The 72,089-nt window shown below is 36.5% G+C and overlaps 9 non-coding genes across 9 annotated transcripts; all 9 read right to left on the reverse strand.

Annotated features, from left to right (window-relative positions):
• Positions 1-727: 727 nt before the first annotated feature.
• TRNAA-UGC (transfer RNA alanine (anticodon UGC)) lies at positions 728-799 on the reverse strand. Its single transcript has one exon. It is a non-coding gene; the product is annotated as a tRNA-Ala (tRNA).
• Positions 800-2,562: 1,763 nt separating this feature from the next.
• On the reverse strand, positions 2,563-2,634 carry TRNAA-UGC (transfer RNA alanine (anticodon UGC)). Its single transcript has one exon. It is a non-coding gene; the product is annotated as a tRNA-Ala (tRNA).
• Positions 2,635-8,651: 6,017 nt separating this feature from the next.
• TRNAA-UGC (transfer RNA alanine (anticodon UGC)) lies at positions 8,652-8,723 on the reverse strand. The gene has a single exon. It is a non-coding gene; the product is annotated as a tRNA-Ala (tRNA).
• Positions 8,724-35,343: 26,620 nt separating this feature from the next.
• Positions 35,344-35,415, reverse strand: TRNAA-UGC (transfer RNA alanine (anticodon UGC)). Its single transcript has one exon. It is a non-coding gene; the product is annotated as a tRNA-Ala (tRNA).
• Positions 35,416-38,456: 3,041 nt separating this feature from the next.
• TRNAA-UGC (transfer RNA alanine (anticodon UGC)) lies at positions 38,457-38,528 on the reverse strand. Its single transcript has one exon. It is a non-coding gene; the product is annotated as a tRNA-Ala (tRNA).
• A 6,724-nt stretch (positions 38,529-45,252) lies between these two features.
• TRNAA-UGC (transfer RNA alanine (anticodon UGC)) lies at positions 45,253-45,324 on the reverse strand. Its single transcript has one exon. It is a non-coding gene; the product is annotated as a tRNA-Ala (tRNA).
• An 851-nt stretch (positions 45,325-46,175) lies between these two features.
• TRNAV-UAC (transfer RNA valine (anticodon UAC)) lies at positions 46,176-46,247 on the reverse strand. The gene has a single exon. It is a non-coding gene; the product is annotated as a tRNA-Val (tRNA).
• A 4,940-nt stretch (positions 46,248-51,187) lies between these two features.
• Positions 51,188-51,259, reverse strand: TRNAA-UGC (transfer RNA alanine (anticodon UGC)). Its single transcript has one exon. It is a non-coding gene; the product is annotated as a tRNA-Ala (tRNA).
• Positions 51,260-59,484: 8,225 nt separating this feature from the next.
• TRNAA-UGC (transfer RNA alanine (anticodon UGC)) lies at positions 59,485-59,556 on the reverse strand. Its single transcript has one exon. It is a non-coding gene; the product is annotated as a tRNA-Ala (tRNA).
• Between the last annotated feature and the right edge of the window lie 12,533 nt (positions 59,557-72,089).

Consider the following 72,089-nt stretch of genomic DNA (forward strand, 5'->3'; position numbering starts at 1 on the left):
CTTCAAGGACTTTATGGTTTTCATGGCTGATGAGAATGCAAGGAGATGCCCATTCCGAACATTGGAATGCTCTTAAAGTTCTCCATCAGAGACTGGTTTATCATCCGAATCCCCTACTTTTACTAATGAATGGTGTAGATATTGATCAAGTTTTGCTAACTAGAGGGCTTTCTTACATTCTGTTTGGTCATCAGTGTCAGAATTTAGTAGAAGGGCACAAGGGATGCATGCTATGACTGCCTCTTGGGCATTGCTAACTAATGCTTCACCAGACAATCTATGTAGAGTTGATATGTTGTCATCATTCCATGCTTTGAAATTTCATTAAGTGCTTGCCCTCCAAGCCCTTGTCCATCCTCTTTTTGTTCACAAAGTGTTTGAACTTGTCTCTCAATCTTAATCAATTAGTTTTACTATATTATTTGTCTCGCTCTTTTATTAAACTTTGCTCAGGTAGTCGCCTTCAGTTCCCACTGAAAATAAAAAATCTATTTCCTACTTACCATATGTTTTCCCTCAGTGTAGGAGAATGGCTATAGGCATTCAATGGGAACTTTACTTTGAAAAATGGTATGAAGACGATGTTGAATATAATCATATTTGATTGATTTTTTATGATTTGTATTCAACTTTGACTGTTGCTGTAGATTACTTTTATTGGTTTGCTTGTTATCTGTGTCTCTTCTAGAGAGTTTACATATGGTAAAAAGCTGCATTTTGCAAAATATGGAGATGCCAGGGATTGAACCCGGGGCATCATACATGCAAAGCATGCACTCTACCACTGAGCTACATCCCCTATGAGCTGCTAGATTTTTATACAAAAGTGATTGCAGCTTTACATTTCACTAGAGATTTACTACTTTTCAGTGTTATTAGGGACATCTTAGAGGATGGAAGTATAACCATTATACCATGCTTGACTTCAAGGACTTTATGGTTTTCATGACTGATGAGAATGCAAGGAGATGCCCATTCCAAACATTGGAATGCTCTTAAAGTTCTCCATCAGAGACTGGTTTATCATCAGAATCCCCTACTTTTACTAATTAATGGTGTAGATATTGATCAAGTTTTGCTAACTAGAGGGCATTCTTACATTCTGTTTTGTCATCAGTGTCAGAATTTAGTAGAAGGGCACAAAGGTTGCATGCTATGACTGCCTATTGGGCATTGCTAACTAATGCTTCACCAGACAATCTATCTAGAGTTGATATGTTGTCATCATTCCATGCTTTGAAATTTCATTAAGTGCTTGCCCTCCAAGCCCTTGTCCATCCTCTTTCTGTTCACAAACTGTTTGAACTTGTCTCTCAATCTTAATCAATTAGTTTTACTATATTATTTGTCTCGCTCTTTTATTAAACTTTGCTCAGGTAGTCGCCTTCAGTTCCCACTGAATATAAAAAAAAATATTTCCTACTTTCCATATGTTTTCCCTCAGTGTAGGAGAATGGCAATAGGCATTCAATGGGAACATTACTTTGAATATTGGTATGAAGAAGATGTTGAAAATAATCATATTTGATTGATTTTTTATGATTTGTATTCAACTTTGACTTTTGCTGTAGATTACTTTTATTGGTTTGCTTGTTATCTGTGTCTCTTCTAGAGAGTTTACATATGGTAAAAAGCTGTATTTTGCAAAACATGGAGATGCCTGGGATTGAACCCGGGGCCTCCTACATGCAATGCACTGAGCTACATCCCCTATGAGCTGCTATTTTCTTATGCAAAAGTGATTGCAGCTTTACATTTCACTAGAGATTTACTACTTTTCAGTGTTATTAGGGACATCTTAGAGGATGGAAGTATAACCATTATACCATGCTTGACTTCAAGGACTTTATGGTTTTCATGGCTGATGAGAATGCAAGGAGATGCCCATTCCGAACATTGGAATGCTCTTAAAGTTCTCCATCAGAGACTGGTTTATCATCAGAATCCCCTACTTTTACTAATGAATGGTGTAGATATTGATCAAGTTTTGCTAACTAGAGGGCTTTCTTACATTCTGTTTGGTCATCAGTGTCAGAATTTAGTAGAAGGGCACAAGGGATGCATGCTATGACTGCCTCTTGGGCATTGCTAACTAATGCTTCCCCAGACAATCTATGTAGAGTTGATATGTTGTCATCATTCCATGCTTTGAAATTTCATTAAGTGCTTGCCCTCCAAGCCCTTGTCCATCCTCTTTTTGTTCACAAAGTGTTTGAACTTGTCTCTCAATCTTAATCAATTAGTTTTACTATATTATTTGTCTCGCTCTTTTATTAAACTTTGCTCAGGTAGTCGCCTTCAGTTCCCACTGAAAATAAAAAATCTATTTCCTACTTACCATATGTTTTCCCTCAGTGTAGGAGAATGGCTATAGGCATTCAATGGGAACTTTACTTTGAAAAATGGTATGAAGACGATGTTGAATATAATCATATTTGATTGATTTTTTATGATTTGTATTCAACTTTGACTGTTGCTGTAGAGTACTTTTATTGGATTGCTTGTTATCTGTGGCTCTTCTAGAGAGTTTACATATGGTAAAAAGCTGCATTTTGCAAAATATGGAGATGCCAGGGATTGAACCCGGGGCATCATACATGCAAAGCATGCACTCTACCACTGAGCTACATCCCCTATGAGCTGCTATATTTTTATACAAAAGTGATTGCAGCTTTACATTTCACTAGAGATTTACTACTTTTCAGTGTTATTAGGGACATCTTAGAGGATGGAAGTATAACCATTATACCATGCTTGACTTCAAGGACTTTATGGTTTTCATGACTGATGAGAATGCAAGGAGATGCCCATTCCAAACATTGGAATGCTCTTAAAGTTCTCCATCAGAGACTGGTTTATCATCAGAATCCCCTACTTTTACTAATTAATGGTGTAGATATTGATCAAGTTTTGCTAACTAGAGGGCATTCTTACATTCTGTTTGGTCATCAGTGTCAGAATTTAGTAGAAGGGCACAAAGGATGCATGCTATGACTGCCTATTGGGCATTGCTAACTAATGCTTCACCAGACAATCTATCTAGAGTTGATATGTTGTCATCATTCCATGCTTTGAAATTTCATTAAGTGCTTGCCCTCCAAGCCCTTGTCCATCCTCTTTCTGTTCACAAACTGTTTGAACTTGTCTCTCAATCTTAATCAATTAGTTTTACTATATTATTTGTCTCGCTCTTTTATTAAACTTTGCTCAGGTAGTCGCCTTCAGTTCCCACTGAAAATAAAAAAAACTATTTCCTACTTTCCATATGTTTTCCCTCAGTGTAGGAGAATGGCAATAGGCATTCAATGGGAACTTTACTTTGAAAAATGGTATGAAGAAGATGTTGAAAATAATCATATTTGATTGATTTTTTATGATTTGTATTCAACTTTGACTATTGCTGTAGATTACTTTTATTGGTTTGCTTGTTATCTGTGGCTCTTGTAGAGAGTTTACATATGGTAAAAAGCTGTATTTTTCAAAACATGGAGATGCCTGGGATTGAACCCGGGGCCTCCTACATGCAAAGCACTGAGCTACATCCCCTTAGAGCTGCTATTTTCTTATGCAAAAGTGATTGCAGCTTTACATTTCACTAGAGATTTACTACTTTTCAGTGTTAATAGGGACATCTTAGAGGATGGAAGTATAACCTTTATACCATACTTGACTTCAAGGACTTTATGGTTTTCATGGCTGATGAGAATGCAAGGAGATGCCCATTCCGAACATTGGAATGCTCTTAAAGTTCTCCATCAGAGACTGGTTTATCATCAGAATCCCCTACTTTTACTAATGAATGGTGGAGATATTGATCAAGTTTTGCTAACTAGAGGGCTTTCTTACATTCTGTTTGGTCATCAGTGTCAGAATTTAGTAGAAGGGCACAAAGGATGCATGCTATGACTGCCTCTTGGGCATTGCTAGCTAATGCTTCACCAGACAATCTATCTAGAGTTGATATGTTGTCATCATTCCATGCTTTGAAATTTCATTAAGTGCTTGCCCTCCAAGCCCTTGTCCATCCTCTTTTTGTTCACAAAGTGTTTGAACTTGTCTCTCAATCTTAATCAATTAGTTTTACTATATTATTAGTCTCGCTCTTTTATTAAACTTTGCTCAGGTAGTCGCCTTCAGTTCCCACTGAAAATAAAAAATCTATTTCCTACTTACCATATGTTTTCCCTCAGTGTAAGAGAATTGCTATAAGCATTCAATGGGAACTTTACTTTGAAAAATGGTATGAAGACGATGTTGAATATAATCATATTTGATTGATTTTTTATGATTTGTATTCATCTTTGACTGTTGCTGTAGAGTACTTTTATTGGATTGCTTGTTATCTGTGGCTCTTCTAGAGAGTTTACATATGGTAAAAAACTGCATTTTGCAAAACATGGAGAGGCCGGGGATTGTACCCGGGGCCTCATACATGCAAAGCATGCTCTCTACCACTGAGCTACATCCCCTATGTAAGCTGCTATATTTTTAATACAAAAGTGATTGCAGCTTTACATTTCACTAGAGATTTACTACTTTTCAGTGTTATTAGCGACATCTTAGAGGATGGAAGTATAACCATTATACCATGCTTGACTTCAAGGACTTTATGGTTTTCATGGCTGATGAGAATGCAAGGAGATGCCCATTCCGAACATTGGAATGCTCTTAAAGTTCTCCATCAGAGACTGGTTTATCATCAGAATCCCCTACTTTTACTAATGAATGGTGGAGATATTGATCAAGTTTTGCTAATTAGAGGGCTTTCTTACATTCTGTTTGGTCATCAGTGTCAGAATTTAGTAGAAGGGCACAAGGGATGCATGCTATGACGGCCTCTTGGGCATTGCTAACTAATGCTTCACCAGATAATCTATGTAGAGTTGATATGTTGTCATCATTCCATGCTTTGAAATTTCATTAAGTGCTTGCCCTCCAAGCCCTTGTCCATCCTCTTTTTGTTCACAAAGTGTTTGAACTTGTCTCTCAATCTTAATCAATTAGTTTTACTATATTGTTTGTCTCGCTCTTTTATTAAACTTTGCTCAGAAAGTCGCCTTCAGTTCCCACTGAAAATAAAAAATCTATTTCCTACTTACCATATGATTTCCCTCAGTGTAGGACAATGGCAATAGGCATTCAATGGGAACTTTACTTTGAAAAATGGTATGAAAACGATGTTGAATATAATCATATTTGATTGATTTTTTATGATTTGTATTCAACTTTGACAATTGCTGTAGAGTACTTTTATTGGATTGCTTGTTATCTGTGGCTCTTCTAGAGAGTTTACATATGGTAAAAAGCTGTATTTTGCAAAATATGGAGATGCCTGGGATTGAACCCGGGCCCTCCTACATGCAAAGCACTGAGCTACATCCCCTTAGAGCTGCTATTTTCTTATGCAAAAGTGAATGCAGCTTTACATTTCACTAGAGATTTACTACTTTTCAGTGTTATTAGGGACATCTTAGAGGATGGAAGTATAACCATTATACCATGCTTGACTTCAAGGAATTTATGGTTTTCATGGCTGATGAGAATGCAAGGAGATGCCCATTCCGAACATTGGAATGCTCTTAAAGTTCTCCATCAGAGACTGGTTTATCATCAGAATCCCCTACTTTTACTAATGAATGGTGTAGATATTGATCAAGTTTTGCTAACTTGAGGGCATTCTTACATTCTGTTTGGTCATCAGTGTCAGAATTTAGTAGAAGGGCACAAAGGATGCATACTATGATTGCCTCTTGGGCATTGCTAACTAATGCTTCACCAGACAATCTATCTAGAGTTGATATGTTGTCATCATTCCATGCTTTGAAATTTCATTAAGTGCTTGCCCTCCAAGCCGTTGTCCATCCTCTTTCTGTTCACAAAGTGTTTGAACTTGTCTCTCAATCTTAATCAATTAGTTTTACTATATTATTTGTCTCACTCTTTTATTAAACTTTGCTCAGGTAGTCGCCTTCAGTTCCCACTGAAAATAAAAAAAACTATTCCCTACTTTCCATATGTTTTCCCTCAGTGTAGGAGAATGGCAATAGGCATTCAATGGGAACTTTACTTTGAAAAATGCTATGAAGAAGATGTTGAAAATAATCATATTTGATTGATTTTTTATGATTTGTATTCAACTTTGACTATTGCTGTAGATTACTTTTATTGGTTTGCTTGTTATCTGTGTCTCTTCTAGAGAGTTTACATATGGTAAAAAGCTGCATTTTGCAAAACATGGAGATGCCTGGGATTGAACCCGGGGCCTCCTACATGCAAAGCACTGAGCTGCTGTTTTCTTATGCAAAAGTGATTGCAGCTTTACATTTCACTAGAGAGTTACTACTTTTCAGTGTTATTAGGGACATCTTAGAGGATGGAAGTATAACCAATATACCATGCTTGACTTCAAGGACTTTATGGTTTTCATGGCTGATGAGAATGCATGGAGATGCCCATTCCGAACATTGGAATGCTCTTAAAGTTCTCCATCAGAGACTGGTTTATCATCAGAATCCCCTTCCATATGATTTCCCTCAGTGTAGGAGAATGGCAATAGGCATTCAATGGGAACTTTACTTTGAAAAATGGTATGAAGACGATGTTGAATATAATCATATTTGATTGATTTTTTATGATTTGTATTCAACTTTGACAATTGCTGTAGAGTACTTTTATTGGATTGCTTGTTATCTGTGGCTCTTCTAGAGAGTTTACATATGGTAAAAAGCTGTATTTTGCAAAACATGGAGATGCCTGGGATTGAACCCGGGGCCTCCTACATGCAAAGCACTGAGCTACATCCCCTTAGAGCTGCTATTTTCTTATGCAAAAGTGAACTCGGGGAATCATACATGCAAAGCATGCGCTCTATCACTGAGCTACATCCCCTATGAGCTGCTATATTTTTATACAAAAGTGATTGCAGCTTTACATTTCACTAGAGCTTTACTACTTTTCAGTGTTATTAGGGACATCTTAGAGGATGGAAGTATAACCATTATACCATGCTTGACTTCAAGGACTTTATGGTTTTCATGGCTGATGAGAATGCAAGGAGATGCCCATTCCGAACATTGGAATGCTCTTAAAGTTCTCCATCAGAGACTGGTTTATCATCAGAATCCCCTACTTTTACTAATGAATGGTGGAGATATTGATCAAGTTTTGCTAACTAGAGGGCATTCTTACATTCTGTTTGGTCATCAGTGTCAGAATTTAGTAGAAGGGCACAAAGGATGCATGCTATGACTGCCTCTTGGGCATTGCTAACTAATGCTTCACCAGACAATCTATCTAGAGTTGATATGTTGTCATCATTCCATGCTTTGAAATTTCATTAAGTGCTTGCCCTTCTAGCCGTTGTCCATCCTCTTTCTGTTCACAAAGTGTTTGAACTTGTCTCTCAATCTTAATCAATTAGTTTTACTATATTATTTGTCTCACTCTTTTATTAAACTTTACTCAGGTAGTCGCCTTCAGTTCCCACTGAAAATAAAAAAAACTATTCCCTACTTTCCTTATGTTTTCACTCAGTGTAGGAGAATGGCAATAGGCATTCAATGGGAACATTACTTTGAATATTGGTATGAAGAAGATGTTGAAAATAATCATATTTGATTGATTTTTTATGATTTGTATTCAACTTTGACTTTTGCTGTAGATTACTTTTATTGGTTTGCTTGTTATCTGTGTCTCTTCTAGAGAGTTTACATATGGTAAAAAGCTGTTTTTTGCAAAACATGGAGATGCCTGGGATTGAACCCGGGGCCTCCTACATGCAAAGCACTGAGCTACATCCCCTTAGAGCTGCTATTTTCTTATGCAAAAGTGATTGCAGCTTTACATTTCACTAGAGATTTACTACTTTTCAGTGTTATTAGGGACATCTTAGAGGATGGAAGTATAACCATTATACCATGCTTGACTTCAAGGACTTTATGGTTTTCATGGCTGATGAGAATGCAAGGAGATGCCCATTCCGAACATTGGAATGCTCTTAAAGTTCTCCATCAGAGACTGGTTTATCATCAGAATCCCCTACTTTTACTAATGAATGGTGTAGATATTGATCAAGTTTTGCTAACTAGAGGGCTTTTTTACATTCTGTTTGGTCATCAGTGTCAGAATTTAGTAGAAGGGCACAAGGGATGCATGCTATGACTGCCTCTTGGGCATTGCTAACTAATGCTTCACCAGACAATCTATGTAGAGTTGATATGTTGTAATCATTCCATGCTTTGAAATTTCATTAAGTGCTTGCCCTCCAAGCCCTTGTCCATCCTCTTTTTGTTCACAAAGTGTTTGAACTTGTCTCTCAATCTTAATCAATTAGTTTTACTATATTATTTGTCTCACTCTTTTATTAAACTTTGCTCAGGTAGTCGCCTTCAGTTCCCACTGAAAATAAAAAATCTATTTCCTACTTACCATATGATTTCCCTCAGTGTAGGAGAATGGCAATAGGCATTCAATGGGAACTTTACTTTGAAAAATGGTATGAAGACGATGTTGAATATAATCATATTTGATTGATTTTTTATGATTTGTATTCAACTTTGACTGTTGCTGTAAAGTACTTTTATTGGATTGCTTGTTATCTGTGGCTCTTCTAGAGAGTTTACATATGGTAAAAAGCTGCATTTTGCAAAACATGGAGATGCCAGGGATTGAACCCTGGGCATCATACATGCAATGCATGCGCTCTACCACTGAGCTACATCCCCTATGAGCTGCTATATTTTTATACAAAAGTGATTGCAGCTTTACATTTCACTAGAGATTTACTACTTTTCAGTGTAATTAGGGACATCCTAGAGGATGGAAGTATAACCATTATACCATGCTTGACTTCAAGGACTTTATGGTTTTCATGGCTGATGAGAATGCAAGGAGATGCCCATTCCAAACATTGGAATGCTCTTTAAGTTCTCCATCAGAGACTGGTTTATCATCAGAATCCCCTACTTTTACTAATTAATGGTGTAGATATTGATCAAGTTTTGCTAACTAGAGGGCATTCTTACATTCTGTTTGGTCATCAGTGTCAGAATTTAGTAGATGGGCACAAAGGATGCATGCTATGACTGCCTCTTGGGCATTGCTAACTAATGCTTCACAAGACAATCTATCTAGAGTTGATATGTTGTCATCATTCCATGCTTTGAAATTTCATTAAGTGCTTGCCCTCCAAGCCCTTGTCCATCCTCTTTTTGTTCACAAAGTGTTTGAACTTGTCTCTCAATCTTAATCAATTAGTTTTACTATATTATTTGTCTCGCTCTTTTATTAAACTTTGCTCAGGTAGTCGCCTTCAGTTCCCACTGAAAATAAAAAATCTATTTCCTACTTACCATATGTTTTCCCTCAGTGTAAGAGAATTGCTATAAGCATTCAATGGGAACTTTACTTTGAAAAATGGTATGAAGACGATGTTGAATATAATCATATTTGATTGATTTTTTATGATTTGTATTCAACTTTGACTGTTGCTGTAGAGTACTTTTATTGGATTGCTTGTTATCTGTGGCTCTTCTAGAGAGTTTACATATGGTAAAAAGCTGCATTTTGCAAAACATGGAGATGTCGGGGATTAAACCTGGGGCCTCAAATATGCAAAGCATGCGCTCTACCACTGAGCTACATCCCCTATGAGCTGCTATATTTTTAATACAAAAGTGATTGCAGCTTTACATTTCACTAGAGATTTACTACTTTTCAGTGTTTTTAGGGACATCTTAGAGGATGGAAGTATAACCATTATACCATGCTTGACTTCAAGGACTTTATGGTTTTCAAGGCTGATGAGAATGCAAGGAGATGCCCATTCCAAACATTGGAATGTTCTTAAAGTTCTCCATCAGAGACTGGTTTATCATCAGAATCCCCTACTTTTACTAAAGAATGGTGTAGATATTGATCAAGTTTTGCTAACTAGAGGGCATTCTTACATTCTGTTTGGTCATCAGTGTCAGAATTTAGTAGTAGGGCACAAAGGATGCATGCTACGACTGCCTCTTAGGCATTGCTAACTAATGCTTCACCAGACAATCTATCTAGAGTTGATATGTTGTCATCATTCCATGCTTTGAAATTTCATTAAGTGCGTGCCCTCCAAGCCCTTGTCCATCTTCTTTCTGTTCACAAAGTGTTTGAACTTGTCTCTCAATCTTAATCAATTAGTTTTACTATATTATTTGTCTCGCTCTTTTATTAAACTTTGCTCAGGTAGTCGCCTTCAGTTCCCACTGAAAATAAAAAATCTATTTCCTACTTACCATATGTTTTCCCTCAGTGTAGGAGAATGGCAATAGGCATTCAATGGGAACTTTACTTTGAAAAATGGTATGAAGACGATGTTGAATATAATCATATTTGATTGATTTTTTATGATTTGTATTCAACTTTGACTGTTGCAGTAGAGTACTTTTATTGGATTGCTTGTTATCTGTGGCTCTTCTAGAGAGTTTACATATGGTAAAAAGCTGCATTTTGCAAAACATGGAGATGTCGGGGATTAAACCTGGGGCCTCAAACATGCAAAGCATGCGCTCTACCACTGAGCTACATCCCCTATGAGCTGCTATATTTTTATACAAAAGTGATTGCAGCTTTACATTTCACTAGAGATTTACTACTTTTCAGTGTTATTAGGGACATCTTAGAGGATGGAAGTATAACCATTATACCATGCTTGACTTCAAGGACTTTATGGTTTTCATGGCTGATGAGAATGCAAGGAGATGCCCATTCCGAACATTGGAATGCTCTTAAAGTTCTCCATCAGAGACTGGTTTGTCATCAGAATACCCTACTTTTTCTAATGAATGGTGTGGATATTGATCAAGTTTTGCTAACTAGAGGGCTTTCTTACATTCTGTTTGGTCATCAGTGTCAGAACTTAGTAGAAGGGCACAAAGTATGCATGCTATGACTGCCCCTTGGGCTAGCTAGCTAATGCTTCACCAGACAAACTATCTAGAGTTGATATGTTGTCATTATTCCATGCTTTGAAATTTCATTAAGTGCTTGCCCTCCAAGCCAATGTCTATACTCTTTTTGTTCACAAAGTGTTTGAACTTGTCTCTCAATCTTAATCAATTAGTTTTACTATATTATTTGTCTCACTCTTTTATTAAACTTTGCTCAGGTAGTCTCCTTCAGTTCCCACTGAAAATAAAAAAAACTATTCCCTACTCTCCATATGTTTTCCCTCAGTGAAGAAAAATGGCAATAGGCATTCAATGGGAACTTTACTTTGAAAAATGCTATGAAGAAGATGTTGAAAATAATCATATTTGATTGATTTTTTATGATTTGTATTCAACTTTGACAATTGCTGTTGATTACTTTTATTGGTTTGCTTGTTATCTGTGTCTCTTCTAGAGAGTTTACATATGGTAAAAAGCTGTATTTTGCAAAACATGGAGATGCCTGGGATTGAACCCGGGGCCTCCTACATGCAAAGCACTGAGCTACATCCCCTTAGAGCTGCTATTTTCTTATGCAAAAGTGATTGCAGCTTTACATTTCACTAGAGATTTACTACTTTTCAGGGTTATTAGGGACATCTTAGAGGATGGAAGTATAACCATTATACCATGCTTGACTTCAAGGACTTTATGGTTTTCATGGCTGATGAGAATGCAAGGAGATGCCCATTCCAAACATTGGAATGCTCTTAAAGTTCTCCATCAGAGACTGGTTTATCATCAGAATCCCCTACTTTTACTAATGAATGGTGTAGATATTGATCAAGTTTTGCTAACTAGAGGGCATTCTTACATTCTGTTTGGTCATCAGTGTCAGAATTTTGTAGAAGGGCACAAAGGATGCATGCTATGACTGCCTCTTGGGCATTGCTAACTAATGCTTCACCAGACAATCTATCTAGAGTTGATATGTTGTCATCATTTCATGCTTTGAAATTTCATTAAGTGCTTGCCCTCCAAGCCCTTGTCCATCCTCTTTCTGTTCACAAAGTGTTTGAACTTGTCTCTCAATCTTAATCAATTAGTTTTACTATATTATTTGTCTCACACTTTTATTAAACTTTGCTCAGGTAGTCGCTTTCAGTTCCCACTGAAAATAAAAAAAACTATTCCCTACTTTCCATATGTTTTCCCTCAGTGTAGGAGAATGGCAATAGGCATTCAATGGGAACTTTACTTTGAAAAATGCTATGAAGAAGATGTTGAAAATAATCATATTTGATTGATTTTTTATGATTTGTATTCAACTTTGACTATTGCTGTAGATTACTTTTATTGGTTTGCTTGTTATCTGTGTCTCTTCTAGAGAGTTTACATATGGTAAAAAGCTGTATCTTGCAAAACATGGAGATGCCTGGGATTGAACCCGGGGCCTCCTACATGCAAAGCACTGAGCTACATCCCCTTAGAGCTGCTATTTTCTTATGCAAAAGTGATTGCAGCTTTACATTTCACTAGAGATTTACTACTTTTCAGGGTTATTAGGGACATCTTAGAGGATGGAAGTATAACCATTATACCATGCTTGACTTCAAAGACTTTATGGTTTTCATGGCTGATGAGAATGCAAGGAGATGCCCATTCCAAACATTGGAATGCTCTTAAAGTTCTCCATCAGAGACTGGTTTATCATCAGAATCCCCTACTTTTACTAATGAATGGTGTAGATATTGATCAAGTTTTGCTAACTAGAGGGCATTCTTACATTCTGTTTGGTCATCAGTGTCAGAATTTTGTAGAAGGGCACAAAGGATGCATGCTATGACTGCCTCTTGGGCATTGCTAACTAATGCTTCACCAGACAATCTATCTAGAGTTGATATGTTGTCATCATTTCATGCTTTGAAATTTCATTAAGTGCTTGCCCTCCAAGCCCTTGTCCATCCTCTTTCTGTTCACAAAGTGTTTGAACTTGTCTCTCAATCTTAATCAATTAGTTTTACTATATTATTTGTCTCACACTTTTATTAAACTTTGCTCAGGTAGTCGCTTTCAGTTCCCACTGAAAATAAAAAAAACTATTCCCTACTTTCCATATGTTTTCCCTCAGTGTAGGAGAATGGCAATAGGCATTCAATGGGAACTTTACTTTGAAAAATGCTATGAAGAAGATGTTGAAAATAATCATATTTGATTGATTTTTTATGATTTGTATTCAACTTTGACTATTGCTGTAGATTACTTTTATTGGTTTGCTTGTTATCTGTGTCTCTTCTAGAGAGTTTACATATGGTAAAAAGCTGTATCTTGCAAAACATGGAGATGCCTGGGATTGAACCCGGGGCCTCCTACATGCAAAGCACTGAGCTACATCCCCTTAGAGCTGCTATTTTCTTATGCAAAAGTGATTGCAGCTTTACATTTCACTAGAGATTTACTACTTTTCAGGGTTATTAGGGACATCTTAGAGGATGGAAGTATAACCATTATACCATGCTTGACTTCAAAGACTTTATGGTTTTCATGGCTGATGAGAATGCAAGGAGATGCCCATTCCGAACATTGGAATGCTCTTAAAGTTCTCCATCAGAGACTGGTTTATCATCAGAATCGCCTACTTTTACTAATGAATGGTGGAGATATTGATCAAGTTTTGCTAACTAGAGGGCTTTCTTACATTCTGTTTGGTCATCAGTGTCAGAATTTAGTAGAAGGGCACAAGGGATGCATGCTATGACTGCCTCTTGGGCATTGCTAACTAATGCTTCACCAGACAATCTATCTAGAGTTGATATGTTGTCATCATTCCATGCTTTGAAATTTCATTAAGTGCTTGCCCTCCAAGCCCTTGTCCATCCTCTTTCTGTTCAAAAAGTGTTTGAACTTGTCTCTCAATCTTAATCAATTAGTTTTAATATATTATTTGTCTCACTCTTTTATTAAACATTGCTCAGGTAGTCGCCTTCAGTTCCCACTGAAAATAAAAAAAACTATTCCCTACTTTCCATATGTTTTCCCTCAGTGTAGAAGAATGGCAATAGGCATTCAATGGGAACTTTACTTTGAAAAATGCTATGAAGAAGATGTTGAAAATAATCATATTTGATTGATTTTTTATGATTTGTATTCAACTTTGACTATTGCTGTTGATTACTTTTATTGGTTTGCTTGTTATCTGTGTCTCTTCTAGAGAGTTTACATATGGTAAAAAGCTGTATTTTGCAAAACATGGAGATGCCTGGTATTGAACCCGGGGCCTCCTACATGCAAAGCACTGAGCTACATCCCCTTAAAGCTGCTATTTTCTTATGCAAAAGTGATTGCAGCTTTACATTTCACTAGAGATTTACTACTTTTCAGTGTTATTAGGAACATCTTAGAGGATGGAAGTATAACCAATATACCATGCTTGACTTCAAGGACATTATGGTTTTCATGGCTGATGAGAATGCAAGGAGATGCCCATTCCGAACATTGGAATGCTCTTAAAGTTCTCCATCAGAGACTGGTTTGTCATCAGAATACCCTACTTTTTCTACTGAATGGTGGGGATATTGATCAAGTTTTGCTAACTAGAGGGCTTTCTTATATTCTGTGTGGTCATCAGTTTCAGAACTTAGTAGAAGGGCACAAAGGATGCATGCTATGACTGCCTCTTGGGCATTGCTAACTAATGTTTCACCAGACAATCTATCTAGAGTTGATATGTTGTCATCATTCCATGCTTTGAAATTTCATTAAGTGCTTGCCCTCCAAGCCCTTGTCCATCCTCTTTCTGTTCACAAAGTGTTTGAACTTGTCTCTCAATCTTAATCAATTAGTTTTACTATATTATTTGACTCACTCTTTGATTAAACTTTGCTCAGGTAGTCGCCTTCAGTTCCCACTGAAAATAAAAAGAACTAATCCCTACTTTCCATATGTTTTCCCTCAGTGTAGGAGAATGGCAATAGGCATTCAATGGGAACTTTACTTTGAAAAATGCTATGAAGAAGATGTTGAAAATAATCATATTTGATTGATTTTTTATGATTTGTATTCAACTTTGACTATTGCTGTAGATTACTTTTATTGGTTTGCTTGTTATCTGTTTCTCTTCTAGAGAGTTTACATATGGTAAAAGCTGTATTTTGCAAAACATGGAGATGCCTGGGATTGAACCCGGGGCCTCCTACATGCAAAGCACTGAGCTACATCCTCTTAGAGCTGCTATTTTCTTATGCAAAAGTGATTGCAGCTTTACATTTCACTAGAGATTTACTACTTTTCAGTGTTATTAGGGACATCTTAGAGGATGGAAGTATAACCATTATACCATGCTTGACTTCAAGGACTTTATGGTTTTCATGGCTGATGAGAATGCAAGGAGATGCCCATTCCGAACATTGGAATGCTCTTAAAGTTCTCCATCAGAGACTGGTTTATCATCAGAATCCCCTACTTTTACTAATGAATGGTGTAGATATTGATCAAGTTTTGCTAACTAGAGGGCTTTCTTACATTCTGTTTGGTCATCAGTGTCAGAATTTAGTAGAAGGGCACAACGGATGCATGCTATGACTGCCTCTTGGGCATTGCTAACTAATGCTTCACCAGACAATCTATCCAGAGTTGATATGTTGTCATCATTCCATGCTTTGAAATTTCATTAAGTGCTTGCCCTCCAAGCCCTTGTCCATCCTCTTTTTGTTCACAAAGTGTTTGAACTTGTCTCTCAATCTTAATCAATTAGTTTTACTATATTATTTGTCTCGCTCTTTTATGAAACTTTGCTCAGGTAGTCGCCTTCATTTCCCACTGAAAATAAAAATCTTTTTCCTACTTACCATATGTTTTCCCTCAGTGTAGGAGAATGGCAATAGGCATTCAATGGGAACTTTACTTTGAAAAATTGTATGAAGATGATGTTGAATATAATCATATTTGATTGATTTTTTATGATTTGTATTCAACTTTGACTGTTGCAGCAGAGTACTTTTATTGGATTGCTTGTTATCTGTGGCTCTTCTAGAGAGTTTACATATGGTAAAAAGCTGCATTTTGCAAAACATGGAGATGTCGGGGATTAAACCTGGGGCCTCAAACATGCAAAGCATGCGCTCTACCACTGAGCTACATCCCCTATGAGCTGCTATATTTTTAATACAAAAGTGATTGCAGCTTTACATTTCACTAGAGATTTACTACTTTTCAGTGTTTTTAGGGACATCTTAGAGGATGGAAGTATAACCATTATACCATGCTTGACTTCAAGGACTTTATGGTTTTCAAGGCTGATGAGAATGCAAGGAGATGCCCATTCCAAACATTGGAATGTTCTTAAAGTTCTCCATCAGAGACTGGTTTATCATCAGAATCCCCTACTTTTACTAAAGAATGGTGTAGATATTGATCAAGTTTTGCTAACTAGAGGGCATTCTTACATTCTGTTTGGTCATCAGTGTCAGAATTTAGTAGTAGGGCACAAAGGATGCATGCTACGACTGCCTCTTGGGCATTGCTAACTAATGCTTCACCAGACAATCTATCTAGAGTTGATATGTTGTCATCATTCCATGCTTTGAAATTTCATTAAGTGCGTGCCCTCCAAGCCCTTGTCCATCTTCTTTCTGTTCACAAAGTGTTTGAACTTGTCTCTCAATCTTAATCAATTAGTTTTACTATATTATTTGTCTCGCTCTTTTATTAAACTTTGCTCAGGTAGTCGCCTTCAGTTCCCACTGAAAATAAAAAATCTATTTCCTACTTACCATATGTTTTCCCTCAGTGTAGGAGAATGGCAATAGGCATTCAATGGGAACTTTACTTTGAAAAATGGTATGAAGACGATGTTGAATATAATCATATTTGATTGATTTTTTATGATTTGTATTCAACTTTGACTGTTGCAGTAGAGTACTTTTATTGGATTGCTTGTTATCTGTGGCTCTTCTAGAGAGTTTACATATGGTAAAAAGCTGCATTTTGCAAAACATGGAGATGTCGGGGATTAAACCTGGGGCCTCAAACATGCAAAGCATGCGCTCTACCACTGAGCTACATCCCCTATGAGCTGCTATATTTTTATACAAAAGTGATTGCAGCTTTACATTTCACTAGAGATTTACTACTTTTCAGTGTTATTAGGGACATCTTAGAGGATGGAAGTATAACCAGTATACCATGCTTGACTTCAAAGACTTTATGGTTTTCATGGCTGATGAGGATGCAAGGAGATGCCAATTCTGAACATTGGAATGCTCTTAAAGTTCTCCATCAGAGACTGGTTTATCATCAGAATCCCCTACTTTTTCTAATGAATGGTGTTGATATTGATCAAGTTTTGCTAACTAGAGGGCTTTCTTATATTCTGTTTGGTCATCAGTGTCAGAACTTAGTAGAAGGGCACAAAGGATGCATGCTATGACTGCCTCTTGGGCTAGCTAGCTAATGCTTCACCAGACAATCTATCTAGAGTTGATATGTTGTCATCATTCCATGCTTTGAAATTTCATTAAGTGCTTGCCCTCCAAGCCCATGTCCATCCTCTTTTTGTTCACAAAGTGTTTGAACTTGTCTCTCAATCTTAATCATTTAGTTGTGCTATATTATTTATCTCGCTCTTTTATTAAACTTTGCTCGGGTAGTTGCCTTTAGTTCCCACTGAAAATAAACAATCTATTTCCTACTTATCATATGTTTTCCTTCAGTGTAGGAGAATGGCAATACGCATACAATGGGAACTTTACTTTGAAGAAAGGAATGAAGACGATGTTGAATATAATCATATTTGATTGATTTTTTATGATTTGTGTTCAACTTTGGCTATTGCTGTAGAGTACTTTTATTGGTTTGCTTGTTATCTATGGCTCTTCTAGAGAGTTTACATATTGTAAAAAGCTGTATTTTGCAAAACATGGAGATGCCAGGGATTGAACCCAGGGCCTCATTCATGCAAAGCATGCAATCTACCACTGGGGTACATCCCTTATGAGATGCTATTTTCTTATGTACAAGTGATTGCAGCTTTACATTTCACAAGAGATTTACTACTTTTCAGTGTTATTAGGGATATCTTAGAAGATGAAAGTATAACCATTATACCATGCTTGACTTCAAGGACTTTATGGTTTTCATTTCTGATGAGAATGCAAGTAGATGCCCATTCCGAACATTGGAATGCTCTTAAAGTTCTCCATCAGAGACTGGTTTACCATCATAATCCCCTACTTTTACTAATGAATGGTGTGGATATTAACCAAGTTTTCCTAACTAGAGGGCTTTCTTACATACTGTTTGGTCATCAGTGTCAGAACTTAGTAGAAGGGCACAAAGGATGCATGCTATATTTGCCTCTTGGGTATTGCAAGCTAATGCTTCACCAGATATTCTATCTAGAGTTGATATGTTGTCATCATTCCATGCTTTGAAATTTCATTAAGTGCTTCCCCTCCAAGCCCATGTCCATCCTCTTTTTGTTCACAAAGTGTTTGAACTTGTCTCTCAATCTTAATCAATTAGTTTTGCTATATTATTTGTCTCGCTCTTTTATTAAACTTTGCTCGGGTAGTCACGTTCAATTCCCACTGAAAAAAAAAAATCTGTTTCCTACTTACCATATGTTTTCCCTCAGTGTAGGAGAATGGCAATAGGCATTCAATGGGAACTTTACTTTGAAAAATGGAATGAAGACGATGATGAATATAATCATATTTGATTGATTTTTTATGATTTGTGTTCAACTTTGACTATTGCTGTAGAGTACTTTTATTGGATTGCTTGTTATCATTGGCTCTTCTAGAGAGTTTATGTATGGTAAAAACCTGTATTTTGCAAAAGATGGAGATGCCAGGGATTGAACCAAGGGCCTCATATATTCAAAGCATGTGCTGTATGACTGAGCTACATCCCCTTTAAGATGCTTTGTTTTATACACAAGTGATTGCAGCTTTACATTTCACTCGAGATTTACTACTTTTCAGTGTTATTAGGGATATCTTAGAAGATGGAAGTATAACCATTATACCATGCTTGACTTCAATGACTTTATGGTTTTCATGGCTGATGAGAATGCAAGGAGATGCCCATTCCGAACATTGGAATGCTCTTAAAGTTCTCCATCAGAGACTGGTTTATCATCATAATCCCCTACCTTTACTAATGAATGGTGTGGATATTAATCAAGTTTTCCTAACTAGAGGGCTTTCTTACATTCTGTTTGGTCATCAGTGTCAGAACTTAGTAGAAGGGCACAAAGGATGCATGCTATGACTGCCTCTTGGGCTAGCTAGCTAATGCTTCACCAGACAATCTATCTAGAGTTGGTATGTTGTCATCATTCCATGCTTTGAAATTTCATTAAGTGCTTGCCCTCCAAGCCCATGTCCATCCTCTTTTTGTTCACAAAGTGTTTGAACTTGTCTCTCAATCTTAATCATTTAGTTGTGCTATATTATTTATCTCGCTCTTTTATTAAACTTTGCTCGGGTAGTCGCCTTCAGTTCCCACTGAAAATAAAATATCTATTTCCTACTTACAATATGTTTTCCCACAGTGTAGGAGAATGGCAATAGGCATTCAATGGGAACTTTACTTTGAAAAATGGAATGAAGATGATGTTGAATATAATCATATTTGATTGATTTTTTATGATTTGTGTTCAACTTTGGCTTTTGCTGTAGAGCACTTTTATTGGTTTGCTTGTTATCTGTGGCTCTTCTAGAGAGTTTACATATTGTAAAAAGCTGTATTTTGCAAAACATGGAGATGCCAGGGATTGAACCCAGGGCCTCATTCATGCAAAGCATGCACTCTACCACTAAGGTACATACCTTGTGAGATGCTATTTTCTTATGTACAAGTGATTGCAGCTTTACATTTCAATAGAGATTTACTACTTTTCAGTGTTATTAGGGATATCTTATAAGATGGAAGTATATCCATTATACCATGCTTGACTTCAAGGACTTTATGGTTTTCATTTCTGATGAGAATGCAAGTAGATGCCCAATCCGAACATTGGAATGCTCTTAAAGTTCTCCATCAGAGACTGGTTTATCATCAGAATCCCCTACTTTTACTAATGAATGGTGTGGATATTGATCAAGTTTTGCTAACTAGAGGGCTTTTTTACATTCTGTTTGGTCATCAGTGTCAGAACTTAGTAGAAGGGCACAAAGGATGCATGCTATGACTGCCTCTTGGGCATTGCTAGCTAATGCTTCACCAGACAATCTATCTAGAGTTGATATGTTGTCATCATTCCATGCTTTGAAATTTCATTAAGTGCTTGCCCTCCAAGCCCATGTCCATCCTCCTTTTGTTCACAAAGTGTTTGAACTTGTCTCTCAATCTTAATCAATTAGTTTTACTATATTATTTGTCTCACTCTTTTATTAAACTTTGCTCGGGTAGTCGCTTTCAGTTCCCACTGAAAATAAGCAATCTATTTCCTACTTACCATATGTTTTCCCACAGTGTAGGAGAATGGCAATAGGCATTCAATGGGAACTTTACTTTGAAAAATGGAATAAAGACGATGTTGAATATAGTCATATTTGATTGATTTTTTATGATTTGTTTTCAACTTTGACTATTGCTGTAGAGTACTTTTATTGGTTTGCTTGTTATCTTTGGCTCTTCTAGAGAGTTTACATATGGTAAAAAGCTATATTTTGCAAAACATGGAGAAGCCAATGATTGATTCGGGGCCTCATACATGCAAAGCATGCGCTCTACCTCTGAGCTACATCCCTTATGAGATGCTATTTTCTTATGCAGAAGTGATTGCAGCTTTACATTTCACTAGAGATTTACTACTTTTCAGTGTTGTTAGGGACATCTTAGACGATGGAAGGATAACCATTATACAGTGCTGGACTTCAAGGACTTCATGGTTTCCATGGCTGATGAGAATGCAAGTAGATGCCCAGTCCAATCATGGAATGCTCTTAAAGTTCTCCATCAGAGACTGGTTTATCATCAGAATCCCCTACTTTTACTAATGAATGGTGTTGATATTGATCAAGTTTTGCTAACTAGAGGGCTTTCTTACATTCTGTTTGGTCATCAGTGTCAGAACTTAGTAGAAGGGCACAAAGGATGCATGCTATGACTGCCTCTTGGGCTAGCTCGCTAATGCTTCACCAGACAATCTATCTAGAGTTGATATGTTGTCATCATTCCATGCTTCGAAGTTTCATTAAGTGCTTGCCCTCCAAGCCCATGTCCATCCTCTTTTTGTTCACAAAGTGTTTGAACTTGTCTCTCAATCTTAATCAATTAGTTTTGCTATATTATTTGTCACGCTCTTTTATTAAACTTTGCTCGGGTAGTCGCCTTCAGTTCCCACTGAAAATAAAAAATCTATTTCCTACTTACCATATGTTTTCCCACAGTGTAGGAGAATGGCAATAGGCATTCAATGGGAACTTTACTTTGAAAAATGGAATGAAGATGATGTTGAATATAATCATATTTGATTGATTTTTTATGATTTGTGTTCATCTTTGGCTATTACCGTAGAGTACTTTTATTGGTTTGCTTGTTATCTGTGGCTCTTCTAGAGAGTTTACATATTGTAAAAAGCTGTGTTTTGCAAAACATGGAGATGGCAGGGATTGAACCCAGGACCTCGTGCATGCAAAGCATGCACTCTACCACTGAGATACATCCCTTATGAGATGCTGTTTTTTTATGCACAAGTGATTGCAGCTTTACATTTCACTCGAGATTTACTACTTTTCAGTGTTATTAGCGATATCTTAGAAGATGGAAGTATAACCATTATACCATGCTTGACTTCAAGGACTTTATGGTTTTCATGGCTGATGAGAATGCAAGTAGATGCCCATTCCGAACATTGGAATGCTCTTAAAGTTCTCCATCAGAGACTGGTTTATCATCATAATCCCCTACTTTTACTAATGAATGGTGTGGATATTGATCAAGTTTTGCTAACTAGAGGGCTTTTTTACATTCTGTTTGGTCATCAGTGTCAGAACTTAGTAGAAGGGCACAAAGGATGCATGCTATATTTGCCTCGTGGGTATTGCAAGCTAATGCTTCACCAGATAATCTATCTAAAGTTGATATGTTGTCATCATTCCATGCTTTGAAATTTCATTTAGTGCTTCCCCTCCAAGCCCATGTCCATCCTCTTTTTGTTCACAAAGTGTTTGAACTTGTCTCTCAATCTTAATCAATTAGTTTTGCTATATTATTTGTCTCGCTCTTTTATTAAACTTTGCTCGGGTAGTGGCGTTCAATTCTCACTGAAAATAAACAATCAATTTCCTACTTACCATATTTTTTCCCACAGTGTAGGAGAATGGCAATAGGCATTCAATGGGAACTTTACTTTGAAAAATGGAATGAAGACGATGATGAATATAATCATATTTGATTGAATTTTTATGATTTGTGTTCAACTTTGACTATTGCTGTAGAGTACTTATATTGGTTTCCTTGTTATCTTTGTCTCTTCTAGAGAGTTTATGTATGGTAAAAACCTGTATTTTGCAAAAGATGGAGATGCCAGGGATTGAACCCAGGGCCTCAAATATTCAAAGCATGTGCTGTATGACTGAGCTACATCCCTTTTAAGATGCTTTGTTTTTATACACAAGTGATTGCAGCTTTACATTTCACTCGAGATTTACTACTTTTCAGTGTTATTAGGGATATCTTAGAAGATGGAAGTATAACCATTATACCATGCTTGACTTCAATGACTGTATGGTTTTCATGGCTGATGAGAATGCAAGGAGATGCCCATTCCGAACATTGGAATGCTCTTACAGTGCTCCATCAGAGACTGGTTTATCATCATAATCCCCTACCTTTACTAATGAATGGTGTGGATATTAATCAAGTTTTCCTAACTAGAGGGCTTTCTTACATTCTGTTTGGTCATCAGTGTCAGAACTTAGTAGAAGGGCACAAAGGAAGCATGCTATGACTGCCTCTTGGGCTAGCTAGCTAATGCTTCAACAGACAATCTATCTAGAGTTGATATGTTGTCATCATTCCATGCTTTGAAATTTCATTAAGTGCTTGCCCTCCAAGCCCATGTCCATCCTCTTTTTGTTCACAAAGTGTTTGAACTTGTCTCTCAATCTTAATCAATTAGTTTTGCTATATTATTTGTCTCGCTCTTTTATTAAACTTTGCTCGGGTAGTCGCCTTCAGTTCCCACTGAAAATAAAATATCTATTTCCTACTTACAATATGTTTTCCCACAGTGTAGGAGAATGGCAATAGGCATTAAATGGGAACTTTACTTTGAAAAATGGAATGAAGATGATGTTGAATATAATCATATTTGATTGATTTTTTATGATTTGTGTTCAACTTTGGCTTTTGCTGTAGAGTACTTTTATTGGTTTGCTTGTTATCTGTGGCTCTTCTAGAGAGTTTACTTATTGTAAAAAGCTGTATTTTGCAAAACATGGAGATGCCAGGGATTGAACCTGGGGCATCATTCATGCAAAGCATGCACTCTACCACTGAGGTACATCCCTTGTGAGATGCTATTTTCTTATGTACAAGTGATTGCAGCTTTACATTTCACTAGAGATTTACTACTTTTCAGTGTTATTAGGGATATCTTAGAAGATGGAAGTATAACCATTATACCATGCTTGACTTCAAGGACTTTATGGTTTTCATTTCTGATGAGAATGCAAGTAGATGCCCATTCCGAACATTGGAATGCTCTTAAAGTTCTCCATCAGAGACTGGTTTATCATCATAATCCCCTACTTTTACTAATGAATGGTGTGGATATTAACCAAGTTTTCCTAACTAGAGGGCTTTCTTACATACTGTTTGGTCATCAGTGTCAGAACTTAGTAGAAGGGCACAAAGGATGCATGCTATATTTGCCTCTTGGGTATTGCAAGCTAATGCTTCACCAGATATTCTATTTAGAGTTGATATGTTGTCATCATTCCATGCTTTGAAATTTCATTAAGTGCTTCCCCTCCAAGCCCATGTCCATCCTCTTTTTGTTCACAAAGTGTTTGAACTTGTCTCTCTATCTTAATCAATTAGTTTTGCTATATTATTTGTCTCGCTCTTTTATTAAACTTTGCTCGGGTAGTCGCGTTCAATTCCCACTGAAAAAAAAAAATCTGTTTCCTACTTACCATATGTTTTCCCTCAGTGTAGGAGAACGGCAATAGGCATTCAATGGGAACTTTACTTTGAAAAATGGAATGAAGACGATGATGAATATAATCATATTTTTTTTATTTTTTATGATTTGTATTCAACTTTGACTATTGCTGTAGAGTACTTTTATTGGTTTGCTTGTTATTTTTGGCTCTTCTAGAGAGTTTACATATGGTAAAAACCTGTATTTTGCAAAAGACAGAGATGCCAGGGATTGAACCCGGGGCCTAATACATGCAAAGCATGCACTCTACGACTGAGCTACATCCCTTATGAGATGCTATTTTCTTATACACAAGTGATTGCAGCTTTACATTTCACTAGAGATTTACTACTTTTCAGTGTTATTAGGGACATCTTAGAGGATGGAAGTATAACCAGTATACCATGCTTGACTTCAAAGACTTTATGGTTTTCATGGCTGATGAGGATGCAAGGAGATGCCAATTCTGAACATTGGAATGCTCTTAAAGTTCTCCATCAGAGACTGGTTTATCATCAGAATACCCTACTTTTTCTAATGAATGGTGTTGATATTGATCAAGTTTTGCTAACTAGAGGGCTTTCTTATATTCTGTTTGGTCATCAGTGTCAGAACTTAGTAGAAGGGCACAAAGGATGCATGCTATGACTGCCTCTTGGGCTAGCTAGCTAATGCTTCACCAGACAATCTATCTAGAGTTGATATGTTGTCATCATTCCATGCTTTGAAATTTCATTAAGTGCTTGCCCTCCAAGCCCATGTCCATCCTCTTTTTGTTCACAAAGTGTTTGAACTTGTCTCTCAATCTTAATCATTTAGTTGTGCTATATTATTTATCTCGCTCTTTTATTAAACTTTGCTCAGGTAGTTGCCTTTAGTTCCCACTGAAAATAAACAATCTATTTCCTACTTATCATATGTTTTCCTTCAGTGTAGGAGAATGGCAATACACATTCAATGGGAACTTTACTTTGAAGAAAGGAATGAAGACGATGTTGAATATAATCATATTTGATTGATTTTTTATGATTTGTGTTCAACTTTGGCTATTGCTGTAGAGTACTTTTATTGGTTTGCTTGTTATCTATGGCTCTTCTAGAGAGTTTACATATTGTAAAAACCTTATTTTGCAAAACATGGAGATGCCAGGGATTGAACCCAGGGCCTCATTCATGCAAAGCATGCAATCTACCACTAGGGTACATCCCTTATGAGATGCTATTTTCTTATGTACAAGTGATTGCAGCTTTACATTTCACTAGAGATTTACTACTTTTCAGTGTTATTAGGGATATCTTAGAAGATGAAAGTATAACCATTATACCATGCTTGACTTCAAGGACTTTATGGTTTTCATTTCTGATGAGAATGCAAGTAGATGCCCATTCCGAACATTGGAATGCTCTTAAAGTTCTCCATCAGAGACTGGTTTACCATCATAATCCCCTACTTTTACTAATGAATGGTGTGGATATTAACCAAGTTTTCCTAACTAGAGGGCTTTCTTACATACTGTTTGGTCATCAGTGTCAGAACTTAGTAGAAGGGCACAAAGGATGCATGCTATATTTGCCTCTTGGGTATTGCAAGCTAATGCTTCACCAGATATTCTATCTAGAGTTGATATGTTGTCATCATTCCATGCTTTGAAATTTCATTAAGTGCTTCCCCTCCAAGCCCATGTCCATCCTCTTTTTGTTCACAAAGTGTTTGAACTTGTCTCTCAATCTTAATCAATTAGTTTTGCTATATTATTTGTCTCGCTCTTTTATTAAACTTTGCTCGGGTAGTCGCGTTCAATTCCCACTGAAAAAAAAAAATCTGTTTCCTACTTACCATATGTTTTCCCTCAGTGTAGGAGAATGGCAATAGGCATTCAATGGGAACTTTACTTTGAAAAATGGAATGAAGACGATGATGAATATAATCATATTTGATTGATTTTTTATGATTTGTGTTCAACTTTGACTATTGCTGTAGAGTACTTTTATTGGATTGCTTGTTATCATTGGCTCTTCTAGAGAGTTTATGTATGGTAAAAACCTGTATTTTGCAAAAGATGGAGATGCCAGGGATTGAACCAAGGGCCTCATATATTCAAAGCATGTGCTGTATGACTGAGCTACATCCCCTTTAAGATGCTTTGTTTTATACACAAGTGATTGCAGCTTTACATTTCACTCGAGATTTACTACTTATCAGTGTTATTAGGGATATCTTAGAAGATGAAAGTATAACCATTATACCATGCTTGACTTCAATGACTTTATGGTTTTCATGGCTGATGAGAATGCAAGTAGATGCCCATTCCGAACATTGGAATGCTCTTAAAGTTCTCCATCAGAGACTGGTTTACCATCATAATCCCCTACTTTTACTAATGAATGGTGTGGATATTAATCAAGTTTTCCTAACTAGAGGGCTTTCTTACATTCTGTTTGGTCATCAGTGTCAGAACTTAGTAGAAGGGCACAAAGGATGCATGCTATGACTGCCTCTTGGGCTAGCTAGCTAATGCTTTACCAGACAATCTATCTAGAGTTGATATGTTGTCCTCATTCCATGCTTTGAAATTTCATTAAGTGCTTGCCCTCCAAGCCCATGTCCATCCTCTTTTTGTTCACAAAGTGTTTGAACTTGTCTCTCAATCTTAATCAATTAGTTTTGCTATATTATTTGTCTTGCTCTTTTATTAAACTTTGCTCGGGTAGTCGCCTTCAGTTCCCACTGAAAATAAAATATCTATTTCCTACTTACAATATGTTTTCCCACAGTGTAGGAGAATGGCAATAGGCATTCAATGGGAACTTTACTTTGAAAAATGGAATGAAGATGATGTTGAATATAATCATATTTGATTGATTTTTTATGATTTGTGTTCAACTTTGGCTTTTGCTGTAGAGTACTTTTATTGGTTTGCTTGTTATCTGTGGCTCTTCTAGAGAGTTTACATATTGTAAAAAGCTGTATTTTGCAAAACATGGAGATGCCAGGGATTGAACCCAGGGCCTCATTCATGGAAAGCATGCACTCTACCACTGAGGTACATACATTGTGAGATGCTATTTTCTTATGTACAAGTGATTGCAGCTTTACATTTCAATAGAGATTTACTACTTTTCAGTGTTATTAGAGATATCTTAGAAGATGGAAGTATATCCATTATACCATGCTTGACTTCAAGGACTTTATGGTTTTCATTTCTGATGAGAATGCAAGTAGATGCCCAATCCGAACATTGGAATGCTCTTAAAGTTCTCCATCAGAGACTGGTTTATCATCAGAATCCCCTACTTTTACTAATGAATGGTGTGGATATTGATCAAGTTTTGCTAACTAGAGGGCTTTTTTACATTCTGTTTGGTCATCAGTGTCAGAACTTAGTAGAAGGGCACAAAGGATGCATGCTATGACTGCCTCTTGGGCATTGCTAGCTAATGCTTCACCAGACAATCTATCTAGAGTTGATATGTTGTCATCATTCCATGCTTTGAAATTTCATTAAGTGCTTGCCCTCCAAGCCCATGTCCATCCTCCTTTTGTTCACAAAGTGTTTGAACTTGTCTCTCAATCTTAATCAATTAGTTTTACTATATTATTTGTCTCACTCTTTTATTAAACTTTGCTCGGGTAGTCGCTTTCAGTTCCCACTGAAAATAAGCAATCTATTTCCTACTTACCATATGTTTTCCCACAGTGTAGGAGAATGGCTATAGGCATTCAATGGGAACTTTACTTTGAAAAATGGAATAAAGACGATGTTGAATATAGTCATATTTGATTGATTTTTTATGATTTGTTTTCAACTTTGACTATTGCTGGAGAGTACTTTTATTGGTTTGCTTGTTATCTTTGGCTCTTCTAGAGAGTTTACATATGGTAAAAAGCTATATTTTGCAAAACATGGAGAAGCCAATGATTGATTCGGGGCCTCATACATGCAAAGCATGCGCTCTACCTCTGAGCTACATCCCTTATGAGATGCTATTTTCTTATGCAGAAGTGATTGCAGCTTTACATTTCACTAGAGATTTACTACTTTTCAGTGTTTTTAGGGACATCTTAGACGATGGAAGGATAACCATTATACAGTGCTGGACTTCAAGGACTTCATGGTTTCCATGGCTGATGAGAATGCAAGTAGATGCCCAGTCCAATCATTGGAATGCTCTTAAAGTTCTCCATCAGAGACTGGTTTATCATCATAATCCCCTACTTTTACTAATGAATGGTGTGGATATTGATCAAGTTTTGCTAACTAGAGGGCTTTTTTACATTCTGTTTGGTCATCAGTGTCAGAACTTAGTAGAAGGGCACAAAGGATGCATGCTATATTTGCCTCGTGGGTATTGCAAGCTAATGCTTCACCAGATAATCTATCTAAAGTTGATATGTTGTCATCATTCCATGCTTTGAAATTTCATTTAGTGCTTCCCCTCCAAGCCCATGTCCATCCTCTTTTTGTTCACAAAGTGTTTGAACTTGTCTCTCAATCTTAATCAATTAGTTTTGCTATATTATTTGTCTCGCTCTTTTATTAAACTTTGCTCGGGTAGTCGCCTTCATTTCCCATTGAAAATAAAATATCTATTTCCTACTTACAATATGTTTTCCCACAGTGTAGGAGAATGGCAATAGGCATTAAATGGGAACTTTACTTTGAAAAATGGAATGAAGATGATGTTGAATATAATCATATTTGATTGATTTTTTATGATTTGTGTTCAACTTTGGCTTTTGCTGTAGAGTACTTTTATTGGTTTGCTTGTTATCTGTGGCTCTTCTAGAGAGTTTACTTATTGTAAAAAGCTGTATTTTGCAAAACATGGAGATGCCAGGGATTGAACCTGGGGCATCATTAATGCAAAGCATGCACTCTACCACTGAGGTACATCCCTTGTGAGATGCTATTTTCTTATGTACAAGTGATTGCAGCTTTACATTTCACTAGAGATTTACTACTTTTCAGTGTTATTAGGGATATCTTAGAAGATGGAAGTATTACCATTATACCATGCTTGACTTCAAGGACTTTATGGTTTTCATTTCTGATGAGAATGCAAGTAGATGCCCATTCCGAACATTGGAATGCTCTTAAAGTTCTCCATCAGAGACTGGTTTATCATCATAATCCCCTACTTTTACTAATGAATGGTGTGGATATTAACCAAGTTTTCCTAACTAGAGGGCTTTCTTACATACTGTTTGGTCATCAGTGTCAGAACTTAGTAGAAGGGCACAAAGGATGCATGCTATATTTGCCTCTTGGGTATTGCAAGCTAATGCTTCACGAGATATTCTATCTAGAGTTGATATGTTGTCATCATTCCATGCTTTGAAATTTCATTAAGTGCTTCCCCTCCAAGCCCATGTCCATCCTCTTTTTGTTCACAAAGTGTTTGAACTTGTCTCTCTATCTTAATCAATTAGTTTTGCTATATTATTTGTCTCGCTCTTTTATTAAACTTTGCTTGGGTAGTCGCGTTCAATTCCCACTGAAAAAAAAAAATCTGTTTCCTACTTACCATATGTTTTCCCTCAGTGTAGGAGAACGGCAATAGGCATTCAATGGGAACTTTACTTTGAAAAATGGAATGAAGACGATGATGAATATAATCATATTTTATTTATTTTTTATGATTTGTATTCAACTTTGACTATTGCTGTAGAGTACTTTTATTGGTTTGCTTGTTATCTTTGGCTCTTCTAGAGAGTTTACATATGGTAAAAACCTGTATTTTGCAAAAGACAGAGATGCCAGGGATTGAACCCGGGGCCTAATACATGCAAAGCATGCACTCTACGACTGAGCTACATCCCTTATGAGATGCTATTTTCTTATACACAAGTGATTGCAGCTTTACATTTCACTAGAGATTTACTACTTTTCAGTGTTATTAGGGATATCTTAGAAGATGGAAGTATAACCATTATACCATGCTTGACTTCAAGGACTTTATGGTTTTCATTTCTGATGAGAATGCAAGTAGATGCCCATTCCGAACATTGGAATGCTCTTAAAGTTCTCCATCAGAGACTGGTTTATCATCATAATCCCCTACTTTTACTAATGAATGGTGTGGATATTGATCAAGTTTTGCTAACTAGAGGGTTTTTTTACTTTCTGTTTGGTCATCAGTGTCAGAACTTAGTAGAAGGGCACAAAGGATGCATGCTATGACTGCCTCTTGGGCATTGCTAGCTAATGCTTCACCAGACAATCTATCTAGAGTTGATATGTTGTCATCATTCCATGCTTTGAAATTTCATTAAGTGCTTGCCCTCCAAGCCCATGTCCATCCTCTTTTTGTTCACAAAGTGTTTGAGCTTGTCTCTGATTCTTAATCAATTAGTTTTGCTATATTATTTGTCTCACTCTGTTATTAAACTTTCCTCGGGTAGTCGCCTTCAGTTCCCACTGAAAATAAGCAATGTATTTCCTACTTACCATATGTTTTCCCACAGTGTAGGAGAATGGCAATAGGCATTCAATGGGAACTTTACTTTGAAAAATGGAATAAAGACGATGATGAATATAGTCATATTTGATTGATTTTTTATGATTTGTTTTCAACTTTGACTATTGCTGTAGAGTACTTTTATTGGTTTGCTTGTTATCTTTGGCTCTTCTAGAGAGTTTACATATGGTAAAAAGCTGTATTTTGCAAAACATGGAGAAGCCAATGATTGATTCGGGGCCTCATACATGCAAAGCATGCGCTCTACCTCTGAGCTACATCCCTTATGAGATGCTATTTTCTTATGCAGAAGTGATTGCAGCTTTACATTTCACTAGAGATTTACTACTTTTCAGTGTTATTAGGGACATCTTAGATGATGGAAGGATAACCATTATACAATGCTGGACTTCAAGGACTTCATGGTTTCCATAGCTGATGAGAATGCAAGTAGATGCCCAGTCCAATCATTGGAATGCTCTTAAAGTTCTCCATCAGAGACTGGTTTATCATCAGAATCCCCTACTTTTACTAATGAATGGTGTTGATATTGATCAAGTTTTGCTAACTAGAGGGCTTTCTTACATTCTGTTTGGTCATCAGTGTCAGAACTTAGTAGAAGGGCACAAAGGATGCATGCTATGACTGCCTCTTGGGCTAGCTAGCTAATGCTTCACCAGACAATCTATCTAGAGTTGATATGTTGTCATCATTCCATGCTTTGAAATTTCATTAAGTGCTTGCCCTCCAAGCCCATGTCCATCCTCTTTTTGTTCACAAAGTGTTTGAACTTGTCTCTCAATCTTAATCAATTAGTTTTGCTATATTATTTGTCTCGCTCTTTTATTAAACTTTGCTCGGGTAGTCGCCTTCAGTTCCCACTGAAAATAAAATATCTATTACCTACTTACAATATGTTTTCCCACAGTGTAGGAGAATGGCAATAGGCATTCAATGGGAACTTTACTTTCAAAATGGAATGAAGATGATGTTGAATATAATCATATTTGATTGATTTTTTATGATTTGTGTTCAACTTTGGCTTTTGCTGTAGAGTACTTTTATTGGTTTGCTTGTTATCTGTGGCTCTTCTAGAGAGTTTACATATTGTAAAAAGCTATATTTTGCAAAACATGGAGATGCCAGGGATTGAACCCGGGGCCTCATTCATGCAAAGCATGCACTTTACCACTGAGGTACATCCCTTGTGAGATGCTGTTTTCTTATGTACAAGTGATTGCAGCTTTACATTTCACTAGAGATTTACTACTTTTCAGTGTTATTAGGGATATCTTAGAAGATGGAAGTATAACCATTATACCATGCTTGACTTCAAGGACTTTATGGTTTTCATTTCTGATGAGAATGCAAGTAGATGCCCATTCCGAACATTGGAATGCTCTTAAAGTTCTCCATCAGAGACTGGTTTATCATCATAATCCCCTACTTTTACTAATGAATGGTGTGGATATTGATCAAGTTTTGCTAACTAGAGGGTTTTTTTACTTTCTGTTTGGTCATCAGTGTCAGAACTTAGTAGAAGGGCACAAAGGATGCATGCTATGACTGCCTCTTGGGCATTGCTAGCTAATGCTTCACCAGACAATCTATCTAGAGTTGATATGTTGTCATCATTCCATGCTTTGAAATTTCATTAAGTGCTTGCCCTCCAAGCCCATGTCCATCCTCTTTTTGTTCACAAAGTGTTTGAGCTTGTCTCTCATTCTTAATCAATTAGTTTTGCTATATTATTTGTCTCACTCTGTTATTAAACTTTCCTCGGGTAGTCGCCTTCAGTTCCCACTGAAAATAAGCAATCTATTTCCTACTTACCATATGTTTTCCCACAGTGTAGGAGAATGGCAATAGGCATTCAATGGGAACTTTACTTTGAAAAATGGAATAAAGACGATGATGAATATAGTCATATTTGATTGATTTTTTATGATTTGTTTTCAACTTTGACTATTGCTGTAGAGTACTTTTATTGGTTTGCTTGTTATCTTTGGCTCTTCTAGAGAGTTTACATATGGTAAAAAGCTGTATTTTGCAAAACATGGAGAAGCCAATGATTGATTCGGGGCCTCATACATGCAAAGCATGCGCTCTACCTCTGAGCTACATCCCTTATGAGATGCTATTTTCTTATGCAGAAGTGATTGCAGCTTTACATTTCACTAGAGATTTACTACTTTTCAGTGTTATTAGGGACATCTTAGATGATGGAAGGATAACCATTATACAATGCTGGACTTCAAGGACTTCATGGTTTCCATAGCTGATGAGAATGCAAGTAGATGCCCAGTCCAATCATTGGAATGCTCTTAAAGTTCTCCATCAGAGACTGGTTTATCATCAGAATCCCCTACTTTTACTAATGAATGGTGTTGATATTGATCAAGTTTTGCTAACTAGAGGGCTTTCTTACATTCTGTTTGGTCATCAGTGTCAGAACTTAGTAGAAGGGCACAAAGGATGCATGCTATGACTGCCTCTTGGGCTAGCTAGCTAATGCTTCACCAGACAATCTATCTAGAGTTGATATGTTGTCATCATTCCATGCTTTGAAATTTCATTAAGTGCTTGCCCTCCAAGCCCATGTCCATCCTCTTTTTGTTCACAAAGTGTTTGAACTTGTCTCTCAATCTTAATCAATTAGTTTTGCTATATTATTTGTCTCGCTCTTTTATTAAACTTTGCTCGGGTAGTCGCCTTCAGTTCCCACTGAAAATAAAATATCTATTTCCTACTTACAATATGTTTTCCCACAGTGTAGGAGAATGGCAATAGGCATTCAATGGGAACTTTACTTTGAAAAATGGAATGAAGATGATGTTGAATATAATCATATTTGATTGATTTTTTATGATTTGTGTTCAACTTTGGCTTTTCCTGTAGAGTACTTTTATTGGTTTGCTTGTTATCTGTGGCTCTTCTAGAGAGTTTACATATTGTAAAAAGCTGTATTTTGCAAAACATTGAGATGCCAGGGATTGAACCCGGGGCATCATTCATGCAAAGCATGCACTCTACCACTGAGGTACATCCCTTGTGAGATGCTGTTTTCTTATGTACAAGTGATTGCAGCTTTACATTTCACTAGAGATTTACTACTTTTCAGTGTTATTAGGGATATCTTAGAAGATGGAAGTATAACCATTATACCATGCTTGACTTCAAGGACTTTATGGTTTTCATTTCTGATGAGAATGCAAGTAGATGCCCATTCCGAACATTGGAATGCTCTTAAAGTTCTCCATCAGAGACTGGTTTATCATCATAATCCCCTACTTTTACTAATGAATGGTGTGGATATTGATCAAGTTTTGCTAACTAGAGGGTTTTTTTACTTTCTGTTTGGTCATCAGTGTCAGAACTTAGTAGAAGGGCACAAAGGATGCATGCTATGACTGCCTCTTGGGCATTGCTAGCTAATGCTTCACCAGACAATCTATCTAGAGTTGATATGTTGTCATCATTCCATGCTTTGAAATTTCATTAAGTGCTTGCCCTCCAAGCCCATGTCCATCCTCTTTTTGTTCACAAAGTGTTTGAGCTTGTCTCTCATTCTTAATCAATTAGTTTTGCTATATTATTTGTCTCACTCTGTTATTAAACTTTCCTCGGGTAGTCGCCTTCAGTTCCCACTGAAAATAAGCAATCTATTTCCTACTTACCATATGTTTTCCCACAGTGTAGGAGAATGGCAATAGGCATTCAATGGGAACTTTACTTTGAAAAATGGAATAAAGACGATGATGAATATAGTCATATTTGATTGATTTTTTATGATTTGTTTTCAACTTTGACTATTGCTGTAGAGTACTTTTATTGGTTTGCTTGTTATCTTTGGCTCTTCTAGAGAGTTTACATATGGTAAAAAGCTGTATTTTGCAAAACATGGAGAAGCCAATGATTGATTCGGGGCCTCATACATGCAAAGCATGCGCTCTACCTCTGAGCTACATCCCTTAAGAGATGCTATTTTCTTATGCAGAAGTGATTGCAGCTATACATTTCACTAGAGATTTACTACTTTTCAGTGTTATTAGGGACATCTTAGACGATGGAAGGATAACCATTATACAATGCTGGACTTCAAGGACTTCATGGTTTCCATAGCTGATGAGAATGCAAGTAGATGCCCAGTCCAATCATTGGAATGCTCTTAAAGTTCTCCATCAGAGACTGGTTTATCATCAGAATCCCCTACTTTTACTAATGAATGGTGTTGATATTGATCAAGTTTTGCTAACTAGAGGGCTTTCTTACATTCTGTTTGGTCATCAGTGTCAGAACTTAGTAGAAGGGCACAAAGGATGCATGCTATGACAGCCTCTTGGGCTAGCTAGCTAATGCTTCACCAGACAATCTATCTAGAGTTATTATGTTGTCATCATTCCATGCTTCGAAGTTTCATTAAGTGCTTGCCCTCCAAGCCCATGTCCATCCTCTTTTTGTTCACAAAGTGTTTGAACTTGTCTCTCAATCTTAATCAATTAGTTTTGCTATATTATTTGTCTCGCTCTTTTATTAAACTTTGCTCGGGTAGTCGCCTTCAGTTCCCACTGAAAATAAAAAATCTATTTCCTACTTACCATATGTTTTCCCACAGTGTAGGAGAATGGCAATAGGCATTCAATGGGAACTTTACTTTGAAAAATGGAATGAAGATGATGTTTAATATAATCATATTTGATTGATTTTTTAATATTTGTGTTCATCTTTGGCTATTACCGTAGAGTACTTTTATTGGTTTGCTTGTTATCTGTGGCTCTTCTAGAGAGTTTACATATTGTAAAAAGCTGTGTTTTGCTAAACATGGAGATGGCAGGGATTGAACCCAGGGCCTCATGCATGCAAAGCATGCACTCTACCACTGAGCTACATCCCTTATGAGATGCTGTTTTTTTATGCACAAGTGATTGCAGCTTTACATTTCACTAGAGATTTACTACTTTTCAGTGTTATTAGCGATATCTTAGAAGATGGAAGTATAACCATTATACCATGCTTGACTTCAAGGACTTTATGGTTTTCATGGCTGATGAGAATGCAAGTAGATGCCCATTCCGAACATTGGAATGCTCTTAAAGTTCTCCATCAGAGAATGGTTTATCTTCATAATCCCCTACTTTTACTAATGAATGGTGTGGATATTAAACAAGTTTTCCTAACTAGAGGGCTTTCTTACATTCTGTTTGGTCATCAGTGTCAGAACTTAGTAGAAGGGCACAAAGGATGCATGCTATGACTGCCTCTTGGGCATTGCTATCTAATGCTTCACCTGACAATATATCTAGAGTTGATATGTTGTCATCATTCCATGCTTTGAAATTTCATTAAGTGCTTGCCCTCCAAGCCCATGTCCATCCTCTTTTTGTTCACAAAGTGTTTGAACTTGTCTCTCAATCTTAATCATTTAGTTTTGCTATATTATTTATCTCGCTCTTTTATTAAACTTTGCTCGGGTAGTCGCCTTCAGTTCCCACTGAAAATAAAATATCTATTTCCTACTTACCATATGTTTTCCTTCAGTGTAGGAGAATGGCAATAGTCATTCAATGGGAACTTTACTTTGAAGAATGGAATGAAGACGATGTTGAATATAATCATATTTGATTGATTTTTTATCATTTGTGTTCAACTTTGGCTGTTGCTGTAGAGTACTTTTATTGGTTTGCTTGTTATCTGTGGCTCTTCTAGAGAGTTTACATATCGTAAAAAGCTGTATTTTGCAAAACATGGAGATGCCAGGGATTGAACCCGGGGCCTCATTCATGCAAAGCATGCACTCTACCACTGAGGTACATCCCTTATGAGATGCTTTTTTTATGCACAAGTGATTGCAGCTTTACATTTCGCTAGAGATTTACTACTTTTCAGTGTTATTAGGGATATCTTAGAAGATGGAAGTATAACCATTTTACCATGCTTGACTTCAAGGACTTTATGGTTTTCATGGCTGATGAGAATGCAAGTAGATGCCCATTCCGAACATTGGAATGCTCTTAAAGTTCTCCATCAGAGACTGGTTTATCATCATAGTCCCCTACCTTTACTAATGAATGGTGTGGATATTAATCAAGTTTTCCTAACTAGAGGGCTTTCTTACATACTGTTTGGTCATCAGTGTCAGAACTTAGTAGAAGGGCACAAAGGATGCATGCTATATTTGCCTCTTGGGTATTGCAAGCTAATGCTTCACCAGATATTCTATCTAAAGTTGATATGTTGTCATCATTCCATGCTTTGAAATTTCATTAAGTGCTTCCCCTCCAAGCCCATGTCCATCCTCTATTTGTTCACAAAGTGTTTGAACTTGTCTCTCAATCTTAATCAATTAGTTTTGCTATATTATTTGTCTCGCTCTTTTATTAAACTTTGCTCGGGTAGTCACGTTCAATTCCCACTGAAAAAAAAAAATCTGTTTCCTACTTACCATATGTTTTCCCACAGTGTAGGAGAATGGCAATAGGCATTCAATGGGAACTTTACTTTGAAAAATGGAATGAAGACGATGATGAATATAATCATATTTGATTTATTTTTTATGATTTGTATTCAACTTTGACTATTGCTGTAGAGTACTTTTATTGGTTTGCTTGTTATCTTTGGCTCTTCTAGAGAGTTTACATATGGTAAAAACCTGTATTTTGCAAAAGAAGGAGATGCCAGAGATTGAACCCGGGGCCTCATACATGCAAAGCATGCACTCTACGACTGAGCTACATCCCTTATGAGTTGCTATTTTCTTATACACATGTAATTGCAGCTTTACATTTCACTAGAGATTTACTACTTTTCAGTGTTATTAGTGACATCTTAGAGGATGGAAGTATAACCAGTATACCATGCTTGACTTCAAAGACTTTATGGTTTTCATGGCTGATGAGAATGCAAGGAGATGCCAATTCTGAACATTGGAATGCTCTTAAAGTTTTCCATCAGAGACTGGTTTATCATCAGAATACCCTACTTTTTCTAATGAATGGAGTTGATATTGATCAAGTTTTGCTAACTAGAGGGCTTTCTTACATTCTGTTTGGTCATCAGTGTCAGAACTTAGTAGAAGGGCACAAAGAATGCATGCTATGACTGCCTCTTGGGATAGCTAGCTAATGCTTCACCAGACAATCTATCTAGAGTTGATATGTTGTCATCATTCCATGCTTTGAAATTTCATTAAGTGCTTGCCCTCCAAGCCCATGTCCATCCTCTTTTTGTTCACAAAGTGTTTGAACTTGTCTCTCAATCATAATCATTTAGTTTTGCTATATTATTTGTCTCACTCTGTTATTAAACTTTCCTCGGGTAGTCGCCTTCAGTTCCCACTGAAAATAAGCAATCTATTTCCTACTTACCATATGTTTTCCCACAGTGTAGGAGAATGGCAATAGGCATTCAATGGGAACTTTACTTTGAAAAATGGAATAAAGACGATGATGAATATAGTCATATTTGATTGATTTTTTATGATTTGTTTTCAACTTTGACTATTGCTGTAGAGTACTTTTATTGGTTTGCTTGTTATCTTTGGCTCTTCTAGAGAGTTTACATATGGTAAAAAGCTGTATTTTGCAAAACATGGAGAAGCCAATGATTGATTCGGGGCCTCATACATGCAAAGCATGCACTCTACCACTGAGCTACATCCCTTATGAGATACTTTCTTTTATGCACAATCTATTTCCTACTTACCATATGTTTTCCCACAGTGTAGGAGAATGTAGGAGAATGGCAATAGGCATTCAATGGGAACTTTACTTTGAAAAATGGAATGAAGATGATGTTTAATATAATCATATTTGATTGATTTTTTAATATTTGTGTTCGTCTTTGGCTATTACCGTAGAGTACTTTTATTGGTTTGCTTGTTATCTGTGGCTCTTCTAGAGAGTTTACATATTGTAAAAAGCTGTGTTTTGCAAAACATGGAGATGGCAGGGATTGAACCCAGGGCCTCATGCATGCAAAGCATGCACTCTACCACTGAGCTACATCCCTTATGAGATGCTGTTTTTTTATGCACAAGTGATTGCAGCTTTACATTTCACTAGAGATTTACTACTTTTCAGTGTTATTAGCGATATCTTAGAAGATGGAAGTATAACCATTATACCATGCTTGACTTCAAGGACTTTATGGTTTTCATGGCTGATGAGAATGCAAGTAGATGCCCATTCCGAACATTGGAATGCTCTTAAAGTTCTCCATCAGAGAATGGTTTATCTTCATAATCCCCTACTTTTACTAATGAATGGTGTGGATATTAATCAAGTTTTCCTAACTAGAGGGCTTTCTTACATTCTGTTTGGTCATCAGTGTCAGAACTTAGTAGAAGGGCACAAAGGATGCATGCTATGACTGCCTCTTGGGCATTGCTATCTAATGCTTCACCTGACAATATATCTAGAGTTGATATGTTGTCATCATTCCATGCTTTGAAATTTCATTAAGTGCTTGCCCTCCAAGCCCATGTCCATCCTCTTTTTGTTCACAAAGTGTTTGACCTTGTCTCTCAATCTTAATCAATTAGTTTTGCTATATTATTTATCTCGCTCTTTTATTAAACTTTGCTCAGGTAGTCGCCTTCAGTTCCCACTGAAAATAAACAATCTATTTCCTACTTACCATATGTTTTCCTTCAGTGTAGGAGAATGGCAATAGGCATTCAATGGGAACTTTACTTTGAAAAATGGAATGAAGACGATGTTGAATATAATCATATTTGGTTGATTTTTTATGATTTGTGTTCAACTTTGGCTAATGCTGTAGAGTACTTTTATTGGTTTGCTTGTTATCTGTGATTTTTCTAGAGAGTTTACATATTGTAAAAAGCTGTGTTTTGCAAAACATGGAGATGCCAGGGCCTCATACATGCAAAGCATGCACTCTACCACTGAGCTACATCCCTTATGAGATACTTTCTTTTATGCACAAGTGATTGCAGCTTTACATTTCGCAAGAGATTTACTACTTTTCAGTGTTATTAGGGATATCTTAGAAGATGGAAGTATAACCATTTTACCATGCTTGACTTCGAGGACTTTATGATTTTCATGGCTGATGAGAATGCAAGTAGATGCCCATTCCGAACATTGGAATGCTCTTAAAGTTCTCCATCAGAGACAGGTTTATCATCATAGTCCCCTACCTTTACTAATGAATGGTGTGGATATTAACCAAGTTTTCCTAACTAGAGGGCTTTCTTACATACTGTTTGGTCATCAGTGTCAGAACTTAGTAGAAGGGCACAAAGGATGCATGCTATATTTGCCTCTTGGGTATTGCAAGCTAATGCTTCACCAGATATTCTATCTAAAGTTGATATGTTGTCATCATTCCATGCTTTGAAATTTCATTAAGTGCTTCCCCTCCAAGCCCATGTCCATCCTCTTTTTGTTCACAAAGTGTTTGAACTTGTCTCTCAATCTTAATCAATTAGTTTTGCTATATTATTTGTCTCGCTCTTGTATTAAACTTTGCTCGGGTAGTCGCGTTCAATTCCCACTGAAAAAAAAAAATCTGTTTCCTACTTACCATATGTTTTCCCACAGTGTAGGAGAATGGCAATATGCATTCAATGGGAACTTTACTTTGAAAAATGGAATGAAGACGATGATGAATATAATCATATTTGATTTATTTTTTAAGATTTGTATTCAACTTTGACTATTGCTGTAGAGTACTTTTATTGGTTTGCTTGTTATCTTTGGCTCTTCGAGAGAGTTTACATATGGTAAAAACCTGTATTTTGCAAAAGATGGAGATGCCAGGGATTGAACCCGGGGCCTAATACATGCAAAGCATGCACTCTACGACTGAGCTACATCCCTTATGACATGATATTTTCTTATACACAAGTGATTGCAGCTTTACATTTCACTAGAGATTTACTTCTTTTCAGTGTTATTAGGGACATCTTAGAGGATGAAAGTATAACCAGTATACCATGCTTGACATCAAAGACTTTATGGTTTTCATGGCTGATGAGGATGCAAGGAGATGCCAATTCTGAACATTGGAATGCTCTTAAAGTTCTCCATCAGAGACTGGTTTATCATCAGAATACCCTACTTTTTCTAATGAATGGTGTTGATATTGATCAAGTTTTGCTAACTAGAGGGCTTTCTTATATTCAGTATGGTCATCAGTGTCAGAACTTAGTAGAAGGGCACAAAGGATGCATGCTATGACTGCCTCTTGGGCTAGCTAGCTAATGTTTCACCAGACAATCTATCTAGAGTTGATATGTTGTCATCATTCCATGCTTTGAACTTTCATTAAGTGCTTGCCCTCCAAGCCCATGTCCATCCTCTTTTTGTTCACAAAGTGTTTAAACTTGTCTCTCAATCTTAATCATTTAGTTTTGCTATATTATTTATCTCGCTCTATTATTAAACTTTGCTCGGGTAGTCGCCTTCAGTTCCCACTGAAAATAAACAATCTATTTCCTACTTACCATATGTTTTCCTTCAGTGTAGGAGAATGGCAATAGGCATTCAATGGGAACTTTACTTTGAAGAAAGGAATGAAGACGATGTTGAATATAATCATATTTGATTGATTTTTTATGATTTGTGTTCAACTTTGGCTATTGCTGTAGAGTTCTTTTATTGGTTTGCTTGTTATCTGTGGCTCTTCTAGAGAGTTTACATATTGTAAAAAGCTGTATTTTGCAAAACATGGAGATGCCAGGGATTGAACCCGGGGCCTCATTCATGCAAAGCATGCACTCTACCACTGAGGTACATCCCTTATGAGATACTATTGTCTTATGTACAAGTGATTGCAGCTTTACATTTCACTAGAGATTTACTACTTTTCAGTGTTTTTAGGGATATCTTAGAAGATGGAAGTATAACAATTATACCATGCTTGACTTCAAGGACTTTATGGTTTTCATTTCTGATGAGAATGCAAGTAGATGCCCATTCCGAACATTGGAATGCTCTTAAAATTCTCCATCAGAGACTGGTTTATCATCAGAATCCCCTACTTTTACTAATGAATGGTGTGGATATTGATCAAGTTTTGCTAACTAGAGGGCTTTTTTACATTCTGTTTGGTCATCAGTGTCAGAACTTAGTAGAAGGGCACAAAGGATGCATGCTATATTTGCCTCGTGGGTATTGCAAGCTAATGCTTCACCAGATAATCTATCTAAAGTTGATATGTTGTCATCAATCCATGCTTTGAAATTTCATTTAGTGCTTCCCCTCCAAGCCCATGTCCATCCTCTTTTTGTTCACAAAGTGTTTGAACTTGTCTCTCAATCTTAATCAATTAGTTTTGCTATATTATTTGTCTCGCTCTTTTATTAAACTTTGCTCGGGTAGTCGCGTTCAATTCCAACTGAAAAAAAAAAATCTGTTTCCTACTTACCATATGTTTTCCCACAGTGTAGGAGAATGGCAATAGGCATTCAATGGGAACTTTACTTTGAAAAATGGAATGAAGACGATGATGAATATAATCATATTTGATTTATTTTTTAAGATTTGTATTCAACTTTGACTATTGCTGTAGAGTACTTTTATTGGTTTGCTTGTTATCTTTGGCTCTTCTAGAGAGTTTACATATGGTAAAAACCTGTATTTTGCAAAAAGATGGAGATGCCAGGGATTGAACCCGGGGCCTAATACATGCAAAGCATGCACTCTACGACTGAGCTGCATCCCTTATGAGATGCTATTTTCTTATACACAAGTGATTGCAGCTTTACATTTCACTAGAGATTTACTACTTTTCAGTGTTATTAGGGACATCTTAGAGGATGGAAGTATAACCAGTATACCATGCTTGACTTCAAAGACTTTATGGTTTTCATGGCTGATGAGAATGCAAGGAGATGCCAATTCTGAACATTGGAATGCTCTTAAAGTTCTCCATCAGAGACTGGTTTATCATCAGAATACCCTACTTTTTCTAATGAATGGTGTTGATATTGATCAAGTTTTGCTAACTAGAGGGCTTTCTTATATTCTGTTTGGTCATCAGTGTCAGAACTTAGTAGAAGGGCACAAAGGATGCATGCAATTTCTGCCTCTTGGGCTAGCTAGCTTATGCTTCACCAGACAATCTATCTAGAGTTGATATGTTGTCATCATTCCATGCTTTGAAATTTCATTAAGTGCTTGCCCTCCAAGCCCATGTCCATCCTCTTTTTGTTCACAAAGTGTTTGAACTTGTCTCTCAATCTTAATCATTTAGTTTTGCTATATTATTTATCTCGCTCTTTTATTAAACTTTGCTCGGGTAGTCGCCTTCAGTTCCCACTGAAAATAAAATATCTATTTCCTACTTACCATATGTTTTCCTTCAGTGTAGGAGAATGGCAATAGGCATTCAATGGGAACTTTACTTTGAAGAATGGAATGAAGACGATGTTGAATATAATCATATTTGATTGATTTTTTATCATTTGTGTTCAACTTTGGCTGTTGCTGTAGAGTACTTTTATTGGTTTGCTTGTTATCTGTGGCTCTTCTAGAGAGTTTACATATCGTAAAAAGCTGTATTTTGCAAAACATGGAGATGCCAGGGATTGAACCCGGGGCCTCATTCATGCAAAGCATGCACTCTACCACTGAGGTACATCCCTTATGAGATGCTTTTTTTATGCACAAGTGATTGCAGCTTTACATTTCGCTAGAGATTTACTACTTTTCAGTGTTATTAGGGATATCTTAGAAGATGGAAGTATAACCATTTTACCATGCTTGACTTCAAGGACTTTATGGTTTTCATGGCTGATGAGAATGCAAATAGATGCCCATTCCGAACATTGGAATGCTCTTAAAGTTCTCCATCAGAGACTGGTTTATCATCATAGTCCCCTACCTTTACTAATGAATGGTGTGGATATTAATCAAGTTTTCCTAACTAGAGGGCTTTCTTACATACTGTTTGGTCATCAGTGTCAGAACTTAGTAGAAGGGCACAAAGGATGCATGCTATATTTGCCTCTTGGGTATTGCAAGCTAATGCTTCACCAGATATTCTATCTAAAGTTGATATGTTGTCATCATTCCATGCTTTGAAATTTCATTAAGTGCTTCCCCTCCAAGCCCATGTCCATCCTCTATTTGTTCACAAAGTGTTTGAACTTGTCTCTCAATCTTAATCAATTAGTTTTGCTATATTATTTGTCTCGCTCTTTTATTAAACTTTGCTCGGGTAGTCACGTTCAATTCCCACTGAAAATAAAAAATCTGTTTCCTACTTACCATATGTTTTCCCACAGTGTAGGAGAATGGCAATAGGCATTCAATGGGAACATTACTTTGAAAAATGGAATGAAGACGATGATGAATATAATCATATTTGATTTATTTTTTATGATTTGTATTCAACTTTGACTATTGCTGTAGAGTACTTTTATTGGTTTGCTTGTTATCTTTGGCTCTTCTAGAGAGTTTACATATGGTAAAAACCTGTATTTTGCAAAAGAAGGAGATGCCAGAGATTGAACCCGGGGCCTCATACATGCAAAGCATGCACTCTACGACTGAGCTACATCCCTTATGAGTTGCTATTTTCTTATACACATGTAATTGCAGCTTTACATTTCACTAGATGTCCCTAATAACTACTTTTCAGTGTTATTAGGGACATCTTAGAGGATGGAAGTATAACCAGTATACCATGCTTGAATTCAAAGACTTTATGGTTTTCATGGCTGATGAGAATGCAAGGAGATGCCAATTCTGAACATTGGAATGCTCTTAAAGTTCTCCATCAGAGACTGGTTTATCATCAGAATACCCTACTTTTTCTAATGAATGGAGTTGATATTGATCAAGTTTTGCTAACTAGAGGGCTTTCTTACATTCTGTTTGGTCATCAGTGTCAGAACTTAGTAGAAGGGCACAAAGAATGCATGCTATGACTGCCTCTTGGGATAGCTAGCTAATGCTTCACCAGACAATCTATCTAGAGTTGATATGTTGTCATCATTCCATGCTTTGAAATTTCATTAAGTGCTTGCCCTCCAAGCCCATGTCCATCCTCTTTTTGTTCACAAAGTGTTTGAACTTGTCTCTCAATCATAATCATTTAGTTTTGCTATATTATTTGTCTCACTCTGTTATTAAACTTTCCTCGGGTAGTCGCCTTCAGTTCCCACTGAAAATAAGCAATCTATTTCCTACTTACCATATGTTTTCCCACAGTGTAGGAGAATGGCAATAGGCATTCAATGGGAACTTTACTTTGAAAAATGGAATAAAGACGATGATGAATATAGTCATATTTGATTGATTTTTTATGATTTGTTTTCAACTTTGACTATTGCTGTAGAGTACTTTTATTGGTTTGCTTGTTATCTTTGGCTCTTCTAGAGAGTTTACATATGGTAAAAAGCTGTATTTTGCAAAACATGGAGAAGCCAATGATTGATTCGGGGCCTCATACATGCAAAGCATGCACTCTACCACTGAGCTACATCCCTTATGAGATACTTTCTTTTATGCACAATCTATTTCCTACTTACCATATGTTTTCCCACAGTGTAGGAGAATGTAGGAGAATGGCAATAGGCATTCAATGGGAACTTTACTTTGAAAAATGGAATGAAGATGATGTTTAATATAATCATATTTGATTGATTTTTTAATATTTGTGTTCGTCTTTGGCTATTACCGTAGAGTACTTTTATTGGTTTGCTTGTTATCTGTGGCTCTTCTAGAGAGTTTACATATTGTAAAAAGCTGTGTTTTGCAAAACATGGAGATGGCAGGGATTGAACCCAGGGCCTCATGCATGCAAAGCATGCACTCTACCACTGAGCTACATCCCTTATGAGATGCTGTTTTTTTATGCACAAGTGATTGCAGCTTTACATTTCACTAGAGATTTACTACTTTTCAGTGTTATTAGGGACATCTTAGAGGATGGAAGTATAACCATTATACCATGCTTGACTTCAAGGACTTTATGGTTTTCATGGCTGATGAGAATGCAAGTAGATGCCCATTCCGAACATTGGAATGCTCTTAAAGTTCTCCATCAGAGAATGGTTTATCTTCATAATCCCCTACTTTTACTAATGAATGGTGTGGATATTAATCAAGTTTTCCTAACTAGAGGGCTTTCTTACATTCTGTTTGGTCATCAGTGTCAGAACTTAGTAGAAGGGCACAAAGAATGCATGCTATGACTGCCTCTTGGGCATTGCTATCTAATGCTTCACCTGACAATATATCTAGAGTTGATATGTTGTCATCATTCCATGCTTTGAAATTTCATTAAGTGCTTGCCCTCCAAGCCCATGTCCATCCTCTTTTTGTTCACAAAGTGTTTGACCTTGTCTCTCAATCTTAATCAATTAGTTTTGCTATATTATTTATCTCGCTCTTTTATTAAACTTTGCTCAGGTAGTCGCCTTTAGTTCCCACTGAAAATAAACAATCTATTTCCTACTTACCATATGTTTTCCTTCAGTGTAGGAGAATGGCAATAGGCATTCAATGGGAACTTTACTTTGAAAAATGGAATGAAGACGATGTTGAATATAATCATATTTGATTGATTTTTTATGATTTGTGTTCAACTTTGGCTATTGCTGTAGAGTACTTTTATTGGTTTGCTTGTTATCTGTGATTTTTCTAGAGAGTTTACATATTGTAAAAAGCTGTGTTTTGCAAAACATGGAGATGCCAGGGATTGAACCCAGGGCCTCATACATGTAAAGCATGCACTCTACCACTGAGCTACATCCCTTATGAGATACTTTCTTTTATGCACAAGTGATTACAGCTTTACATTTCGCAAGAGATTTACTACTTTTCTGTGTTATTAGGGATATCTTAGAAGATGGAAGTATAACCATTTTACCATGCTTGACTTCGAGGACTTTATGGATTTCATGGCTGATGAGAATGCAAGTAGATGCCCATTCCGAACATTGGAATGCTCTTAAAGTTCTCCATCAGAGACATGTTTATCATCATAGTCCCCTACCTTTACTAATGAATGGTGTGGATATTAACCAAGTTTTCCTAACTAGAGGGCTTTCTTACATACTGTTTGGACATGAGTGTCAGAACTTAGTAGAAGGGCACAAAGTATGCATGCTATATTTGCCTCTTGGGTATTGCAAGCTAATGCTTCACCAGATAATCTATCTAAAGTTGATATGTTGTCATCATTCCATGCTTTGAAATTTCATTGAGTGCTTCCCCTCCAAGCCCATGTCCATCCTCTTTTTGTTCACAAAGTCTTTGAACTTGTCTCTCAATCTTAATCAATTAGTTTTGCTATATTATTTGTCTCGCTCTTTTATAAAACTTTGCTCGGGTAGTCGCGTTCAATTCCCACTGAAAAAAAAAATCTGTTTCCTACTTACCATATGTTTTATCACAGTGTAGGAGAATGGCAATAGGCATTCAATGGGAACTTTACTTTGAAAAATGGAATGAAGACGATGATGAATATAATCATATTTGATTTATTTTTTAAGATTTGTATTCAACTTTGACTATTGCTGTAGAGTACTTTTATTGGTTTGCTTGTTATCTTTGGCTCTTCTAGAGAGTTTACATATGGTAAAAACCTGTATTTTGCAAAAGATGGAGATGCCAGGGATTGAACCCGGTGCCTAATACATGCAAAGCATGCACTCTACGACTGAGCTACATCCCTTATGACATCCTATTTTCTTATACACAAGTGATTGCAGCTTTACATTTCACTAGAGATTTACTTCTTTTCAGTGTTATTAGGGACATCTTAGAGGATGGAAGTATAACCAGTATACCATGCTTGACTTCAAAGACTTTATGGTTTTCATGGCTGATGAGGATGCAAGGAGATGCCAATTCTGAACATTGGAATGCTCTTAAAGTTCTCCATCAGAGACTGGTTTATCATCAGAATACCCTACTTTTTCTAATGAATGGTGTTGATATTGATCAAGTTTTGCTAACTAGAGGGATTTCTTATATTCTGTTTGGTCATCAGTGTCAGAACTTAGTAGAAGGGCACAAAGGATGCATGCTATGACTGCCTCTTGGGCTAGCTAGCTAATGTTTCACCAGACAATCTATCTAGAGTTGATATGTTGTCATCATTCCATGCTTTGAAATTTCATTAAGTGCTTGCCCTCCAAGCCCATGTCCATCCTCTTTTTGTTCACAAAGTGTTTGAACTTGTCTCTCAATCTTAATCATTTAGTTTTGCTATATTATTTATCTCGCTCTATTATTAAACTTTGCTCGGGTAGTCGCCTTCAGTTCCCACTGAAAATAAACAATCTATTTCCTACTTACCATATGTTTTCCCTCAGTGTAGGAGAATGGCAATAGGCATTCAATGGGAACTTTACTTTGAAAAATGGAATGAAGACGATGTTGAATATAATCATAGTTGATTGATTTTTTATGATTTGTGTTCAACTTTGGCTATTGCTGTAGAGTACTTTTATTGGTTTGCTTGTTATCTGTGATTCTTCTAGAGAGTTTACATATTGTAAAAAGCTGTGTTTTGCAAAACATGGAGATGCCAGGGATTGAACCCATGTCCATCCTCTTTTTGTTCACAAAGTGTTTGAACTTGTCTCTCAATCTTAATCAATTAGTTTTGCTATATTATTTGTCTCGCTCTTTTATAAAACTTTGCTCGGGTAGTCGCGTTCAATTCCCACTGAAAAAAAAAAATCTATTTCATACTTACCATATGTTTTCCCACAGTGTAGGAGAATGGCAATAGGCATTCAATGGGAACTTTACTTTGAAAAATGGAATGAAGACGATGATGAATATAATCATATTTGATTTATTTTTTAAGATTTGTATTCAACTTTGACTATTGCTGTAGAGTACTTTTATTGGTTTGCTTGTTATCTTTGGCTCTTCTAGAGAGTTTACATATGGTAAAAACCTGTATTTTGCAAAAGATGGAGATGCCAGGGATTGAACCCGGGGCCTAATACATGCAAAGCATGCACTCTACGACTGAGCTACATCCCTTATGACATGCTATTTTCTTATACACAAGTGATTGCAGCTTTACATTTCACTAGAGATTTACTTCTTTTCAGTGTTATTAGGGACATCTTAGAGGATGGAAGTATAACCAGTATACCATGCTTGACTTCAAAGACTTTATGGTTTTCATGGCTGATGAGGATGCAAGGAGATGCCAATTCTGAACAATGGAATGCTCTTAAAGTTCTCCATCAGAGACTGGTTTATCATCAGAATACCCTACTTTTTCTAATGAATGGTGTTGATATTGATCAAGTTTTGCTAACTAGAGGGCTTTCTTATATTCTGTTTGGTCATCAGTGTCAGAACTTAGTAGAAGGGCACAAAGGATGCATGCTATGACTGCCTCTTGGGCTAGCTAGCTAATGTTTCACCAGACAATCTATCTAGAGATGATATGTTGTCATCATTCCATGCTTTGAAATTTCATTAAGTGCTTGCCCTCCAAGCCCATGTCCATCCTCTTTTGTTCACAAAGTGTTTGAACTTGTCTCTCAATCTTAATCATTTAGTTTTGCTATATTATTTATCTCGCTCTATTATTAAACTTTGCTTGGGTAGTCGCCTTCAGTTCCCACTGAAAATAAACAATCTATTTCCTACTTACCATATGTTTTCCTTCAGTGTAGGAGAATGGCAATAGGCATTCAATGGGAACTTTACTTTGAAGAAAGGAATGAAGACGATGTTGAATATAATCATATTTGATTGATTTTTTATGATTTGTGTTCAACTTTGGCTATTGCTGTAGAGTTCTTTTATTGGTTTGCTTGTTATCTGTGGCTCTTCTAGAGAGTTTACATAACGTAAAAAGCTGTATTTTGCAAAACATGGAGATGCCAGGGATTGAACCCGGGGCCTCATTCATGCAAAGCATGCACTCTACCACTGAGGTACATCCCTTATGAGATACTATTTTCTTATGTACAAGTGATTGCAGCTTTACATTTCACTAGAGATTTACTACTTTTCAGTGTTATTAGGGATATCTTAGAAGATGGAAGTATAACCATTATACTATGCTTGACTTCAAGGACTTTATGGTTTTCATTTCTGATGAGAATGCAAGTAGATGCCCATTCCGAACATTGGAATGCTCTTAAAGTTCTCCATCAGAGACTGGTTTATCATCATAGTCCCCTACCTTTACTAATGAATGGTGTGGATATTAACCAAGTTTTCCTAACTAGAGGGCTTTCTTACATACTGTTTGGTCATCAGTGTCAGAACTTAGTAGAAGGGCACAAAGGATGCATGCTATATTTGCCTCTTGGGTATTGCAAGCTAATGCTTCACCAGAAATTCTATCTAAAGTTGATATGTTGTCATCATTCCATGCTTTGAAATTTCATTAAGTGCTTCCCCTCCAAGCCCATGTCCATCCTCTTTTTGTTCACAAAGTGTTTGAACTTGTCTCTCAATCTTAATCAATTAGATTTGCTATATTATTTGTCTCGCTCTTTTATAAAACTTTGCTCGGGTAGTCGCGTTCAATTCCCACTGAAAAAAAAAAATCTGTTTCCTACTTACCATATGTTTTCCCACAGTGTAGGAGAATGGCAATAGGCATTCAATGGGAACTTTACTTTGAAAAATGGAATGAAGACGATGATGAATATAATCATATTTGATTTATTTTTTAAGATTTGTATTCAACTTTGACTATTGCTGTAGAGTACTTTTATTGGTGTGCTTGTTATCTTTGGCTCTTCTAGAGAGTTTACATATGGTAAAAACCTGTATTTTGCAAAAGATGGAGATGCCAGGGATTGAACCCGGTGCCTAATACATGCAAAGCATGCACTCTACGACTGAGCTACATCCCTTATGACATGCTATTTTCTTATACACAAGTGATTGCAGCTTTACATTTCACTAGAGATTTACTTCTTTTCAGTGTTATTAGGGACATCTTAGAGGATGGAAGTATAACCAGTATACCATGCTTGACTTCAAAGACTTTATGGTTTTCATGGCTGATGAGGATGCAAGGAGATGCCAATTCTGAACAATGGAATGCTCTTAAAGTTCTCCATCAGAGACTGGTTTATCATCAGAATACCCTACTTTTTCTAATGAATGGTGTTGATATTGATCAAGTTTTGCTAACTAGAGGGATTTCTTATATTCTGTTTGGTCATCAGTGTCAGAACTTAGTAGAAGGGCACAAAGGATGCATGCTATGACTGCCTCTTGGGCTAGCTAGCTAATGTTTCACCAGACAATCTATCTAGAGTTGATATGTTGTCATCATTCCATGCTTTGAAATTTCATTAAGTGCTTGCCCTCCAAGCCCATGTCCATCCTCTTTTTGTTCACAAAGTGTTTGAACTTGTCTCTCAGTCTTAATCATTTAGTTTTGCTATATTATTTATCTCGCTCTATTATTAAACTTTGCTCGGGTAGTCGCCTTCAGTTCCCACTGAAAATAAACAATCTATTTCCTACTTACCATATGTTTTCCCTCAGTGTAGGAGAATGGCAATAGGCATTCAATGGGAACTTTACTTTGAAAAATGGAATGAAGACGATGTTGAATATAATCATAGTTGATTGATTTTTTATGATTTGTGTTCAACTTTGGCTATTGCTGTAGAGTACTTTTATTGGTTTGCTTGTTATCTGTGATTCTTCTAGAGAGTTTACATATTGTAAAAAGCTGTGTTTTGCAAAACATGGAGATGCCAGGGATTGAACCCAGGGCCTCATACATGCAAAGCATGCACTCTACCACTGAGCTACATCCCTTATGAGATGCTTTCTTTTATGCACAAGTGATTGCAGCTTTACATTTCTCAAGAGATTTACTACTTTTCAGTGTTATTAGGGATATCTTAGAAGATGGAAGTATAACCATTTTACCATGCTTGACTTCGAGGACTTTATGGTTTTCATGGCTGATGAGAATGCAAGTAGATGCCCATTCCGAACATTGGAATGCTCTTAAAGTTCTCCATCAGAGACAGGTTTATCATCATAGTCCCCTACCTTTACTAATGAATGGTGTGGATATTAACCAAGTTTTCCTAACTAGAGGGCTTTCTTACATACTGTTTGGTCATCAGTGTCAGAACTTAGTAGAAGGGCACAAAGGATGCATGCTATATTTGCCTCTTGGGTATTGCAAGCTAATGCTTCAGCAAATATTCTATCTAAAGTTGATATGTTGTCATCATTCCATGCTTTGAAATTTCATTAAGTGCTTCCCCTCCAAGCCCATGTCCATCCTCTTTTTGTTCACAAAGTGTTTGAACTTGTCTCTCAATCTTAATCAATTAGTTTTGCTATATTATTTGTCTCGCTCTTTTATAAAACTTTGCTCGGGTAGTCGCGTTCAATTCCCACTGAAAAAAAAAAATCTGTTTCCTACTTACCATATGTTTTCCAACAGTGTAGGAGAATGGCAATAGGCATTCAATGGGAACTTTACTTTGAAAAATGGAATGAAGACGATGATGAATATAATCATATTTGATTTATTTTTTAAGATTTGTATTTAACTTTGACTATTGTTGTAGAGTACTTTTATTGGTTTGCTTGTTATCTTTGGCTCTTCTAGAGAGTTTACATATGGTAAAAACCTGTATTTTGCAAAAGATGGAGATGCCAGGGATTGAACCCGGGGCCTAATACATGCAAAGCATGCACTCTACGACTGAGCTACATCCCTTATGACATGCTATTTTCTTATACACAAGTGATTGCAGCTTTACATTTCACTAGAGATTTATTTCTTTTCAGTGTTATTAGGGACATCTTAGAGGATGGAAGTATAACCAGTATACCATGCTTGACTTCAAAGACTTTATGGTTTTCATGGCTGATGAGGATGCAAGGAGATGCCAATTCTGAACATTGGAATGCTCTTAAAGTTCTCCATCAGAGACTGGTTTATCATCAGAATACCCTACTTTTTCTAATGAATGGTGTTGATATTGATCAAGTTTTGCTAACTAGAGGGCTTTCTTATATTCTGTTTGGTCATCAGTGTCAGAACTTAGTAGAAGGGCACAAAGGATGCATGCTATGACTGCCTCTTGGGCTAGCTAGCTAATGTTTCACCAGACAATCTATCTAGAGTTGATATGTTGTCATCATTCCATGCTTTGAAATTTCATTAAGTGCTTGCCCTCCAAGCCCATGTCCATCCTCTTTTTGTTCACAAAGTGTTTGAACTTGTCTCTCAATCTTAATCATTTAGTTTTGCTATATTATTTATCTCGCTCTATTATTAAACTTTGCTTGGGTAGTCGCCTTCAGTTCCCACTGAAAATAAACAATCTATTTCCTACTTACCATATGTTTTCCTTCAGTGTAGGAGAATGGCAATAGGCATTCAATGGGAACTTTACTTTGAAGAAAGGAATGAAGACGATGTTGAATATAATCATATTTGATTGATTTTTTATGATTTGTGTTCAACTTTGGCTATTGCTGTAGAGTTCTTTTATTGGTTTGCTTGTTATCTGTGGCTCTTCTAGAGAGTTTACATATCGTAAAAAGCTGTATTTTGCAAAACATGGAGATGCCAGGGATTGAACCCGGGGCCTCATTCATGCAAAGCATGCACTCTACCACTGAGGTACATCCCTTATGAGATACTATTTTCTTATGTACAAGTTATTGCAGCTTTACATTTCACTAGAGATTTACTACTTTTCAGTGTTATTAGGGATATCTTAGAGGATGGAAGTATAACCATTATACTATGCTTGACTTCAAGGACTTTATGGTTTTCATTTCTGATGAGAATGCAAGGAGATGCCCATTCCGAACATTGGAATGCTCTTAAAGTTCTCCATCAGAGACTGGTTTATCATCATAGTCCCCTACCTTTACTAATGAATGGTGTGGATATTAATCAAGTTTTCCTAACTAGAGGGCTTTCTTACATACTGTTTGGTCATCAGTGTCAGAACTTAGTAGAAGGGCACAAAGGATGCATGCTATATTTGCCTCTTGGGTATTGCAAGCTAATGCTTCAGCAGATATTCTATCTAAAGTTGATATGTTGTCATCATTCCATGCTTTGAAATTTCATTAAGTGCTTGCCCTCCAAGCCCATGTCCATCCTCTTTTTGTTCACAAAGTGTTTGAACTTGTCTCTCAATCTTAATCATTTAGTTTTGCTATATTATTTATCTCGCTCTTTTATTAAACTTTGCTCGGGTAGTCATGTTCAATTCCCACTGAAAAAAAAAATCTGTTTCCTACTTACCATATGTTTTCCCACAGTGTAGGAGAATGGCAATAGGCATTCAATGGGAACTTTACTTTGAAAAATGGAATGAAGACGATGATGAATATAATCATATTTGATTTATTTTTTATGATTTGTATTCAACTTTGAATATTGCTGTAGAGTACTTTTATTGGTTTGCTTGTTATCTTTGGCTCTTCTAGAGAGTTTACATATGGTAAAAACCTGTATTTTGCAAAAGAAGGAGATGCCAGAGATTGAACACGGGGCCTCATACATGCAAAGCATGCACTCTACGACTGAGCTACATCCCTTATGAGTTGCTATTTTCTCATACACAAGTGATTGCAGCTGTACATTTCACTAGAGATTTACTACTTTTCAGTGTTATTAGGGACATCTTAGAGGATGGAAGTATAACCAGTATACCATGCTTGACTTCAAAGACTTTATGGTTTTCATGGCTGATGAGAATGCAAGGAGATGCCAATTCTGAACATTGGAATGCTCTTAAAGTTCTCCATCAGAGACTGGTTTATCATCAGAATACCCTACTTTTACTAATGAATGGTGTGGACATTGATCAAGTTTTGCTAACTAGAGGGCTTTTTTACATTCTGTTTGGTCATCAGTGTCAGAACTTAGTAGAAGGGCACAAAGGATGCATGCTATATTTGCCTCGTGGGTATTGCAAGCTAATGCTTCACCAGATAATCTATCTAAAGTTGATATGTTGTCATCATTCCATGCTTTGAAATTTCATTTAGTGCTTCCCCTCCAAGCCCATGTCCATCCTCTTTTTGTTCACAAAGTGTTTGAACTTGTCTCTCAATCTTAATCAATTAGTTTTGCTATATTATTTATCTCGCTCTTTTATTAAACTTTGCTCGGGTAGTCGCGTTCAATTCCCACTGAAAAAAAAAAATCTATTTCCTACTTACCATATGTTTTCCAACAGTGTAGGAGAATGGCAAGAGGCATTCAATGGGAACTTTACTTTGAAAAATGGAATGAAGACGATGATGAATATAATCATATTTGATTAATTTTTTAAGATTTGTATTCAACTTTGACTATTGCTGTAGAGTACTTTTATTGGTTTGCTTGTTATCTTTGGCTCTTCTAGAGAGTTTACATATGGTAAAAACCTGTATTTTGCAAAAAGATGGAGATGCCAGGGATTGAACCCGGGGCCTAATACATGCAAAGCATGCACTCTACGACTGAGCTACATCCCTTATGAGATGCTATTTTCTTATACACAAGTGATTGCAGCTTTACATTTCACTACAGATTTACTACTTTTCAGTGTTATTAGGGACATCTTAGAGGATGGAAGTATAACCAGTATTCCATGCTTGACTTCAAAGACTTTATGGTTTTCATGGCTGATGAGAATGCAAGGAGATGCCAATTCTGAACATTGGAATGCTCTTAAAGTTCTCCATCAGAGACTGGTTTATCATCAGAATACCCTACTTTTTCTAATGAATGGTGTTGATATTGATCAAGTTTTGCTAACTAGAGGGCTTTCTTATATTCTGTTTGGTCATCAGTGTCAGAACTTAGTAGAAGGGCACAAAGGATGCATGCTATTTCTGCCTCTTGGGCTAGCTAGCTAATGCTTCACCAGACAATCTATCTAGAGTTGATATGTTGTCATCATTCCATGCTTTGAAATTTCATTAAGTGCTTGCCCTCCAAGCCCATGTCCATCCTCTTTTTGTTCACAAAGTGTTTGAACTTGTCTCTCAATCTTAATCATTTAGTTTGCTATATTATTTATCTCGCTCTTTTATTAAACTTTGCTCGGGTAGTCGCCTTCAGTTCCCACTGAAAATAAAATATCTATTTCCTACTTACCATATGTTTTCCTTCAGTGTAGGAGAATGGTAATAGGCATTCAATGGGAACTTTACTTTGAAGAATGGAATGAAGACGATGTTGAATATAATCATATTTGATTGATTTTTTATGATTTGTGTTCAACTTTGGCTATTGCTGTAGAGTTCTTTTATTGGTTTGCTTGTTATCTGTGGCTCTTCTAGAGAGTTTACATATCGTAAAAAGCTGTATTTTGCAAAACATGGAGATGCCAGGGATTGAACCGGGGGCCTCATTCATGCAAAGCATGCACTCTACCACTGAGGTACATCCCTTATGAGATGCTTTTTTTATGCACAAGTGATTGCAGCTTTACATTTCGCTAGAGATTTACTACTTTTCAGTGTTATTAGGGATATCTTAGAAGATGGAAGTATAACCATTTTACCATGCTTGACTTCAAGGACTTTATGGTTTTCATGGCTGATGAGAATGCAAGTAGATGCCCATTCCGAACATTGGAATGCTCTTAAAGTTCTCCATCAGAGACTGGTTTATCATCATAGTCCCCTACCTTTACTAATGAATGGTGTGGATATTAATCAAGTTTTCCTAACTAGAGGGCTTTCTTACATACTGTTTGGTCATCAGTGTCAGAACTTAGTAGAAGGGCACAAAGGATGCATGCTATATTTGCCTCTTGGGTATTGCAAGCTAATGCTTCACCAGATATTCTATCTAAAGTTGATATGTTGTCATCATTCCATGCTTTGAAATTTCATTAAGTGCTTCCCCTCCAAGCCCATGTCCATCCTCTTTTTGTTCACAAAGTGTTTGAACTTGTCTCTCAATCTTAATCAATTAGTTTTGCTATATTATTTGTCTCGCTCTTTTATTAAACTTTGCTCGGGTAGTCACGTTCAATTCCCACTGAAAATAAAAAATCTGTTTCCTACTTACCATATGTTTTCCCACAGTGTAGGAGAATGGCAATAGGCATTCAATGGGAACTTTACTTTGAAAAATGGAATGAAGACGATGATGAATATAATCATATTTGATTTATTTTTTATGATTTGTATTCAACTTTGACTATTGCTGTAGAGTACTTTTATTGGTTTGCTTGTTATCTTTGGCTCTTCTAGAGAGTTTACATATGGTAAAAACCTGTATTTTGCAAAAGAAGGAGATGCCAGAGATTGAACCCGGGGCCTCATACATGCAAAGCATGCACTCTACGACTGAGCTACATCCCTTATGAGTTGCTATTTTCTTATACACAAGTGATTGCAGCTTTACATTTCACTAGAGATTTACTACTTTTCAGTGTTATTAGGGACATCTTAGAGGATGGAAGTATAACCAGTATACCATGCTTGACTTCAAAGACTTTATGGTTTTCATGGCTGATGAGAATGCAAGGAGATGCCAATTCTGAACATTGGAATGCTCTTAAAGTTCTCCATCAGAGACTGGTTTATCATCAGAATACCCTACTTTTTCTAATGAATGGTGTTGATATTGATCAAGTTTTGCTAACTAGAGGGCTTTCTTATATTCTGTTTGGTCATCAGTGTCAGAACTTAGTAGAAGGGCACAAAGGATGCATGCTATTTCTGCCTCTTGGGCTAGCTAGCTAATGCTTCACCAGACAATCTATCTAGAGTTGATATGTTGTCATCATTCCATGCTTTGAAATTTCATTAAGTGCTTGCCCTCCAAGCCCATGTCCATCCTCTTTTTGTTCACAAAGTGTTTGAACTTGTCTCTCAATCTTAATCATTTAGTTTTGCTATATTATTTATCTCGCTCTTTTATTAAACTTTGCTCGGGTAGTCGCCTTCAGTTCCCACTGAAAATAAAATATCTATTTCCTACTTACCATATGTTTTCCTTCAGTGTAGGAGAATGGTAATAGGCATTCAATGGGAACTTTACTTTGAAGAATGGAATGAAGACGATGTTGAATATAATCATATTTGATTGATTTTTTATGATTTGTGTTCAACTTTGGCTATTGCTGTAGAGTTCTTTTATTGGTTTGCTTGTTATCTGTGGCTCTTCTAGAGAGTTTACATATCGTAAAAAGCTGTATTTTGCAAAACATGGAGATGCCAGGGATTGAACCCGGGGCCTCATTCATGCAAAGCATGCACTCTACCACTGAGGTACATCCCTTATGAGATGCTTTTTTTATGCACAAGTGATTGCAGCTTTACATTTCGCTAGAGATTTACTTCTTTTCAGTGTTATTAGGGATATCTTAGAAGATGGAAGTATAACCATTTTACCATGCTTGACTTCAAGGACTTTATGGTTTTCATGGCTGATGAGAATGCAAGTAGATGCCCATTCCGAACATTGGAATGCTCTTAAAGTTCTCCATCAGAGACTGGTTTATCATCATAGTCCCCTACCTTTACTAATGAATGGTGTGGATATTAATCAAGTTTTCCTATCTAGAGGGCTTTCTTACATACTGTTTGGTCATCAGTGTCAGAACTTAGTAGAAGGGCACAAAGGATGCATGCTATATTTGCCTCTTGGGTATTGCAAGCTAATGCTTCACCAGATATTCTATCTAAAGTTAATATGTTGTCATCATTCCATGCTTTGAAATTTCATTAAGTGCTTCCCCTCCAAGCCCATGTCCATCCTCTTTTTGTTCACAAAGTGTTTGAACTTGTCTCTCAATCTTAATCAATTAGTTTTGCTATATTATTTGTCTCGCTCTTTTATTAAACTTTGCTCGGGTAGTCACGTTCAATTCCCACTGAAAAAAAAAAATCTGTTTCCTACTTACCATATGTTTTCCCACAGTGTAGGAGAATGGCAATAGGCATTCAATGGGAACTTTACTTTGAAAAATGGAATGAAGACGATGATGAATATAATCATATTTGATTTATTTTTTATGATTTGTATTCAACTTTGACTATTGCTGTAGAGTACTTTTATTGGTTTGCTTGTTATCTTTGGCTCTTCTAGAGAGTTTACATATGGTAAAAACCTGTAATTTGCAAAAGAAGGAGATGCCAGAGATTGAACCCGGGGCCTCATACATGCAAAGCATGCACTCTACGACTGAGCTACATCCCTTATGAGTTGCTATTTTCTTATACACAAGTGATTGCAGCTTTACATTTCACTAGAGATTTACTACTTTTCAGTGTTATTAGGGACATCTTAGAGGATGGAAGTATAACCAGTATACCATGCTTGACTTCAAAGACTTTATGGTTTTCATGGCTGATGAGAATGCAAGGAGATGCCAATTCTGAACATTGGAATGCTCTTAAAGTTCTCCATCAGAGACTGGTTTATCATCAGAATACCCTACTTTTTCTAATGAATGGTGTTGATATTGATCAAGATTTGCTAACTAGAGGGCTTTCTTACATTCTGTTTGGTCATCAGTGTCAGAACTTAGTAGAAGGGCACAAAGAATGCAAGCTATGACTGCCTCTTGGGATAGCTAGCTAATGCTTCACCAGACAATCTATCTAGAGTTGATATGTTGTCATCATTCCATGCTTTGAAATTTCATTAAGTGCTTGCCCTCCAAGCCCATGTCCATCCTCTTTTTGTTCACAAAGTGTTTGAACTTGTCTCTCAATCATAATCATTTAGTTTTGCTATATTATTTATCTCGCTCTATTATTAAACTTTGCTCGGGTAGTCGCCTTCAGTTCCCACTGAAAATAAACAATCTATTTCCTACTTACCATATGTTTTCCCTCAGTGTAGGAGAATGGCAATAGGCATTCAATGGGAACTTTACTTTGAAAAATGGAATGAAGACGATGTTGAATATAATCATAGTTGATTGATTTTTTATGATTTGTGTTCAACTTTGGCTATTGCTGTAGAGTACTTTTATTGGTTTGCTTGTTATCTGTGATTCTTCTAGAGAGTTTACATATTGTAAAAAGCTGTGTTTTGCAAAACATGGAGATGCCAGGGATTGAACCCAGGGCCTCATACATGCAAAGCATGCACTCTACCACTGAGCTACATCCCTTATGAGATGCTTTCTTTTATGCACAAGTGATTGCAGCTTTACATTTCTCAAGATATTTACTACTTTTCAGTGTTATTAGGGATATCTTAGAAGATGGAAGTATAACCATTTTACCATGCTTGACTTCGAGGACTTTATGGTTTTCATGGCTGATGAGAATGCAAGTAGATGCCCATTCCGAACATTGGAATGCTCTTAAAGTTCTCCATCAGAGACAGGTTTATCATCATAGTCCCCTACCTTTACTAATGAATGGTGTGGATATTAACCAAGTTTTCCTAAATAGAGGGCTTTCTTACATACTGTTTGGTCATCAGTGTCAGAACTTAGTAGAAGGGCACAAAGGATGCATGCTATATTTGCCTCTTGGGTATTGCAAGCTAATGCTTCAGCAAATATTCTATCTAAAGTTGATATGTTGTCATCATTCCATGCTTTGAAATTTCATTAAGTGCTTCCCCTCCAAGCCCATGTCCATCCTCTTTTTGTTCACAAAGTGTTTGAACTTGTCTCTCAATCTTAATCAATTAGTTTTGCTATATTATTTGTCTCGCTCTTTTATAAAACTTTGCTTGGGTAGTAGCGTTCAATTCCCACTGAAAAAAAAAAATCTGTTTCCTACTTACCATATGTTTTCCAACAGTGTAGGAGAATGGCAATAGGCATTCAATGGGAACTTTACTTTGAAAAATGGAATGAAGACGATGATGAATATAATCATATTTGATTTATTTTTTAAGATTTGTATTTAACTTTGACTATTGTTGTAGAGTACTTTTATTGGTTTGCTTGTTATCTTTGGCTCTTCTAGAGAGTTTACATATGGTAAAAACCTGTATTTTGCAAAAGATGGAGATGCCAGGGATTGAACCCGGGGCCTAATACATGCAAAGCATGCACTCTACGACTGAGCTACATCCCTTATGACATGCTATTTTCTTATACACAAGTGATTGCAGCTTTACATTTCACTAGAGATTTATTTCTTTTCAGTGTTATTAGGGACATCTTAGAGGATGGAAGTATAACCAGTATACCATGCTTGACTTCAAAGACTTTATGGTTTTCATGGCTGATGAGGATGCAAGGAGATGCCAATTCTGAACATTGGAATGCTCTTAAAGTTCTCCATCAGAGACTGGTTTATCATCAGAATACCCTACTTTTTCTAATGAATGGTGTTGATATTGATCAAGTTTTGCTAACTAGAGGGCTTTCTTATATTCTGTTTGGTCATCAGTGTCAGAACTTAGTAGAAGGGCACAAAGGATGCATGCTATGACTGCCTCTTGGGCTAGCTAGCTAATGTTTCACCAGACAATCTATCTAGAGTTGATATGTTGTCATCATTCCATGCTTTGAAATTTCATTAAGTGCTTGCCCTCCAAGCCCATGTCCATCCTCTTTTTGTTCACAAAGTGTTTGAACTTGTCTCTCAATCTTAATCATTTAGTTTTGCTATATTATTTATCTCGCTCTATTATTAAACTTTGCTTGGGTAGTCGCCTTCAGTTCCCACTGAAAATAAACAATCTATTTCCTACTTACCATATGTTTTCCTTCAGTGTAGGAGAATGGCAATAGGCATTCAATGGGAACTTTACTTTGAAGAAAGGAATGAAGACGATGTTGAATATAATCATATTTGATTGATTTTTTATGATTTGTGTTCAACTTTGGGTATTGCTGTAGAGTTCTTTTATTGGTTTGCTTGTTATCTGTGGCTCTTCTAGAGAGTTTATATATCGTAAAAAGCTGTATTTTGCAAAACATGGAGATGCCAGGGATTGAACCCGAGGCCTCATTCATGCAAAGCATGCACTCTACCACTGAGGTACATCCCTTATGAGATACTATTTTCTTATGTACAAGTGATAGCAGCTTTACATTTCACTAGAGATTTACTACTTTTCAGTGTTATTAGGGATATCTTAGAAGATGGAAGTATAACCATTATGCTATGCTTGACTTCAAGGACTTTATGGTTTTCATTTCTGATGAGAATGCAAGTAGATGCCCATTCCGAACATTGGAATGCTCTTAAAGTTCTCCATCAGAGACTGGTTTATCATCATAGTCCCCTACCTTTACTAATGAATGGTGTGGATATTAATCAAGTTTTCCTAACTAGAGGGCTTTCTTACATACTGTTTGGTCATCAGTGTCAGAACTTAGTAGAAGGGCACAAAGGATGCATGCTATATTTGCCTCTTGGGTATTGCAAGCTAATGCTTCAGCAGATATTCTATCTAAAGTTGATATGTTGTCATCATTCCATGCTTTGAAATTTCATTAAGTGCTTCCCCTCCAAGCCCATGTCCATCCTCTTTTTGTTCACAAAGTGTTTGAACTTGTCTCTCAATCTTAATCATTTAGTTTTGCTATATTATTTATCTCGCTCTTTTATTAAACTTTGCTCGGGTAGTCATGTTCAATTCCCACTGAAAAAAAAAAATCTGTTTCCTACTTACCATATGTTTTCCCACAGTGTAGGAGAATGGCAATAGGCATTCAATGGGAACTTTACTTTGAAAAATGGAATGAAGACGATGATGAATATAATCATATTTGATTTATTTTTTATGATTTGTATTCAACTTTGAATATTGCTGTAGAGTACTTTTATTGGTTTGCTTGTTATCTTTGGCTCTTCTAGAGAGTTTACATATGGTAAAAACCTGTATTTTGCAAAAGAAGGAGATGCCAGAGATTGAACCCGGGGCCTCATACATGCAAAGCATGCACTCTACGACTGAGCTACATCCCTTATGAGTTGCTATTTTCTCATACACAAGTGATTGCAGCTTTACATTTCACTAGAGATTTACTACTTTTCAGTGTTATTAGGGACATCTTAGAGGATGGAAGTATAACCAGTATACCATGCTTGACTTCAAAGACTTTATGGTTTTCATGGCTGATGAGAATGCAAGGAGATGCCAATTCTGAACATTGGAATGCTCTTAAAGTTCTCCATCAGAGACTGGTTTATCATCAGAATACCCTACTTTTACTAATGAATGGTGTGGACATTGATCAAGTTTTGCTAACTAGAGGGCTTTTTTACATTCTGTTTGGTCATCAGTGTCAGAACGTAGTAGAAGGGCACAAAGGATGCATGCTATATTTGCCTCGTGGGTATTGCAAGCTAATGCTTCACCAGATAATCTATCTAAAGTTGATATGTTGTCATCATTCCATGCTTTGAAATTTCATTTAGTGCTTCCCCTCCAAGCCCATGTCCATCCTCTTTTTGTTCACAAAGTGTTTGAACTTGTCTCTCAATCTTAATCAATTAGTTTTGCTATATTATTTATCTTGCTCTTTTATTAAACTTTGCTCGGGTAGTCGCGTTCAATTCCCACTGAAAAAAAAAATCTATTTCCTACTTACCATATGTTTTCCCACAGTGTAGGAGAATGGCAATAGGCATTCAATGGGAACTTTACTTTGAAAAATGGAATGAAGACGATGATGAATATAATCATATTTGATTAATTTTTTAAGATTTGTATTCAACTTTGACTATTGCTGTAGAGTACTTTTATTGGTTTGCTTGTTATCTTTGGCTCTTCTAGAGAGTTTACATATGGTAAAAACCTGTATTTTGCAAAAAGATGGAGATGCCAGGGATTGAACCCGGGGCCTAATACATGCAAAGCATGCACTCTACGACTGAGCTACATCCCTTATGAGATGCTATTTTCTTATACACAAGTGATTGCAGCTTTACATTTCACTAGAGATTTACTACTTTTCAGTGTTATTAGGGACATCTTAGAGGATGGAAGTATAACCAGTATTCCATGCTTGACTTCAAAGACTTTATGGTTTTCATGGCTGATGAGAATGCAAGGAGATGCCAATTCTGAACATTGGAATGCTCTTAAAGTTCTCCATCAGAGACTGGTTTATCATCAGAATACCCTACTTTTTCTAATGAATGGTGTTGATATTGATCAAGTTTTGCTAACTAGAGGGCTTTCTTATATTCTGTTTGGTCATCAGTGTCAGAACTTAGTAGAATGGCACAAAGGATGCATGCTATTTCTGCCTCTTGGGCTAGCTAGCTAATGCTTCACCAGACAATCTATCTAGAGTTGATATGTTGTCATCATTCCATGCTTTTAAATTTCATTAAGTGCTTGCCCTCCAAGCCCATGTCCATCCTCTTTTTGTTCACAAAGTGTTTGAACTTGTCTCTCAATCTTAATCATTTAGTTTTGCTATATTATTTATCTCGCTCTTTTATTAAACTTTGCTCGGGTAGTCATGTTCAATTCCCACTGAAAAAAAAAAATCTGTTTCCTACTTACCATATGTTTTCCCACAGTGTTGGAGAATGGCAATAGGCATTCAATGGGAACTTTACTTTGAAAAATGGAATGAAGACGATGATGAATATAATCATATTTGATTTATTTTTTATGATTTGTATTCAACTTTGAATATTGCTGTAGAGTACTTTTATTGGTTTGCTTGTTATCTTTGGCTCTTCTAGAGAGTTTACATATCGTAAAAAGCTGTATTTTGCAAAACATGGAGATGCCAGGGATTGAACCCGGGGCCTCATTCATGCAAAGCATGCACTCTACCACTGAGGTACATCCCTTATGAGATGCTTTTTTTATGCACAAGTGATTGCAGCTTTACATTTCGCTAGAGATTTACTTCTTTTCAGTGTTATTAGGGATATCTTAGAAGATGGAAGTATAACCATTTTACCATGCTTGACTTCAAGGACTTTATGGTTTTCATGGCTGATGAGAATGCAAGTAGATGCCCATTCCGAACATTGGAATGCTCTTAAAGTTCTCCATCAGAGACTGGTTTATCATCATAGTCCCCTACCTTTACTAATGAATGGTGTGGATATTAATCAAGTTTTCCTAACTAGAGGGCTTTCTTACATACTGTTTGGTCATCAGTGTCAGAACTTAGTAGAAGGGCACAAAGGATGCATGCTATATTTGCCTCTTGGGTATTGCAAGCTAATGCTTCACCAGATATTCTATCTAAAGTTGATATGTTGTCATCATTCCATGCTTTGAAATTTCATTAAGTGCTTCCCCTCCAAGCCCATGTCCATCCTCTTTTTGTTCACAAAGTGTTTGAACTTGTCTCTCAATCTTAATCAATTAGTTTTGCTATATTATTTGTCTCGCTCTTTTATTAAACTTTGCTCGGGTAGTCACGTTCAATTCCCACTGAAAATAAAAAATCTGTTTCCTACTTACCATATGTTTTCCCACAGTGTAGGAGAATGGCAATAGGCATTCAATGGGAACTTTACTTTGAAAAATGGAATGAAGACGATGATGAATATAATCATATTTGATTTATTTTTTATGATTTGTATTCAACTTTGACTATTGCTGTAGAGTACTTTTATTGGTTTGCTTGTTATCTTTGGCTCTTCTAGAGAGTTTACATATGGTAAAAACCTGTATTTTGCAAAAGAAGGAGATGCCAGAGATTGAACCCGGGGCCTCACACATGCAAAGCATGCACTCTACGACTGAGCTACATCCCTTATGAGTTGCTATTTTCTTATACACAAGTGATTGCAGCTTTACATTTCACTAGAGATTTACTACTTTTCAATGTTATTAGGGACATCTTAGAGGATGGAAGTATAACCAGTATACCATGCTTGACTTCAAAGACTTTATGGTTTTCATGGCTGATGAGAATGCAAGGAGATGCCAATTCTGAACATTGGAATGCTCTTAAAGTTCTCCATCAGAGACTGGTTTATAATCAGAATACCCTACTTTTTCTAATGAATGGTGTTGATATTGATCAAGTTTTGCTAACTAGAGGGCTTTCTTATATTCTGTTTGGTCATCAGTGTCAGAACTTAGTAGAAGGGCACAAAGGATGCATGCTATTTCTGCCTCTTGGGCTAGCTAGCTAATGCTTCACCAGACAATCTATCTAGAGTTGATATGTTGTCATCATTCCATGCTTTGAAATTTCATTAAGTGCTTGCCCTCCAAGCCCATGTCCATCCTCTTTTTGTTCACAAAGTGTTTGAACTTGTCTCTCAATCTTAATCATTTAGTTTTGCTATATTATTTATCTCGCTCTTTTATTAAACTTTGCTCGGGTAGTCGCCTTCAGTTCCCACTGAAAATAAAATATCTATTTCCTACTTACCATATGTTTTCCTTCAGTGTAGGAGAATGGTAATAGGCATTCAATGGGAACTTTACTTTGAAGAATGGAATGAAGACGATGTTGAATATAATCATATTTGATTGATTTTTTATGATTTGTGTTCAACTTTGGCTATTGCTGTAGAGTTCTTTTATTGGTTTGCTTGTTATCTGTGGCTCTTCTAGAGAGTTTACATATCGTAAAAAGCTGTATTTTGCAAAACATGGAGATGCCAGGGATTGAACCCGGGGCCTCATTCATGCAAAGCATGCACTCTACCACTGAGGTACATCCCTTATGAGATGCTTTTTTTATGCACAAGTGATTGCAGCTTTACATTTCGCTAGAGATTTACTTCTTTTCAGTGTTATTAGGGATATCTTAGAAGATGGAAGTATAACCATTTTACCATGCTTGACTTCAAGGACTTTATGGTTTTCATGGCTGATGAGAATGCAAGTAGATGCCCATTCCGAACATTGGAATGCTCTTAAAGTTCTCCATCAGAGACTGGTTTATCATCATAGTCCCCTACCTTTACTAATGAATGGTGTGGATATTAATCAAGTTTTCCTATCTAGAGGGCTTTCTTACATACTGTTTGGTCATCAGTGTCAGAACTTAGTAGAAGGGCACAAAGGATGCATGCTATATTTGCCTCTTGGGTATTGCAAGCTAATGCTTCACCAGATATTCTATCTAAAGTTAATATGTTGTCATCATTCCATGCTTTGAAATTTCATTAAGTGCTTCCCCTCCAAGCCCATGTCCATCCTCTTTTTGTTCACAAAGTGTTTGAACTTGTCTCTCAATCTTAATCAATTAGTTTTGCTATATTATTTGTCTCGCTCTTTTATTAAACTTTGCTCGGGTAGTCACGTTCAATTCCCACTGAAAAAAAAAAATCTGTTTCCTACTTACCATATGTTTTCCCACAGTGTAGGAGAATGGCAATAGGCATTCAATGGGAACTTTACTTTGAAAAATGGAATGAAGACGATGATGAATATAATCATATTTGATTTATTTTTTATGATTTGTATTCAACTTTGACTATTGCTGTAGAGTACTTTTATTGGTTTGCTTGTTATCTTTGGCTCTTCTAGAGAGTTTACATATGGTAAAAACCTGTATTTTGCAAAAGAAGGAGATGCCAGAGATTGAACCCGGGGCCTCATACATGCAAAGCATGCACTCTACGACTGAGCTACATCCTTTATGAGTTGCTATTTTCTTATACACAAGTGATTGCAGCTTTACATTTCACTAGAGATTTACTACTTTTCAGTGTTATTAGGGACATCTTAGAGGATGGAAGTATAACCAGTATACCATGCTTGACTTCAAAGACTTTATGGTTTTCATGGCTGATGAGAATGCAAGGAGATGCCAATTCTGAACATTGGAATGCTCTTAAAGTTCTCCATCAGAGACTGGTTTATCATCAGAATACCCTACTTTTTCTAATGAATGGTGTTGATATTGATCAAGATTTGCTAACTAGAGGGCTTTCTTACATTCTGTTTGGTCATCAGTGTCAGAACTTAGTAGAAGGGCACAAAGAATGCAAGCTATGACTGCCTCTTGGGATAGCTAGCTAATGCTTCACCAGACAATCTATCTAGAGTTGATATGTTGTCATCATTCCATGTTTTGAAATTTCATTAAGTGCTTGCCCTCCAAGCCCATGTCCATCCTCTTTTTGTTCACAAAGTGTTTGAACTTGTCTCTCAATCATAATCATTTAGTTTTGCTATATTATTTATCTCACTCTATTATTAAACTTTGCTCGGGTAGTCGCCTTCAGTTCCCACTGAAAATAAAAAATCTATTTCCTACTTACCATATGTTTTCCTTCAGTGTAGGAAAATGGCAATAGGCATTCAATGGGAACTTTACTTTGAAAAATGGAATGAAGACGATGTTGAATATAATCATATTTGATTGATTTTTTATGATTTGTGTTCAACTTTGGCTATTGCTGTAGAGTTCTTTTATTGGTTTGCTTGTTATCTGTGGCTCTTCTAGAGAGTTTACATATCGTAAAAAGCTGTATTTTGCAAAACATTGAGATGCCAGGGATTGAACCCAGGGCCTCATTCATGCAAAGCATGCACTCTACCACTGAGGTACATCCCTTATGAGATGCTTTTTTTATGCACAAGTGATTGCAGCTTTACATTTCGCTAGAGATTTACTTCTTTTCAGTGTTATTAGGGATATCTTAGAAGATGGAAGTATAACCATTTTACCATGCTTGACTTCAAGGACTTTATGGTTTTCATGGCTGATGAGAATGCAAGTAGATGCCCATTCCGAACATTGGAATGCTCTTAAAGTTCTCCATCAGAGACTGGTTTATCATCATAGTCCCCTACCTTTACTAATGAATGGTGTGGATATTAATCAAGTTTTCCTAACTAGAGGGCTTTCTTACATACTGTTTGGTCATCAGTGTCAGAACTTAGTAGAAGGGCACAAAGGATGCATGCTATATTTGCCTCTTGGGTATTGCAAGCTAATGCTTCACCAGATATTCTATCTAAAGTTGATATGTTGTCATCATTCCATGCTTTGAAATTTCATTAAGTGCTTCCCCTCCAAGCCCATGTCCATCCTCTTTTTGTTCACAAAGTGTTTGAACTTGTCTCTCAATCTTAATCAATTAGTTTTGCTATATTATTTGTCTCGCTCTTTTATTAAACTTTGCTCGGGTAGTCGCCTTCAGTTCCCACTGAAAATAAAAAATCTATTTCCTACTTACCATATGTTTTCCTTCAGTGTAGGAAAATGGCAATAGGCATTCAATGGGAACTTTACTTTGAAAAATGGAATGAAGACGATGATGAATATAATCATATTTGATTTATTTTTTATGATTTGTATTCAACTTTGACTATTGCTGTAGAGTACTTTTATTGGTTTGCTTGTTATCAGTGGCTCTTCTAGAGAGTTTACATATCGTAAAAACCTGTATTTTGCAAAAGAAGGAGATGCCAGAGATTGAACCCGGGGCCTCATACATGCAAAGCATGCACTCTACGACTGAGCTACATCCCTTATGAGTTGCTGTTTTCTTATACACAAGTGATTGCAGCTTTACATTTCACTAGAGATTTACTACTTTTCAGTGTTATTAGGGACATCTTAGAGGATGGAAGTATAACCAGTATACCATGCTTGACTTCAAAGACTTTATGGTTTTCATGGCTGATGAGAATGCAAGGAGATGCCAATTCTGAACATTGGAATGCTCTTAAAGTTCTCCATCAGAGACTGGTTTATCATCAGAATACCCTACTTTTTCTAATGAATGGTGTTGATATTGATCAAGATTTGCTAACTAGAGGGCTTTCTTACATTCTGTTTGGTCATCAGTGTCAGAACTTAGTAGAAGGGCACAAAGAATGCAAGCTATGACTGCCTCTTGGGATAGCTAGCTAATGCTTCACCAGACAATCTATCTAGAGTTGATATGTTGTCATCATTCCATGCTTTGAAATTTCATTAAGTGCTTGCCCTCCAAGCCCATGTCCATCCTCTTTTTGTTCACAAAGTGTTTGAACTTGTCTCTCAATCATAATCATTTAGTTTTGCTATATTATTTATCTCGCTCTATTATTAAACTTTGCTCGGGTAGTCGCCTTCAGTTCCCACTGAAAATAAAAAATCTATTTCCTACTTACCATATGTTTTCCTTCAGTGTAGGAAAATGGCAATAGGCATTCAATGGGAACTTTACTTTGAAAAATGGAATGAAGACAATGTTGAATATAATCATATTTGATTGATTTTTTATGATTTGTGTTCAACTTTGGCTATTGCTGTAGAGTTCTTTTATTGGTTTGCTTGTTATCTGTGGCTCTTCTAGAGAGTTTACATATCGTAAAAAGCTGTATTTTGCAAAATATGGAGATGTCAGGGATTGAACCCTGGGCCTCATACATGCAAAGCATGCACTCTACCACTGAGGTACATCCCTTATGAGATGCTTTTTTTATGCACAAGTGATTGCAGCTTTACATTTCGCTAGAGATTTACTTCTTTTCAGTGTTATTAGGGATATCTTAGAAGATGGAAGTATAACCATTTTACCATGCTTGACTTCAAGGACTTTATGGTTTTCATGGCTGATGAGAATGCAAGTAGATGCACATTCCGAACATTGGAATGCTCTTAAAGTTCTCCATCAGAGACTGGTTTATCATCATAGTCCCCTACCTTTACTAAAGAATGGTGTGGATATTAATCAAGTTTTCCTAACTAGAGGGCTTTCTTACATTCTGTTTGGTCATCAGTGTCAGAACTTAGTAGAAGGGCACAAAGGATGCATGCTGTATTTGCCTCTTGGGTATTGCTAGCTAATGCTTTACCAGATAATCTATCTAAAGTTGATATATTGTCATCATTCCATGCTTTGAAATTTCATTAAGTGCTTGCCCTCCAAGCCCATGTCCATCCTCTTTTTGTTCACAAAGTGTTTGAACTTGTCTTTCAATCTTAATCAATTAGTTTTGCTATATTATTTATCTCGTTCTTTTATTAAACTTTGCTCGGGTAGTCGCCTTCAGTTCCCACTGAAAATAAACAATCTATTTCCTACTTACCATATGTTTTCCTTCAGTGTAGGAGAATGGCAATAGGCATTCAATGGGAACTTTACTTTGAAAAATGGAAAGAAGACGATGTTGAATATAATCAAATTTGATTGATTTTTTATGATTTGTGTTCAACTTTGGCTATTGCTGTAGAGTACTTTTATTGGATTGCTTGTTATCTGTGGCTCTTCTAGAGAGTTTACATTTTGTAAAAAGCTGTATTTTGCAAAACATGGAGATGCCAGGGATTGAACCACGGGCCCCATACATGCAAAGCATGCACTCTACCACTGAGGTACATCCTTTGTGAGATGCTATTTTTTTATGTACAAGTGATTGCAGCTTTACATTTCACTAGAGATTTACTACTTTTCAGTGTTATTAGGGATATCTTAGAAGATGGAAGTATAACCATTATACCATGCTTGACTTCAAGGACTTTATGATTTTCATTTCTGATGAGAGTGCAAGTAGATGCCCATTCCGAACATTGGAATGCTCTTAAAGTTCTCCATCAGAGACTGGTTTATCATCATAATCCCCTACTTTTACTAATGAATGGTGTGGATATTGATCAAGTTTTGCTAACTAGAGGGCTTTTTTACATTCTGTTTGGTCATCAGTGTCAGAACTTAGTAGAAGGGCACAAAGGATGCATGCTATGACTGCCTCTTGGGCATTGCTAGCTAATGCTTCACCAGACAATCTATCTAGAGTTGATATGTTGTCATCATTACATGCTTTGAAATTTCATTAAGTGCTTGCCCTCAAAGCCCATGTCCATCCTCTTTTTGTTCACAAAGTGTTTGAACTTGTCTCTCAATCTTAATCAATTAGTTTTGCTATATTATTTGTCTCTCTCTTTTATTAAACTTTGCTCGGGTAGTCGCGTTCAATTCCCACTGAAAAAAAAAAATCTGTTTCCTACTTACCATATGTTTTCCCACAGTGTAGGAGAATGGCAATAGGTATTCAATGGGAACTTTACTTTGAAAAATGGAATGAAGACAATGATGAATATAATGATATTTGATTTATTTTTTATGATTTGTATTCAACTTTGACTATTGCTGTAGAGTACTTTTATTGGTTTGCTTGTTATCTTTGGCTCTTCTAGAGAGTTTACATATGGTAAAAATCTGTATTTTGCAAAAGATGGAGATGCCAGGGATTGAACCCTGGGCCTAATACATGCAAAGCATGCACTCTACGACTGAGCTACATCCCTTATGAGATACTATTTTCTTATACACAAGTGATTGCAGCTTTACATTTCACTAGAGATTTACTACTTTTCAGTGTTATTAGGGATATCTTAGAAGATGGAAGTATAACCATTATACCATGCTTGACTTCGAGGACTTTATGGTTTTCATGGCTGATGAGAATGCAAGTAGATGCCCATTCCGAACATTGGAATGCTCTTAAAGTTCTCCATCAGAGACAGGTTTATCATCATAGTCCCCTACCTTTACTAATGAATGGTGTGGATATTAATCAAGTTTTCCTAACTAGAGGGCTTTCTTACATACTGTTTGGTCATCAGTGTCAGAACTTAGTAGAAGGGCACAAAGGATGCATGCTATATTTGCCTCTTGGGTATTGCAAGCTAATGCTTCACCAGATATTCTATCTAAAGTTGATATGTTGTCATCATTCCATGCTTTGAAATTTCATTAAGTGCTTCCCCTCCAAGCCCATGTCCATCCTCTTTTTGTTCACAAAGTGTTTGAACTTGTCTCTCAATCTTAATCAATTAGTTTTGCTATATTATTT

Source organism: Taudactylus pleione, unplaced genomic scaffold (assembly GCF_031769625.1).
Source record: "Taudactylus pleione unplaced genomic scaffold, aTauple2 ptg000070l, whole genome shotgun sequence".
NCBI lineage: Eukaryota > Metazoa > Chordata > Amphibia > Anura > Myobatrachidae > Taudactylus > Taudactylus pleione.